General features: G+C 43.7%; 2 protein-coding genes and 1 long non-coding RNA gene across 3 annotated transcripts; 1 reads left to right on the top strand and 2 right to left on the bottom strand.

Moving 5' to 3' along the window:
• Positions 1–47,280: 47,280 nt before the first annotated feature.
• LOC123418622 (F-box protein At5g03970) lies at positions 47,281–51,251 on the bottom strand. The gene is made up of 2 exons (XM_045107042.1): positions 50,085–51,251; positions 47,281–47,519 (listed from the first exon to the last, which is right to left on the bottom strand). The coding sequence occupies exons 1-2, from the start codon at positions 51,220–51,222 to the stop codon at positions 47,512–47,514; spliced, it is 1,146 nt and encodes a 381-aa protein (XP_044962977.1). The 5' UTR covers positions 51,223–51,251; the 3' UTR covers positions 47,281–47,511.
• Positions 51,252–64,660: 13,409 nt separating this feature from the next.
• On the top strand, positions 64,661–69,677 carry LOC123418615. Its single transcript, XM_045107038.1, has 3 exons — positions 64,661–65,801; positions 66,876–66,973; positions 69,402–69,677. The coding sequence occupies exons 1-2, from the start codon at positions 64,676–64,678 to the stop codon at positions 66,926–66,928; spliced, it is 1,179 nt and encodes a 392-aa protein (XP_044962973.1). The 5' UTR covers positions 64,661–64,675; the 3' UTR covers positions 66,929–66,973; positions 69,402–69,677.
• Positions 67,716–69,395, bottom strand: LOC123418616. The gene is made up of 2 exons (XR_006617861.1): positions 69,250–69,395; positions 67,716–69,140 (listed from the first exon to the last, which is right to left on the bottom strand). It is a non-coding gene; the product is annotated as an uncharacterized LOC123418616 (long non-coding RNA).
• Positions 69,678–72,089: the final 2,412 nt, after the last annotated feature.

Below are 72,089 nucleotides of genomic sequence, written 5' to 3'. Positions count from 1 at the left end.
AAAACCTTCCGGTAACCAAATGAGGTCATCCTATATATCAATCTTCGTTTCCGGACCATTCCGGAAACCCTCGTGACGTCCGTGATCTCATCCGGGACTCCGAACAACATTCGGTAACCAACCATATAACTCAAATACGCATAAAACAACGTCGAACCTTAAGTGTGCAGACCCTGCGGGTTCGAGAACTATGTAGACATGACCCGAGAGACTCCTCGGTCAATATCCAATAGCGGGACCTGGATGCCCATATTGGATCCTACATATTCTACGAAGATCTTATCGTTTGAACCTCAGTGCCAAGGATTCATATAATCCCGTATGTCATTCCCTTTGTCCTTCGGTATGTTACTTGCCCGAGATTCGATCGTCAGTATCCGCATACCTATTTCAATCTCGTTTACCGGCAAGTCTCTTTACTCGTTCCGTAATACAAGATCCCGCAACTTACACTAAGTCACATTGCTTGCAAGGCTTGTGTGTGATGTTGTATTACCGAGTGGGCCCCGAGATACCTCTCCGTCAGACGGAGTGACAAATCCCAGTCTCGATCCATACTAACTCAACGAACACCTTCGGAGATACCTGTAGAGCATCTTTATAGTCACCCAGTTACGTTGCGACGTTTGATACACACAAAGCATTCCTCCGGTGTCCGTGAGTTATATGATCTCATGGTCATAGGAACAAATACTTGACACGCAGAAAACAGTAGCAACAAAATGACACGATCAACATGCTACGTCTATTAGTTTGGGTCTAGTCCATCACATGATTCTCCTAATGATGTGATCCCGTTATCAAGTGACAACACTTGCCTATGGCCAGGAAACCTTGACCATCTTTGATCAACGAGCTAGTCAACTAGAGGCTTACTAGGGACAGTGTTTTGTCTATGTATCCACACAAGTACTGTGTTTCCAATCAATACAATTATAGCATGGATAATAAACGATTATCATGAACTAAGAAATATAATAATAACTAATTTATTATTGCCTCTAGGGCATATTTCCAACAGCTACTAGCTATGGACCCGAAGGTCTGTGGTGAACTACTCACGCATCATCGGAGAGGCAATGGTGTTGATGAAGAAGCCCTCCGTGTCAAAAATCCCCTCCGGCAGGGCACCAGAACGGTCCCCAGATGGGATCTCGCGGAGATAGAAGCTTGCGGCGGCGGAAAAGTGTTTTCGTGGCTCTCTTCTTTGGTTTCGGGATTTTAGAGAATTTATAGGCGAAAGAGGTAGGGCAAAGGAGGCACGTTCGGCCCACGAGCCTGCCAGGCGCGCCCCCCCAGGGCGGGCCTAGGGGGCTCGTGACCTCCCACGAAGCCTCCTGCCTTGGTTCTCAAGTCCTCTGCGTATCTTCTGTTATGGAAAAAAAATCACCTCGCAGGTTTTATTTCGTTTGGACTCCGTTTAATATTCTTTTCTGAAAAGGGTCAAAAACACGAAAAAAACAAAAACTGGCACTAGGCACTAAGTTAATAGGCTAGTCCCGAAAATGATATATAGCATATTCATGCATATAAAACATCCAAAGTTGATAACATAATAGCATGAAACCATCAAAAATTATAGATACGTTGGAGACGTATCAAGCTTCCCCAAGCTTAACTCCTGCTCGTCCTCGAGTAGGGAAGTGATAAAGACCGAATTTTTGATGTGGAATGCTATATAACATATTTGTTCTTTGTAACTTCTTTACTGTGGCATACATGTTCATATCCATAAGATTCAAAACAATAGTTTAATATTGACATGAAAACAATAATACTTCAAGCATACTAGCAAAGTGATCATGAGCTTTTGAAATAACAAGGCGAAAGAAAGTTATCCCTACAAAATCATATAGTCTGGCTATGCTCCATCATCCCCACACAACGAATTTAAATCATGCACAACCCCGGTATTGGCCAAGTAATTGTTTTCGCACTCTTACTTTCTCAAACTTTTTCAACTCTCATGCAATACATGAGCGTGAGCCATGGATATAGCACTATAGGTGGAATAGAGTGTGGTGGAGGTTGTGAGGCAAAAAGGAGGAGATGGTCACATCGACTCAGCGCATCAATGGGTTATGGAGATGCCCATCAATAGATATCAATGTGAATGAGTAGGAATTGCCATGCAACAGATGCACTAGAGCTATAAGTGTATGAAAACTCAAAAAGAAAACTAGTAGGTGTGCACCCAACTTTCTTGCTCACGAAGACCTAGGGCAATTTTGAGGAAGCCCATCATTGGAATATACAAGCCAAGTTATATAATGAAAATTCCCACTAGTATATGAAAGTGACAAAAAAAGAGACTCTCTATCATGAAGAACATGGTGCTATTTTGAAGCACAAGTGTGGAAAAAGATAGTAGCATTGTCCCTTCTCTCTTTTTCTCTCATCATTTTTTTGTTTGGGCTCTTTGGCCTCTTTTTTTATTTCATTTTTTTGGTGGGCATATTTGGCCTCTTTTTTTTTTTTTATTTCCTCACATGGGACAATGCTCTAATAATGATGATCATCACACTTTTATTTACTTACAACTCAATACTTAGAACAACAATGACTCTATATGGAATGCCTCCGGCAGTGTACCGGGATGTGCAACGATCTAGCTTAGCGTATGACGTTGAAACATCTCGCTAGCTATCTTACGATCATGCAATGGTAAAATGAAAATGATGGCACATGTCATGAGACGGAACGGTGCGAGTTGCATGGCAATATATCTCGGAATGGCTATGAAAATGCCATAATAGGTAGGCATGGTGGTTGTTTTGAGGAAGGTATTTGGTGGGTTTGTGCACCGGCAAAAGTTGCACGGCACTAGAGAGGCTAGCAATGGTGGAAGGTGAGAGTGCATCTATACCATGGAATCACATTAGTCATGAAGAACTCATATGCTTATTGCGAAAGTTCTATTAGTAATCGAAACAAAGTGCTAAACGCATACTCCTAGGGGAAGGGTTGGTAGGTGTTAACCACCACGCGATCCCGACCGCCACATAAAGGATGACAATCAATAAATCAATTATGCTCCGAATTCCTAACATAGCGGTTCACCATACATGCATGCTACCAAAATCACTAACCTCAACACAAGTATTTCTAGATTCACAACACCCTACTAACATAACTCTAATATTACCATATCCATATCTCAAAACTAATTGTGAGGAATCAAACTTCTCTTACTAATCTATGCACTTGAATATGAAAGTTTTTATTATATCCTCTTTGGATGCCTATCATATTTAGGACTAATTTCATAGCACACGCCAACTACCAAGTTACTTAGAGAGTGCACTCTCAAAATGATATAAATGAAGATCGAGAGTTTTTATTTCTACAAAATATGACAACGCCATGCTCTAAAAGATTTAAGTGAAGAACTAGAGCAAAATTATCTAGCTCAAAAGATATAAGTGAAGCTCATGGGAGCTCAATTGCCTAGCTCAAAAGATATAAGTGAAGCTCATTAAGCATTCTAACAAATTCACGATGAGTGCATGTCCCTCTCAAAAAGGTGTGCAGCAAGGACGATTCTGAGCAAACAAAAAGCAAAGACTCCTATAATCCACGACCACTAGTAGAAAACAAGGCTTTGGTTCGGGCCTGGCCAGCCCATTAGTCCTGGTTCTTCATGAACCGGGACCCATGGGGGGTATTAGACCCGGTTCATGAGCCCAGGGGGCCGGCCGGGGCTTCGTGGGCATTGGTCCCGGTTCGTCTGGACCCATTTGTCCCGGTTCTAGGCACGAACCGGGACCAATGGGCCGCGCTCCTGAGCCACATCCATTAGTACCGGTTCGTGTCTTGAACCGGTTTAGAAGGGGGGCTTTAGCCCTGGTTTATGCCATGAACCGGGACAAATAATTTGCCTATATATACCCATCGCCACGGTAGAGCACTCTGTTTTTTCTGGCCGGCGAGGGGAGGGCATTTGGGTGCTCTAGCTCACCTCCTATGCACATGAGGTGTTCGATGAAATGCCCGAGCCACACTAGTTAAGCTTTCTCCTCTCGAAGCTCGACCTCGGAGCTCCATTTTTCCCGAGATTTGTCTAGATTTAGCCGTCCGTCACGCCCCGTCCCCGTTTTCACCGCTGGGGCACGTCCATGTGTACGTCCGCAATGTCGCCTGCAAGCTCCTCCGCACACAGTGAGGTAAGTCGATTTGGATTTTCGGTTGACATTGGATTTGGGGATTTCTCATCTAGGGTTTCGCGGGATGGGCCGTAATATGCGCCTTTCTGGCTCGTAGGTGGATGGCTGTGGGATTGTGCAGTTCCAATCCGAGTTTTTCATTCCCAATCCAAGTTTCTATGGCCTTGAGGAGCGCTCGAATCACCGTTGCCCGGGGCATGGGCTAATTCCTGCTCGTCGTGTTTCTTGGGGTGGAGCAAGCACGGGAAGAAGGTTTTTGGGTTGTCCACTCGATGTAATTCCTCAAAACATCATTTGGTACTCTGTTTTCATCGATTTATTGCAAAGTTATGAATTTCACCTAATTATGTGAACTCTGATTTAACAGCTTCCTGATGAGTGTGATTGGGTTGTTTGGATTGACCCCCCCCACTGAGCTAGTGGGGCAAGCTTTTGAGGAACTCCATGGTGGCCTTGAACGTAGTTGGATCAAAGCTAGTAGGATGGAGAAGAAGGTTATGGATCTGAATAATGAAAACAAGAAAATGCAATTGAAGTTGAAGAAAAGGAATGAGCTCATGGAAACAATGGGTTTTCTCTTTGTTCTTGGCATCAACATTGTGGCTAGTTTAGTTTCTATTTGGTCTAAGCAAGCCAATTAAGTGGCAGTGTGTGTGTTATGTTTCTTCTAGTGTGTTGAGCCTTAGATGTAATTCTATCATTTGTGCACTGTTGTGAACTTGAGCAAATATAATGTTGTGCCCTAGATGTAATGGATATCATGTGTTGTGTTAAAATTGTTACCAATGCCTGGTAGTTCAACACATAATGACAACAAAAGGTGCAATTTTGAGCACCTTGCAAGATATTTAGGGGCAAAAGTGAGCAATCATATGATGATGTGGCTTTGAATGGTGCATTTTGAACACAGAAAAACTATGGAGTTCAAATAAGTTCAAAATAATGAAATCCCTTTGTAACAGACGAGTTTCTGTCTGTAACCCTGATACTTCAAAAGAGATTATCCGTTTTGTACACGAAGTGCATCCAGTTTTTGCCGTAACCCTCTCAACTTTCTCACACATGCTATGTGGGTGAAATGATGATACCATGCCAACCTGGAACCTTTTCAGAGTTCATTTCAAATGCTTTTCAATTTCATGGTCTTATAGCTCAAAACAATCAGTAAATGCATGAAAAATAACAAATGAAGTCAGAAAGGGTTATAAATTGATGATGTGGCTTTGAATGGTGCATTTTGAACACATAAAAACTATGGAGTTCAAATAAGTTCAAAAAAATGAAATCCTATTGTAACACACGAGTTTCCGTATAAACCGTGATACTTCGAAAGAGATTGTCCGTTTTGTACACGAAGTGCATCCAGTTTTTGCCGTAACCCTCTCAACTTTCTCGCACATGCTATGTGGGTGAAATGATGATACCATGCCAACTCGGAACCTTTTCAGAGTTCATTTCAAATGCTTTTCAGTTTCATGGTCTTATAGCTCAAAATAATGAGTAAATGCATGAAAAATAACAAATGAAATCAGAAAGGGTTGTAAATTGATGATGTGGCTTTGAATGGTGCATTTTGAACACAGAAAAACTATGGAGTTCAAATAAGTTCAAAAAAATGAAATCCCTTTGTAACAGACGAGTTTCCGTATGAAACCCTAATGCTTCGAAAGAGATTGTCCGTTTTGTAAACGAAGTGCATCCAGTTTTAGCCGTAACCCTCTCAACTTTCTCCCACCTGCTATGTGGGTGAAATGATGATACCATGCCAACTTGGAACCTTTTCAGAGTTCATTTCAAATGCTTTTCAATTCCATGGTGTTATAGCTCAAAACAATCACTAAATGCATGAAAAATAACAAATGAAGTGAGAAAGGGTTGTAAATTGATGATGTGGCTTTGAATGGTGCATTTTGAACACAGAAAAACAATGGAGTTCAAATAAGTTCAAAAAATGAAATCCCTTTGTAATAGACGAGTTTCCTTATGAAACCGTGATACTTCGAAAGAGATTGTCCGTTTTGTACACGAAGTGCATCCAGTTTTTGCCATAACCATCTCAACTTTCTTGCACATGCTATGTGGGTGAAATGATGATACCATGCCAACTTGGAACCTTTTCAAAGTTCATTTCAAATGCTTTTCAGTTTCATGGTCTTATAGCTCAAAATAGTGAGTAAATGCATGAAAAATAACAAATGAAGTCAGAAAGGGTTGTAAATTGATGATGTGGCTTTGAATGGTGCATTTTGAACATAGAAAAACTATGGAGTTCAAATAAGTTCAAAAAATGAAATCCCTTTGTAACAAACGAATTTTTGTATGAAACCTTGATACTTCAAAGAGATTGTCCGTTTTGTAAACGAAGTGCATCCAATTTTTGCAGTAACCCTCTCAACTTTCTCCCACATGCTATGTGGGTGGAATGATGATACCGTGCCAACTTGGAACTTTTTCACAGTTCATTACAAATGCTTTTCAATTTCATGGTCTTATATCTCAAAACAATTAGTAAATGCATGAAAAATAACAAATGAAGTCAGAAAGAGTTGCAAATTGATGATGTGGCTTTGAATGGTGGATTTTGAACACAGAAAAACTATGGAGTTCAAATAAGTTCAAAAAAATGAAATCCCGTTGTAATAGTCGAGTTTCCGTATGAAACCGTGATACTTCGAAAGAGATTGTCCGTTTTGTACACGAAGTGCATCCAGTTTTTGCCGTAACCATCTCAACTTTCTCGCACATGCTATGTGGGTGAAATGATGATACCATGCCAACTTGGAACCTTTTTCAGAGTCCATTTCAAATGCTTTTCAGTTTCATGGTCTGATAGCTCAAAATAATGAGTAAATGCATGAAAAATAACAAATGAAGTCAGAAAGGGTTGTCAATTGATGATGTGGCTTTGAATGGTGCATTTTGAACACAGAAAAACTATGGAGTTCAAATAAGTTCAAAAAAAATGAAATCCCTTTGTAAGAGACGAGTTTCCGTATGAAACCGTGATACTTCGAAAGAGATTGTCCGTTTTGTACACGAAGTGCATCCAGTTTTTGTCGTAACCCTCTCAACTTTCTTGCACATGCTATGTGGGTGAAATGATGATACCATGCCAACTTGGGACCTTTTCAGAGTTCATTTCAAATGCTTTTCAATTTCATGGTCTTATAGCTCAAAACAATCAGTAAATGCATGAAAAATAACAAATGAACTCAGAAAGGGTTGTAAATTGATGATGTGGCTTTGAATGGTGCATTTCGAACACGGAAAAACTATCGAGTTCAAATAAGTTCAAAAAAATGAAATCCCTTTGTAACACACGAGTTTCCGTATGAAACAGTGATACTTCAAAAGAGATTGTCCGTTTTGTACACGAAGTGCATCCAGTTTTTGCCGTAACCCTCTCAACTTTCTCGCACATGCTATATGGGTGAAATGATGATACCATGCCAACTTGAAACCTTTTTATAGTTCATTTCAAATGCTTTTCAATTTCATGGTCTTATAGCTCAAAACAATCAGTAAATGCATGAAAAATAACAAATGAAGTCAGAAAGGGTTGTAAATTGATGATGTGGCTTTGAATGGTGCATTTTGAACACATAAAAACTATGGAGTTCAAATAAGTTCAAAAAAAATGAAATCCCTTTGTAAGAGACCAGTTTCCGTATGAAACCCTGATACTTCAAAAGAGATTGTCCGTTTTGTACACGAAGTGCATCCAGTTTTTTCCGTAACCCTCTCAACTTTCTTGCACATGCTATGTGGGTGAAATGATGATACCATGCCAACTTGGGACCTTTTCAGAGTTCATTTCAAATGCTTTTCAATTTCATGGTCTTATAGCTCAAAACAATCAGTAAATGCATGAAAAATAACAAATGAACTCAGAAAGGGTTGTAAATTTATGATGTGGCTTTGAATGGTGCATTTCGAACACGGAAAAACTATCGAGTTCAAATAAGTTCAAAAAAATGAAATCCCTTTGTAACACACGAGTTTCCGTATGAAACAGTGATACTTCAAAAGAGATTGTCCGTTTTGTACACGAAGTGCATCCAGTTTTTGCCGTAACCCTCTCAACTTTCTCGCACATGCTATATGGGTGAAATGATGATACCATGCCAACTTGAAACCTTTTTATAGTTCATTTCAAATGCTTTTCAATTTCATGGTCTTATAGCTCAAAACAATCAGTAAATGCATGAAAAATAACAAATGAAGTCAGAAAGGGTTGTAAATTGATGATGTGGCTTTGAATGGTGCATTTTGAACACGGAAAAACTATGGAGTTCAAATAAGTTCAAAAAAATGAAATTCCTTTGTAACAGATGAGTTTCCGTATGAAACCGTGATACGTCGAAAGAGATTGTTCGTTTTGTACATGAAGTGCATCCAGTTTTTGCCGTAACCCTCTCAACTTTCTCGCACATGCTATGTGGGTGAAATGATGATACCATGCCAACTTGGAACTTCTTCATAGTTCATTTCAAATGCTTTTCAATTTCATGGTCTTATAGCTCAAAATAATTAGTAAATGCATGAAAAATAACAAATGAAGTGAGAAAGGGTTGTAAATTGATGATGTGGCTTTGAATGGTGCATTTTGAACACAGAAAAACTATGGAGTTCAAATAAGTTCAGAAAAATGAAATCCCTTTGTAATAGATGAGTTTCCGTATGAAACCCTCATACTTCGAAAGAGATTGTCCGTTTTGTATACGAAGTTTATCCAGTTTTTGCCATAACCCTCTCAACTTTCTCACTGCTATGTGGGTGAAATGATTATACATGCCAACTTGGAACCTTTTCAGAGTTCATTTCAAATGCTTTTCAATTTCATGGTCTTATAGCACAAAATAATTAGTAAATGCATGAAAAATAACAAATGAAGTCAGAAAGGGTTGTAAATTGATGATGTGGCTTTGAATGGTGCATTTTGAACACAGAAAAACTATGGAGTTCAAATAAGTTCAAAAAATGAAATTCTTTGTAACAGAGGAGTTTTCGTATGAAACCTTGATACTTCGAAACAGATTGTCCGTTTTGTACACGAAGTGCATCCAGTTTTTGCCGTAACCCTCTCAACTTTCTCCCACATGCTATGTGGGTGAAATGATGATACCATGCCAACTTGGAACCTTTTCAGAGTTCATTTCAAATGCTTTTCAATTTCATGGTCTTATAGCTCAAAATAATGAGTAAATGCATGAAAAATATCAAATGAAGTTAGAAAGGATTGTAAATTTATGATGTGGCTTTGACTCGTGCATTTTGAACACAGATAAACTATGAAGTTCAAATAAGTTCAAAAAAAATGAAATCTCTTTGTAAGAGACGAGTTTCCGTATGTAATCCCGATACTTCAAAAGAGATTGTACGTTTTGTACACGAAGTGCATCCAATTTTTGTCGTAACCCTCTCAACTTTCTTGCATATGCTATGTGGATGAAATGATGATACCATGCCAAATTCCAACTTTCTTGAAGCTAAGCAACGTGTAGGTGAGCACTGCGCCTCTCCCTTCATCGTCTCTACACTCAGGGCTTATAAACCGTTGCGAGTGCCTCTCGCTTGGTGAGGTGGGACTAAAAAACAGCTGTAGAAAGAATCAACTAAAAAACTCTTTTACCGGTTCATGCCACGAACCAGTACTAAAACGTGCTCGTGGGGCCCCAGCCTTAGAACATGTACCAAATAAAATGCCTTTGTAACAGCCTTAGAACTGCTACTAAAGGAATCAACTAAAAAGCTTTTATAAACCTCTAGTACCATTGAAACTAAAATTATATAGATTTTATGCAACTAAAATTATCAAAGTATTTTTTGTTCAAAACATTAAAAGCAAAAAGAATTATCATAAAAAAAATAAGTAATTAGAATTTTGTTACAAACTTTAATAGCAAAAATAATTATCATAAAAGAAAATAAAGAAGTAATTAGAAACAAAAAAGAAAGCAAAAAAACTGGATTTTTTAAAAAGAAGTGTCACCTACAGGGCCACCACGGCCTGCATACGACTAGAAACCCATTACTAGGGCCAGGATGCAGGCCCGGAGTAGGCCCAATAGGCCCACAAGCACATAGAATGATTTTAGGCCCGTAAGCCTGTAGTAGAGAGGAGCTCGAAGTGGTTGGTTCGACACGGCTTATAAACCACTCCGAGCCCCTCTCAGCTAGCGAGGTGGGACTAAACATAGCACCGCACCTCGCAAGGCCTTTGGTCCCGGTTGGTGGCACCAACCGGGACTAAAGGGGGGCATTGGTACCGGTTGGGGCCACCAACCGGGACCAAAGGCCTCTGCTTCCCGCCCTTCGGGCTGCTGAAAAGAGACCTTTGGTCCCGGTTGGTGGCACCAACCGGTACCAATGCCCCCTTTAGTCCCGGTTGGTGCCACCAACCGGGACCAAAGGCCTCTGCTTCCCGCCCTTCGGGATGCTGAAAAGAGACCTTTAGTCCCGGTTGGTGACACCAACCGGGACTAATGCCCCCCATTAGTCCAGGTTGGTGCCACCAACTGGGACTAAAGGTGGGGCTATATAAGCAGCAGTTTAGAAATTTTGATCTCTCCCCCTCTCTCCATTCGATCCCGACACCGAGGCCGCCCCTGCCCCCAACGCTGCCACGCTGCCGGAGTCGCTGCCGGAGTCGCTGCCGCCCCCGAAGCCATCCTCGTCGTTGCCGCCACCTACGTCGGCCGCTTGCGCCTCCTCCATCTGCCCGCCGACAAGCAGCCCGACCCTCCTCTGCTTCCCACGGTGAGATACGCCGCCAATCCTTCCTCTCCTCCTCTAGCTCCGGCCTCTTCCCGTCGGGCTATACTCTGGCACCCCTCCTCTCCCCACGCCGCGCTCAGGCGCCCCCATCCTCTCCCCTCGCCGGTGCCGTGCACCCCCACGCTCAGGTGCCCCCATGATGTGCAGTAGCTCTCCCCTAGTGATTCATTATGGTTGGGATGAAAATGTCTTTGAATCTTTGGTTGTATTAGCTGATAAAATGGTGTTTGTTCTTGAAATGATGCTCATGTTCTGTATCCGGAGGAAATAATCGCAAAAGGAAGTGATGTTGTCTTGTCGTTTCTCAACGATACCTATGGTCTGGAAGGACAGGGTGAAGAAGAAGGCTATGATTATGATGGCTCCGGTGACCCATTAATGCCGGTACAAGAAGAAGGCTATGATTATGATGGCTCCGGTGACCGAACCGAGTCCGGCCAGCTATATCTATTAGTTAAGCATGTGCTGACTAGCTAATTGATGCATTCATTGTTTTCGTATGTACACATATTAATTAACTCTCATCTTTCTTCTTTTTCTAGCCCTCCGGATCGAGCACAACTTCGGTAAAGAGACGAGGACCGAAGAAAAAGTTGCGCACGGATGAAAGGTTTGAGATCACAGCAATCGCGCGCGATGGCAAGCCGATTGAACAATACCGGACAAAGGAAGCATTTGCTAATCAGTGCGGGGTTCTTGTTAGGGACAAGATCCCGGTCAGTATCCAGCAATTGTTAAAGCCTAAGAAGGAAGACCCTGAGGTATCTTATGTCTCCGATATGCAGAAACAAGATCTTTGGACAATGCTTAAGGCAAATTTCACCCTACCACCAGAGGAGGATCCGGAGCAGCCAGTTATAGAGCAATTGATCAAGTCTCATGCTCTTAAGAAGATGGCAGAACTATTCAGCAGGTGGAAGAATGAGCTGAAAACGTTTGTCGACAAAGAAATTACACCAGAATTCACTAGCCGGTTTTAGAAGATCAAAATCACTGGCCCGCATTTGTGGCCCACAAGACATCGGAAAAGAGTAAGAAGATGTCAACGACAAACAAGAAAAATGTTGTGAAGAACAAGCATCACCATCGCACGAGATCAGGTGGCTACTTCAAAGCCCGACCTTTGTGGGACAAGGCTGAGAATGACCTGATTGCTAATGGGGTCGAACCAGAGACATTGAACTGGCTAGACCGTTCTCGGACTTGGTTCTTCGGGGTTGGCGGAACCTTGGACCATGTATCAGGGAAGTGCATTTGGACGGAAGAGCAACTATGAATACCCGTCACGAGGCTTAAGGAGTATATCGAGAAAGCGCAGCAAGGGACGTTCGTTCCAGACAGAGAGAAGGACGAGCTCACAATGGCCCTCGGGAATCATGAGCACCCTGGACGGACACGAGGCACTCCAGGCTCCGTTCCGTGGAAGGTTGGGTTTCCGGACGCAGGGTGTTACAAATGCCAGGAGAGGAGGAAGAAAGTGGAGCATAGCCAACTGCAGGCGCTGCACGAAAGGGTTCAAGGGCTAGAGGAACGAGAAGCAGATCGCAGAAAACGATGTGCCGAAGCTTCCCTTGAAGCTACCCCGCCATCTCAGCGAAGAAGCAGGGTGGCTTCCACCAAGCATACTCAGCAGCTGGAGCCTGTCTTCACGGCTCCTGCTAGCTACCCCGTGGATGCTATCACGGAATCTCAACATTGCCACCTTATGGCGATGTGGATGACATTGAAAGTCAAGGCGGCTGTTGGAGCTGTTTTACCTACTGAACCTGGCACAACCTACCACGGCCGGCCGATTCCACAAGGATATGCTAGGGTGATGGTGGATCAAATAACGGACAGATTTGAGGACCTTGAGCTTGACCACCCTACGGGTGAAGGGGAGATTCGGCTGGGTTCTTCTCTGAAGACTTTATGCCTATGGCGGAAGGAGCTCATCAACCTTCCGAACTGGATGCCTCCGCTTCCTCCTCCTCCTCCGGCGAGTTAGGGCACTCCGCCTCCTCCTCCGCTAGCGAGTGATCAGGGCACTCAGTCTCCTTCTCCGGCGCATGGGGCACTCCGCCTGCGCCGGTGCGCCCGAGCAGCCAACCTCCTCCTTCTCCGCCTCGTCCTTCTACTCCGCCTCGTAAGAAAGGAAAGATAGCCGCAGCCACTCCATCTGCTCCGATGTCTAGCAGTACAGCCAGAGGCGGGCAATACAAATACGGTCCTTCTCTGAAGACTCTAGAGAAGTTACCATACGAGAGGAGCCAGGAGGAAAACGTGAAGATCGTGCAAGCCGAAGTGAAGAACTTCTTTGAAGGGGTGAAAGCAAAGAAACATTCACCTCCGGAGGAGAATATAGATTCGGTAAAAGCGAAGCGTACTCTGGATGCCCTGAAGAAACCACCAAAGTCTCCGGTGAAAGGCAACTATGAGCGCATTATTACAAAGTCATTTATCAAAGTGGAGCGGTCGGGAAGTACTGTCAGTGGTCAAAGGTTAGCAGAACAACGAGCTGGGAAAAAGTAGCCCAACTCAGCGAATAATCGAACCAATCGTTCCCCCCGCTCAAGGTGTCTAGCGATATCGTTGCTAATCATCGGAGGATCTTGTTTCCCGGTACCAATCCTGCAGATTACCTGCTCGACGATGCACATTTTGATTTTTTGGAGGTGGACGAACACAAATACGTGTACGGGAAGCCTCTCGTCAAAGATGAAAGATCTCTAACAACGATGATGCGAAGATTCCATGATTGGTACATGAAAACCTGCAAAGAGTCTGAGGGGAGTAATATTTTGACGCTGAGAGTTAGAGAGGAGCATGACCTCGTTGGAATTGAACTTTTGAATGTTCCATTTGAGGAGTTCTTCCCATTTTTCAATCTCCTGGCCCTTGATAAATTAATGATCACTTGTTACTGCCTGTAAGTACTACTTCTGTCATTAAGTATCTATATATAGGTCAGTTCTTTCATTGCATGTATTTTTAATTATCCTCACTATATTATATGCAGATTGAAGATCGTCCAATTGAAAAAAAGACAAATCGGTGATATTGGGTTCATTAACACAAATCTGGTAGATGCATTTATGGTTGAATTTCAGGCCAAAGATACCGAGGCCAACTTGCTACAATCGTTTGTATTGAATCAAAACAAAGCTATAATACTCTTCCCTTACGAATTCTAGTGAGTGTTACTGTCTTGTGCATATTCGGTTTCCCTTATTAGTCAAGGTTATAGTAATGTAATTGATGTGTTATGCATGCATGCGCAGCTTTCACTATATTCTCCTAGAGATTAAGCTTGAGCAGGGACTAGTAACCGTCTTAGACTCGAGACGAAAAGATCCCAAGGAGTATGCGGACATGACTGAAATTCTACAGAAGTAAGTTAAATCGATCATTATCGCACCATATCGGCAACTTTGTTCATTTCCTGATATCAAGTAATTGTTTTCTTTGTCTGGCAGGGTTTGGAAAAAATGCACCTCAAAAACTCCGGGACTGCCGAAGAAGCTGCAATTTAGACACCCGAAAGTAAGTACTATAGTAGCATGTTCCACACATCTCCTAGTGATTCAAGCGCTAGTTTCATCAATACCATTTAGCATGCTTGCTAACTATCAGTTTGATTGACCTCTATTTCTTGTAAAGTGGTTGTGGCGGGAACTAGGGAATGATTACCGTGGATACTACATTTGCGAGTCCATCCGCCACACGACCTCTGAGCGGGGCTACTCTGACAAACAATATGAAGTGCGTAAATAATAATATTCACAATTTTATTTTATTACCATCATTTGTGTTCAGTTTCATTTATTCATATATATATGTATTGACCACTGATACGTCCATTTTGCATCATGATTTCATGTTGTTATTTATTGCTTTTTGGGCTGTTATTTCACTTCACAGTACAATACTTATGCCTTTCTCTCTTATTTTGCAAGGTTTACATGAAGAGGGAGAATGCCGGCAGCTGGAATTTTGGCCTGAAAAAGGAGCAACTTTGAGATGCCTATTCTGCGCAACTCCAAAACCGTGAAAATCAACGTGGATTTTTTTAGGAATATATAAAAAATACTGGGTCGAAGAAGGGCCAGAGGAGTGCAACCAGGGGGCCACAAGCCTGGTAGGCGCGACCACCCCCCTGGCCGCGCCTAGGGGACTTGTGGGCTCCATGTTGGACCACTGGCTCCCCTCTTCTGCTATATGAAGGGTTTCGTTCCGAAAAAAAATCAGGAGGAGGCTTTTTCGAGGATTCGCCGCCGCCATGAGGCGGAACTTGAGCAAAACCAATCTAGAGCTCCGGCAGGACGATCCTGCCGGGGAAACTTCCCTCCTGGAGGGGAAATCGTGGCCATCGTCATCACCAACACTCCTCTCATCGGAGGGGACTCGTCACCGTCAACATCTTCATCAGCACCATCTCATCTCCAAACCCTAGTTCATCTCTTGTAACCAATCTCCGTCTCGCGACTCCGATTAGTACTTGTAAGGTTGCTAGTAGTGTTAATTACTCTTTGTAGTTGATGCTAGTTGGATTACTTGGTGGAAGAGTTTATGTTCAGATCCTTGATGCTACTCATTACCTCTATGGTCATGAATATGATTATGCTTTGTGAGTAGTTACTTTTGTTCCTGAGGACATGGGATAAGTCATGCTAATAGTAATCATGTGAATTTGGTATTCGTTCGATATTTTGATGTGTTGTATGTTGTTTTTCCTCTAGTGGTGTTATGTGAACAACGACTACATAACACTTCACCATTATTTCAGCCTAGAGGAAGGCATTGGGAAGTAGTAAGTAGGTGATGGGTTGCTGGAGTGACAGAAGCTTAAACCCTAGTTTATGTGTTGCTTCGTAAGGGGCTGATTTGGATCCACTAGTTTAATGCTATGGTTAGACTTTGTCTTAATTCTTCTTTCATAGTTGCAGATGCTTGCGAGAGTGGTTAATCATAAGTGGGATGCTTGTCCAAGTAAGGGCAGTACCCAAGCGCCGGCCCACCCACATATCAAACTATCAAAGTAATGAACGCGAATCATATGAACATGATGAAAACTAGCATGACAGAAATTCCCGTGTGTCCTCAGGAGCGTTTTTCCTCCTATAAGAGTTTGTCCAGGCTTGTCCCTTGCTACAAAAAGGATTGGGCCACTTTGCTGCACCGTTGTTACTTTTGTTACTTGCTACTTGTTGTGAATCATCTCACCACACAACTACTTGTTACCGATAATTTCAGTGCTTCCAGATTGTACCTTGCTGAAAACCACTTGTGAGATCCTTCTGCTCCTCGTTGGGTTCAACACTCTTACTTATCGAAAGGACTACGATAGATCCCCTATACTTGTGGGTCATCAACCCCCTTCTTCAAATTAGATATTTCAGATGCGGGATGAACTCCTACCAGCAGATCGTATGCGAGGAATTCAAGAGGAATTGGCAGCATTCTTTCTTGACCACGTGACCGCTAAAGACAGAGAATACCATGTGAACCCTAATCAGTTGGATTTTAATTAGGAGATTATATGGTAAGAGATAATTATATTGTATATATGTAGTTAGTAGCGTTGGATAGATATACGAGAACTTGTTGTTCGACCAATCTCTCAGAGAAGGAGAGGTGGTCGATATCACTTCTCTTTGTATGCATATGTTCAGGACGATCTTCTGTTTCCTTCATTTGCTTACTAGCTAGCGTGTCTAGTCCTCTCTATACGTATAGTACGTAGCGTCGACCAAGCACGGAGATAAGAGAGGACACTTCTCTCTATTAATTAGCTAGCTAACACAATATATGAAACACCTAAATTAACCCCCCAAAACCCCCTACCCCCCCCTTCAAAAAAACAAAACCCCAGCACCTGAAATGCTGACGCGTGGATGCCTATTGGTCCCGGTTGGTGCCACCAACCGGGACCAAAGGGCCTCCTGCCTGGGCTCGTCGCACTGGCCACGTGGAGGCCCATCTGTCCCGGTTCGTGTAAGAACCGGGACTAAAGGGCAAGGGCATTAGTAACGACCTTTTTGTCCCGGTTCCGGAACCGGGATAGAAGGCCCTTACGAACCGGGAAAAGGCCCTTTTTCTACTAGTGGACGCTCCAAGCAAAACACATATCATGTGGTGAATAAAAATATAGCTCCAAGTAACGTTACCGATGGATTGAAGACGAAAGAGGGGATGCCTTCCCGGGGCATCCCCAAGCTTAAGATTTTTGGTGTCCTTGAATTTGGCTTGGGATGACATGGGCATCCCCAAGATTAATCTATTTCCACTCTTTATTCCATTGTCCATAAGAACATCACCCAAAACTTGAAAACTTCACAACACAAAACTTAAACAGAAACTCGTGATATCATTAGCATAAGAAAACAAACTACCAACTCTTTAGGTACTGTAGTAAACTTGATTTCCATTTAGATTGATGTTATATTACTGTATCTCACTTTTCCATGGCTAGTACCCCCGATACTAACCATAGTTTCATCAAAATAAGGAATCAACACAACAAAAACAGAATTTGTCAAAAACAGACTAGTTTATAGCAATCTGTATATTTCGTATACCTCTGGTATCCCAACAATTCTTAAAAATTATGAAAATTAGGGCAATTTGCATATCAATCAGCAGAAAAAATAATCAACTCAAAAGCTCTTTCTGGATAGGAATTAAAAATAATTTCGTGAGCACAAAGTTTCTGTCCTTTTTCAGCATGATCAAACAACTATCACCAAAACTAATCATAAAGGTTCTACTTGGCACAAACACTAATTAAATCATAAAAAACACAATAATAACAGAATTATGATGGTGTGGACTCAACAAAACATAAAGTGAAAAGCAAAAATAAATTTATTCATTGGGTTGCCTCCCAACAAGCGCTTTTCTTTAAAGCCTTTTAGCTAGGCATTGATAATTCAATGATGCTCACACAAAAGACAAGAATTGAAGCACAACGAGAGCATCATAAAGCATGTGAAAATCACATCTAAGTCTAACATGCTTCCTATGCATAGGAATTTTATAGGAAAACAAATTATCAAGACAACCAATAGCTACCATATGCAAGGAAGAAGAAAGAGACAATAGCAATCTCAACATAACGAGAGGTGATTTAGTGATATGAAAATTTCTACAACCATATTTTCCTCTCTCATAATAATTACATGTGGGATCATATTCAAATTCAACAATATAACTATCACATAGGATATTATTTTCATGATCCACATGCATGCAAAGTTGACGCTCATAAAAAATAGTGGGATTATCTTTAACTAAATTCATGACTTCTCCAAACCCACTTTCAATCTTATTGCAAACATTATTATCAATATCATATTCATCATGAGGCTTAAACAAATTTTCAAGATCATAAGAAAAATCATCACCCCAATCATGATCATTGCAACAAGTAGTGGACATAGCAAAACTAGCATCCCAAGCTTAGGGTTTTGCATATTTTTAGCATGATTGACATTAACAGAATTCATAGTGAAACAATTGCAATCATGCTTTTAATTCAAGGAGCCCTCGTGAATCGCTTCATAAATTTCTTCATCACAATTTTGAGATTCACGCATCTCAAGCAAAACTTCATAAAGATAATCTAGTGCACAAAACTCAGTAGCAATTGGTTCGACATAATTGGATCTCTTGAAAAGATTAGCAAGTGGATGAGGATCCATACCAATAGATTTTTAGCAAGTGAAGATGCAAGCAAATAGAAGGCACATGGAAACACAAGCAAACATAGCAACAAAAAGGCGAACAGAAGAAGAGCGAAAAAAAGGAAAATCTTTTTGTAAATTTTGTTTTAGAAGTGGGGGAGAGGAAAACGAGAGGAAAAAGGCAAATAATGTAAATGCAAGAGATGAGTTTGCGATAGGTACTTGGTAGATATGCTTCACTTGAATACTCCCCGGCAACGGCTCCAGAAATTCTTCTTGCTACTTCTTGAGCTTGCGTTGGTTTTTCCCTTGAAGAGGAAAGGTTGACGCATCAAAGTAGCGATAAGTATTTCCCTCAGTTTGAGAACCAAGGTATCAATCCAGTAGGAGTATCAAGATGAGGCACCAATGAACCTGCGCAAAAGCAAACAAACTTGCACCCAACGCGAAAAGGGGTTGTTAATCCCTTCACGATTATTTGCAAGGTGAGATCTGAAGGTGGTAAAAGGTAAAGAAGAAATAAAAGTGCAGCAAAGTATTTTTGGTATTTTTGTAGATCTGAATATATGATGTATGAAATAGACCCGGGGGTCATAGTGTTCACTAGAGGCTTCTCTCATGATAGCAAGTATTATGGTGGGTGAATGAATTACTGTCAGCAATTGATAAAATCACGCAAAGTCATACATATAGGCATCACGTCCGAGACAAGTAGACCGATACTTTCTGCATCTACTACTATTACTCCACACATCGACCGCTATCCAGCATGCATCTAGTGTATTGAGTTCATAACAAACAGAGTAACGCCTTAAGCAAGATGACATGATGTAGAGGGATAAATTCATGCAATATGATATAAACCCCATCTTTTTACCCTTGATGGCAACAAGACGATGCGTATCTCGTTACCCCTTCTGTCACTAGGTGAGGACACCGCACGGTATGAACCCAAAACCAAGCACTTCTCCCATTGCAAGAATTATAAATCAAGTTGGCCAAACGAAACCCATAACTCGAAGAGAATTACAAGGATATGAAATCATGCATATAAGAAATCAGAGGAAACTCAAATAATATTCATAGATAATCTGATCATAAATCCACAATTCATCGGATCTCGACAAACACACCGCACAAGAAAGTTACATCACATAAATCTCCATTAAGATCATGGAGAACTTTGTATTGAAGATCCAAGAGAGAGAAGAAGTCATCTAGCTACTAGCTATGGACCCGAAGGTCTATGGGGAACTACTCACGCATCATTGGAGAGGCAATGGTGTTGATGAAGAAGCCGACGAAATTCTTACTATCACCTTCCTGGCACTACCACAAGGTTTCACAGATTTATAAGACTCGTCGGGTCTCGTTGAGCCGGGTTTCTTCATACAATTCGCCAAGACACCTTGAGTCGGTTATTATTTATCATCGTCCATTACTCATTGAGATGGTTTGACATATGCTTTTGCTAGCCAAACAGGTTGGTGATCGAATCTTTACTGACATGGCGGGTCAAGCATCATGGCACCCCAACGGCGGCACAAGGTTTTTCAAGGGTCACAGAAGAGTTCCACAACAGACATGAGCAAAGGATTGTTTTCTACAATGACCTATTACGTGGCTCAGATGGCCAAATCAATAAGGTCTATTCTGCTGGTGCCTCCGGGTCAACTTGCCTCGAGCTTTGGCCGACTTCAAGTTGTAAATCGCCCAGTACCCAATTACACTTGGATAGAGCGGAAAATTCGTCTTCATCATTCAAAAATGACGAGAGATCCGACTCAAATCAAAAGGGTTCTTGGGCCGATGAGGAGTTAAGCTGGTTGTCACAAATGCTGGTGGGTTTACTTTCTTGTTCTTGTCATCATAAGCGGCTTGGTACTTTGATAAATCCAAGCTTGCTGCTAGCTGAGTCGCCGCCGAGCGTGATCCTTGACGACGCGCTGATAATCATCTTGAGTAAACTCTGACCCGTCATCCTTGAGTTGTGGAAAGCCTGCTGCTACCTCTTCGGACTTCAGTTCTGGAGCATACGCCAAACACCGACTCAAGGTAGTCAGCGCCCCCTTCCGGGCGGCTGATCGGGTTAGCTCACCTATCTCAGGCGGAAGGGTGGATAGGCAGCCAAGCATCTTTTTGATTGATGTGATTGGTTCCTTGGTACCCATCACTGCCTTCATGGTCAGCATGCTCCGAGTATACAGCTGCTCAGTCAGTGTGTAAATCGCCTTTAACTTCAAGATGCAGTCGTCCTGAAGGTTGGCGGCTCTCGGGCCTACGTGAGAAAGACAATGATGGTTAGTACTTTGTTTTTTCACACTAATCTTTTCTTTTAGAGATACAAAACCAGGGATTCCTTCTTACCAAAGATGGCATGTGTCATGCTGGAAATATGTTTCTTTAAACCGGCCAGCTCTTGTTGCACGGCTCCCAGTTTTGTTTCAGCCATTTCAGCTCGCTTTAGCGCTGTGGCTTGATCAGCTTGAGACTTCCTGTTGATGGCTTTTAGCTTTTCCATATCAGCTAAGATCGCCTGGTATTTTTCTTCTGCTTGAGCCCGCGCGTCTTGCTGGTCGGCTAAACTTTTCTTTAAGTCGCCCAACGTCGACTCGGCTTGGGCCAGAATTCCTGTCAACATATTTTGGAGGGACAAGTCTCAGAATTGTTGCAAGCAACATCCCTGACACTTGGGGGCTAATGTATAATTTTTTAAACATACAAAATTATACCACAAGCAAGACCCGACTCATCTTTCAATAAGATGACCCGGCCCTTGGGGGTTACAGGTCGAAGATTTTTTCTACATCAAGACCCGACTCATCTTTCAAAAGATGACCCCACCCTTGGGGGTTACAGGTTGAAGGTTTTTTCTACATCAAGACCCGACTCATCTTTCAAAAGATGACCCGACCCTTGGGGGTTATAGGTCGAAGATTTTTTCTACATCAAGACCTGGCTCATCTTTCAAACGATGACCCGACCCTTGGGGGTTACAGGTCAAAGGTTTTTTCTACATCAAGACCCGGCTCATCTTTCAAACGATGACCCGGCCCTTGGGGGTTACAGGTCGAAGGTTTTTTCTACATCAAGACCCGGCTCATCTTTCAAAAGATGACCCGTCCCTTGGGGGTTACAGGTTGAAGGTTTTTTCTACATCAAGACCCGACTCATCTTTCAAAAGATGACCCGGCCCTTGGGGGCTAATGAGGAGGGTATGCATTAAGGCGTACCTCATGTTTATTCTTCATCATATGGAGCACGTTTTTCTCCATTTCATAACTTGTTTCCAGGCGACTTGCGAAGCCGGAGCAGAGTTCATCAAACTCAAGTTTTTCATATTGAGGAAGTTTGGCCTTGGAAATCTCATGTCTGGTGGAAGGATGGGACGATGTTGATACATGCTTCGATAAGATTGTCGAAGCCGGCTTAGAGAAGCCAGTACCAGTAATGACCACAACATCAGGATCTTCAGCCACCTTCAACGGACTTGGCGGGTTCGGTGCTTCCATGCCTTCCTTGGGAGAACTTGGAAGGTCAATTCGGTCATCAGGTTTATCTTGTGTCGGGTCAGCACGAGCCGGTGCTGGGTTTTCTTTAAGCTCTGGAGCAGAAGGAGTGGAAGTTGAACTGCCGGTTTTCCTCTTCTTCGCTTGGGCTCTAAGAAAAAGAGGGTCATGTTTAAAGCAATCATCATTATCATCAGGAAAGACATATGTATTATAAGGACTTACCCTTGTACACGAATCATTGGCGGAAGGGCCGACATCACTGAGTCGCCCGATGAAGGGGGAGAAGTCTGCAAAAGTAATATCTCAAAATGTGAGCGAGTTACAAGTGTGATCCAAAAGAAAACGAAGGTAGAAATTGATAGAGGGTACCTCATTTTGCCGTTTCTTGGTAGGGGTTTTTGCTGGTAACCCGGACATCAAATCCCCTGTGTGGCTTCGAATTTTCCGAAAGGAAGTGTGTTGCGCCTTCTTCAAGAGGAAATTAGGGTCCAGACAAGCATTCGGGTGAGACATGGGAACTTTCCCACAAACTCGCCTGGCCGGCTTAGGCGAAGGAGAAGTTGAGTCGAAAGAAATGGAAATTACCTCTACGACGTCATCCTGGCTTTCGTTATCATCATTCTATACATGGAAATGCAGAGATATAAGCACAAATTATAGCAAAAGGGCGTCAAGACAAAAAGGATAAAATTTTACCTCTGAAGACGCTTCACCGACTTGGGATTCGTCCACATCAGACGATTCGGCGACAACGGTTTTGTTTTTACCCTTGGACTTCTTTTTTGGAGGAGGTTTGGTTTGCTTCAGGGCAATCTTTTTCGGCCTTCGTGACCAGAATTGGTCGCCTTTCTGAGGTGGAATTGTCATTATGCAAGTCAGAATCCGAGTAAATTGGAAAGAGTGAACTAAGGGCGGGTCAAATTATTTACCTTAGGAGCCGGGTTAATCTTGCAAAATGGCCTAAGCCCTATTTGGCTACACTTGGCCAAAGGCTCGTCGGTTTCTTCTTGATGATGCTCACAATGTCTTCCTCCGTGAGTGTTGTGTGGAAGTAGCATTGGGGATGGTTCAAAGTACCATCAAACTCGCACATCAAGCCATCTGAGCGACTCAAGGGAAGGATGCGCCATTCCACCCAGCAGCGGATTAGATCAACTCCAATAAGACCATTGCTTGTTAAGGATCGTAACTCGGATAACACTGGAATGAAATCTGATTCATCTTCCTCGGTGAGCTTGTCAGGAAGTTTGAAGTTTGTGGGCAGACGCTCCTTCCTGTAGCCTAGGAGTTTGTTTTCACCCGAAGGAGAGGTGTCCTGGCAATAAACCAAGACTCGCCCCAGCCTTTGGGGTGGCTGTGCATGGCGAGTGATGGGAATGGACTATCCCTGCATCGTTGAATGTTAACCCCTCCAAGTTCTAAGCTAGGGTCATTGGAGAACTCGGTCTGGCGATTCAGGTGGAAGAAATACCAAAACAAAGTGACCGACAGTTCCATTCGTAGGTAAGCCTCACAGAATACGTGGAATTGGCACATGTTGCTGATCGAGTTGGGAACCAGGTCTTGGAGGCGGACGTTCATGAAAGACATAGCATCTGTGAGGAACTTTGACCCTGGCGGCTTAAACCCTCGTTCGAGGTGTTCAGCAAAAACAACTATTTCCCCTTCGGCCGGGTTGGGAATTTCATCGCCTAGTCCAGATCGCCATCCAATGACTTCCTTCGGGTCAAGGTTCCGTGTCTTTACGCAATCCTCGAGGAAGGTGTCGTCAATTTTAGTCGGGAGCCATAGCTACAGAGGAAAAGGTCATGGGTAAGTTAACCCGCCAAACACTTGTCGAGTGGCTGAGAGAATCTATTTAACTCGCCAATAAGGGACCAGGTTTGGGCACGAGGGTGATTCAGGAATTTCTTGTTACCCAAAGGAGGTACCCCAGGGCATTCAATGGCAAGCAGTGAAGTGCGGATCTACCAATAAATTTCTACACGACAAGTGGTGAAGTGTAGATCTACAAACAAGTTTCTACGCGGCAAGCAGAGAGATATAGATCTACGAACAAAGCTAAAATGAGCGGAAAGAAGGCATGGATAAGGTGAAATAGGCCATGGCTAAAAGTAACTACGGCAAGGGTGATTAGACCGAAACCTTCTTGGTTCTTTAAACTGGAGTTGATTGATTGGGGATACGGCCGGTACTACCATGCTTGTTACCGCTATGAATCAATTGGCATGCAAAAAGAGGCGTTCGAGGAGTTTTAAGAAGCAGCAAATGACGAACACCGAGGAGTTGAGATCTGTTTATAATGGCGAAGGGCTAACCTGTTGATGGCTTCCGGAAGCAGCTGTTGGGGACCCACGGCGAGGATGGTGTCCTCGTTTGGTTCGGAGATGCGTCGGACGCGATGGCCAGTGGCGGAGTTCTCCGGGCGGCGATGGTGCTCCTCGGGCGGCGGCGGAGTTCTTCGCGTGGTCGCGAGGAAGAAGGGACAGACGAAATGGGTAGGTGGAGATTCCTTTCACTCCCCTTCTCGAGCTTATTTAATGGGTCAGGTGCTAGAATCGAGGCGCTTCACGCGGGAACCGAAAGGACAAGTTAAAGATTTGCAATTATGGCGCCAAGATTTTCGAGATATTTGTGCCGCGGGATCTGTTGGAGATTGCGTCATCGTTTTCCGAAATTAAAGGGATAAGGTGATGTCATCGGAAACGGTTCGGCAGCTTAGGTGTTTTCATGAGGAATGGCGGCTTAAGCATAAGGTGCATGAAAGGAGTGGAATGAGTCGCTCCTAAACTGGATAAAAGTTTATTGGCGTGAACATGTTCAAGTCAATCTGGGGCCTAATGTTGGGGATATTGCCTACGGTGTGACCCGCCCTAGTTGGGCCGGGTCACTAAGTGGGCGACTCATCCTTTGGCAAAGCAGGCTTTGGCCAGAAGGCCCAGGAGCCGGATGGCGGTTCCAAATCTACATAGAGGATAGGTCGTCGAGGAGGTTTCCAGTCTTGGAAAGCACAACAACTTAGAGATAAAAAGAATCATGGTTTGTAAGGCATGGACTCTTGTAAACCCTAGGGTCTCGACCTGTATATAAAGGCGAGTCCCTGGAGAGGAGAGACAGGTTAGAAATCATCGAGAGCTAGGTCAGGCGAGTTACGCCCTCCTTGTAATCGAAATATCATTAATACAACACAAAGCAGGACGTAGGCTTTTACCTCCTCACGAGGGGCCGAACCTGGGTAAATCTGAGTCCCGCTCCCGCTCAACCCCTTTGACTCGCCACCAAGGTGCGATGGCTCCATCATTAAGTCCTTTCACTAGGACATCTGCCGTGACAAAACCACGACACCCTCCGTGTCTGAATCCCCCTCCGACAAGGCACCAGAACGGTCCCCAGATGGGATCTCGCGGAGACAGAAGCTTGCGGCGGCAGAAAAAGTGTTTTCGTGGCTCTCTTCTTTGGTTTCAGGATTTTAGAGAATTTATAGGCGAAAGAGGTAGGTCAAAGGAGGCATGTGGGGCCCATGAGCCTGCCAGGCGCGCCCCCCCAGGGCGCGCCTAGGGGGCTCATGACCTCCCACGAGGCCTCATGCCTTGGTTCTCAAGTCCTTTGCGTATCTTCTGTTATGAAAAAAAATCATCCCGCAGGTTTTATTCCGTTTGGACTCCGTTTAATATTCTTTTCTGAAAAAGGTCAAAAACACGGAAAAAACAAAAACTGGCACTAGGCACTGAGTTAATAGGTTAGTCCCGAAAATGATATAAAATAGCATATTCATGCATATAAAACATCCAAAGTTGATAACATAATAGCATGAAACCACAAAAAATATAGATACGTTGGAGACGTATCACAACACGACGACGTGGTGTCGATGGAGAGATTGGTCTCCCGGCAATGCTTCGCCAAGCACCGTGGGAGAGGAGGAAGAAGAGGGACAGGGCTGCGCCGAGGGAGAGATCAACTTGTACCTCCAACAGCCCCAAACCCCTCTCTATTTATAGGAGGAGAAGGGAGGGGTGCACCACCTCTAGGGTTCCCACCCTAGGGGTGGCGGCAGCCTAGATGGGAGAGGGGGGCGGCGGCGAGGGCAGGAGAGGTGGTGGCGCACCCCTGGTGGGCCTTAGGCCCATCAGCGCCTAGGGTTCCCCCCTTCCTCTCTGGTGTGCCATGGGCTGGCTGTGTGGGTGCACCAGCCCACCCAGGGGCTGGTTCCCTCCCACACTTGGCCCATGTAGGCTTCCGGGGCTTGTGGCCCCTCCCGGTGGGCCTCCGGAACCCTTCCGGTGGTCCCGCCACTTTGTTTGTCCGGGATCCAAACCCATCCATCCTATATATCAATCTTTATCTCCGGCGTCCAAACCCATCCATCCTATATATCAATCTTTATCTCCGAACCATTTCGGAGCTCCTCATGACGCCTGGGATCTCACCCGGGACTCCGAACAACCTTCGGTAACCTCGTACAACAATTCCCTATAACCCTAGCGTCATCGAACCTTAAGTGTGTAGACCCTACGGGTTCGGGAGGCATGCACACATGACCGAGACACTCTCCGGCCAATAACCATCAGCGGGATCTGGATACCCATGGTGGCTCCCACATGTTCCACGATGATCTCATCGGATGAACCACAATGTCAAGGATTCAATCAATCCCGTATACAATTCCCTTTGTTTGTCGGTATAGAACTTGCCCCAGATTCGATCGTCGGTATACCCATACCTTGTTCAATCTCGTTACTGGTAAGTCCCTTTACTCGTTTTGCAGCGGATCATCCCGTGAATAACTCCTTAGTCACACTGAGCTCATGATGATGATGTTCTACCGAGTGGGCCCAGAGATACCTCTCCGTCACACAGAGTGACAAATCCCGATCTCGATTTGTACCAACCCAACAGACACTTTCGGAGGTACCTGTAGTGCATCTTTATAATCACCCAGTGACGTTGTGATGTTTGATACACCCAAAGCACTCCTACGATATTCGGGAGTTGCACAATCTCACGGTCGAAGGAAAAGACACTTGACATTAGAAAAGCTTTAGCACACGAACAACACGATCTAGTGCTATGCTTAGGATTGGGTCTTGTCCATCACATAATTATCCCAATGATGTGATCCCGTTATGAGTGACATCAAATGTCCATGATTAGGAAACCATGATCATCTATTGATCAACGAGCTAGCTAACTAGAGGCTTGCTAGTGACACATTGCGATCTATTTATTCACACATGTATTACTGTTTCCTATTAATACAATTATAGCATGAACAATAGACGATTATCATGAACAAGGAAATATGATAATAACCATTTAATTATTGCCTCTAGGGCATATTTCCAACAGTCTCCCACTTGCACTAGAGTCAATAATCTAGTTACATTGTGATGTATCGAACACCCATAGAATTGTGGTGTTGATCATGTTTTGCTCGAGGAAGAGGTTTAGTCAACGGGTCTGCAATATTCAGATCCGTGTGCACTTTACAAATATCTATTACTCCTCTCTGGACCTGGTCCTGGATGGAGTTGTAGCAGCGTTGGATGTGCTTGGTCTTCCAGTGAAATCTGGGCTCCTTGGCTATGGCAATGGCTCCAGTGTTATCACAGAAGAGTGTCATCGGACCCGACGCGCTTGGTACCACTCTAAGGTCGGTGATGATCTCCTTCATCCGAATCCCTTCATGAGCCGCTTCTCAAGCAGCTATGTACTCCGCTTCACATGTAGATGCTGCCACGACGTCTTGCTTGCTGCTGCACCAGCTCACTGCCCCGCCATTCAAAATATACACGTATCCGGTCTGTGACTTAGAGTCATCCAGATCTGTATTGAAGCTAGCATCGGCGTAACCCTTTATGACGAGCTCTTCGTCACCTCCATAAACGAGAAACATCTCCTTAGTCCTCTTCAGGTACTTAAGGATATTCTTGACCGCTGTCTAGTGTTCCATACCGGGATTACTTTGGTACCTCCCTACCAAACTTATGGAAAGGTTTATATCAGGTCTGGTACACAACATGGCATACATTAGAGAGCCTACGGCTGAAGCGTAGGGGACAGTACTCATCTTCTCTCTATCTGCTGCCGTGGTCGGTGACTGAGTCTTACTCAATATCATACCTTGCAAAACTCGCAAGAACCCCTTCTTTGAGTTTTCCATATTGAACTTCTTCAATATCTTGTCAAGTTATGTACTTTGCGAAAGACCTATGAGGCGTCTCGATCTATCTTTATAGATCTTGATGCCTAATATGTATGCAGCTTCTCCAAGGTCCTTCATTGAAAAACTTTTGTTCAAGTAGGCCTTTATGCTCTCCAATAACTCTATATTATTCCCCATCAATAATATGTCATCCACATATAGTATGAGGAAAGCTACACAGCTCCCACTCACTTTCTTGTACAGTCAGGCTTCTCCATAAACCTGTATGAACCTGATACGTCTCAAACGTATCTATAACTTTTGATGGTTTCACGCTGTTATCTTGTCAACTTTGGATGTTTTGTTTACCTTTTATATCTTTTTTGGGACTAATTTATTAATTCAGTGCCAAGTGCCAGTTCCTATTTTTTCTGTGTTTTTGACTCTTTTCAGATCTGATTTTGGAACGGAGTCCAAACGGAATAAAATCCCTGAAATAAATATTTCCAGAACGGAAGAAGATCGGGAGACTTGAGGGCCAAGGCAGTGGTCCCACAGGGGGCCCACAAGCCCTGTTTCCGCGGCCACGGGGAGGCCGCGACAACCAAGCTTGTGGCCCCCCTGGCGCTCCCCTGCCCTAGGTCTTTGGCCTATAAATTCCCTAAAAATCCAGAAAAAATCAGGGCATCCACGGAAACACTTTTCCGCCGCCGCAAGCTTCCGTTTCCGCGAGATCTCATCTGGAGACCCTTCCCGGTGCCCTGCCGGAGGGGACTTTGGAGTTGGAGGGCTTCTACATCAACATCATCGCCTCTCCAATGACTCGTGAGTAGTCCACTTCAGACCTACGGGTCCGTAGTTAGTAGTAGATGCCTTCTTCTCTCTTGGATCTTCAATACAAAGTTCTCCATGATCTTCATGGAGATCTATCCGATGTAATCCTCTTTGGCGGTGTGTTTGTCGAGACCCGATGAATTGTGGATTTGTGATCAGATTATCTATGAATTATATTTGAGTCTTTGCTGATTTCTTATATGCATGATTTGATATCCTTGTAAGTCTCTCCGAGTCTTGGGTTTTGTTTGGCCAACTAGATCTATGATTCTTGCAATGGGAGAAGTGCTTGGTTTTGGGTTCATACCGTGTGGTGACCTTTCCCAGTGACAGAAGGGGCAGCAAGGCACGCATCGTGTTGTTGCCATCAAGGGTAACAAGATGGGCTTTTATCGTAGATATGAGATTGTCCATCTACATCATGTCATCTTGCTTAAGGCGTTACTCTGTTCTTTTGGACTTAATACACTAGATGGATGCTGGATAGCGGTCGACGTGTGGAGTAATAGTAGTAGATGCAGAAAGTATCGGTCTACTTGTTTTGGACGTGATGCCTATAGATATAATCATTGCCTTAGATAACGTCACGACTTTGCGCGGTTCTATCAATTGCTCGACAGTAATTCGTTCACCCACCGTCTACTTGCTTTCATGAGAGAAGCCACTAGTGAACACTACGGCCCATGGGTCTATTCACAAATATCGTTTCCACTTTCACTTTTACTTTGCTTCGTTTACTCTTTGCTTTCAGTTCCCACTTTGCAAACAATCTATAAGGGATTGACAACCCCTTCATAGCGTTGGGTGCAAGCTCTTTGTGTTTGTGCAGGTACTTGTGACTTGACGAGATCTTCCACTGGTTCGATACCTTGGTTCTCAAAACTGAAGGAAATGCTTACCGCCGTTGTGCTACATCACCCTTTCCTCTTCAAGGGAACACCAACGCAAGGCTCCAAGGCCGCGGGGAAATCCTTTGCATATTTTCCAAGGAAGTCCCTAAAGGCGTAGCCGTAGCAGCACGATTCCTGGCGCCGTACCAGGGAAGGTCTGTTGTCGCAGTAGCAGAAGGATTTCTGGCGCCGTTGCCGCGAGGATCAAGTCAAGAATAGTCTCTCTTCAACGTGCTGATTTCTGGCGCAATGAGGAGAGATCAAGTCATTTATCCAAGTAGGTGTCACAAACTCATCTCTTGCATTTACCCTTTTTTTGCCAGTTGCCTCTCGTTTTCCTCTCCCCCACTTCATGTTTGCCGTTTTCATTTGCCTTTCTCCTTTGCCGTTTTCATTTGCCATTTTGCCATTTTCCTTTGCCGCTTTCTTTTGCCTTTTTGCCGCTTTCTTTTGCCCTTTGCCGTTTTCCTTCACTGGTTTTCTTGCTTGCTTGTGTGCTTGTTTGTTTGTTGAAGTCATCATGGCTGAAAACACCAAACTTTGCGACTTCTCGAGTACCAATAATATTGATTTTATTAGTACTCCGATTGCTCCTGCCACTAGTGCGGAATCGTATGAAATCAACGCAGCTTTGCTGAATCTTGTTAGGAAAGAGCAATTCTCTGGCCTTCCTAGTGAAGATGCCGCATCCCATCTCAATACCTTCATTGAGCTTTGCGATATGCAAAAGAAAAGAGATGTGGATAATGACGTGATTAAGTTGAAGCTTTTTCCTTTCTCGTTGCGAGATCGCGCAAAAACTTGGTTTTCTTCTTTGCCTAAAAATAGTATCGATTCTTGGGATAAGTGCAAAGATGCTTACATATCCAAGTATTTTCCGCCGGCTAAGATTATCTCCCTACGTAACGATATCATGAATTTCAAGCAACTTGATCATGAACACGTTGCACAATCTTGGGAGATGATGAAGTTAATGATTATAAATTATCCCGCTCATGGCTTGAGTTTGTGGATGATTATACAAATCTTTTACGCTGGTTTGAATTTTGCTTCTTGCAATAGCTTGGACTCCACCTCAGGTGGAACGTTCATGGAAATCATGTTAGGAGACGCTACAAAACCCCTAGACAATATCATGACCAACTACTATCAGTGGCACACTGAAAGATCACATGCTAGCAAAAAGGTACACGCTATAGAAGAAATTAACTAGCTTAGTGCTAAGATGGACGAGTTGATGAATTTGGTTGCTAGTAGAAATGCTCCTTTAGATCCTAATGACATGCCACTATCTTCCTTGATTGAGAGTAGCAACGCTAGTTTGGACGTTAATTTTGTTGGTAGGAACAATTTTGGCAACAACAATGCTTTTAGAGGAAACTATGTTCCTAGGCCTTTTCCTAGTAACTCCTCTAACAATTATGGCAATTCCTACAACAACACTTATGGAAATCATAACAAATTACCCTCTGATTTAGAGAGTAATATCAAAGACTTCATCAACTCTCAAAAGATTTTCAACGCGTCCATAGAGGAAAAACTACTCAAAATTGACGATTTGGCTAAGAGCGTTGATAGGATGTCTTGTGATATTGATGCTTTGAAAGTTAGATGTGCTCCTCCCATGGTCAACTTGGACGAAACTTTAAAAGCTATGCGTGTCTCCATGAATGAGAGCAAAGAAAGAACTGCCCAAATTCGTGCTAGGCATGAATGGTTTAAAAGGGTGCGTTCTAGTGATGCAAATCACGAGGATCTTAAAGTGCTTGGTGTGACTCCTCTTGAATCTTTGTTTTCACGTGTCAAACCTATTGATGAAGGGGTTGTATATGAATCTACTTTGGTTGAAAAATGCCCCAATGATTCGGAGCCCACCTATCTTGACGATAAAGGTGTGGAGAGTGGAGTAGAAGAAATCAAAATTTTGGGTAGTAATGAAACTCACACTTTGGATTTCAAGGAATTCAATTATGATAGTTGCTCCTTGTTTTAATGCATTTCCTTGATGCAATCCATTGCAAACTCTCCACGTGCTTATAGCCAAAGCAAAGCCTTTTCGTTCACCCACCGTCTACTTGCTTTCATGAGAGAAGCCACTAGTGAACACTACGGCCCCCGGGTCTATTCACAACTATTGTTTCCACTTTCACTTTTACTTTGCTTCGTTTACTCTTTGCTTTCAGTTCTCACTATGCAAACAATCTATAAGGGATTGACATCCCCTTCATAGCGTTGGGTGCAAGCTCTTTGTGTTTGTGCAGGTACTTGTGACTTGACGAAATCTTCCACTGGTTTGATACCTTGGTTCTCAAAACTGAGGGAAATACTTACCGCCGCTGTGCTACATCACCCTTTCCTCTTCAAGGGAACACCAACGCAAGGCTCCAAGGCCGCGGGGAAATCCTTTGCATATTTGCCAAGGAAGTCCCTAAAGGCGTAGCCGTAGCAGCAGGATTCCTGGCGCTGTAGCAGAACCCAAACGCTTTAATCACCTCATTAAAGCGAATGTTCCAACTCCGAGATGCTTGCACCATCCCATAGATGGAGCGCTGGAGCTTGCTTACCTTGTTAGCACTCTTAGGATTGACAAAACCTTCTTGTTGCATCATATACAACTCTTCCTTAAGATACCCGTTAAGGAACACTGTTTTGACATCCATTTTCCAAATTTCATAATCATGAAAATCGGCAATTGCTAACATGATTCGGACTGACTTTAGCTTCGCTACAGGAGAGAAAGTCTCATCGTAGTCAACTCCTTGAATTTGTCGAAAACCCTTTGCGACAAGTCGAGCTTTGTAAACGATCACATTACCGTTTGCGTTAGTCTTTTTCTTGAAGATCCATTTATTTTCTATGGCTCGCCGATCATCGGGCAAGTCGACCAAAGCCCATACTTTGTTCTCATACATGGATCCTATCTCGGATTTCATAGCCTCAAGCCATTTGTTGGAATCCGGACACGCAATTGCTTCTTCATAGTTCGAAGGTTCACCGTTGTCTAACAACATGATTTCCATCACAGGGTGGCCGTACCACTCTGGTGCGGATCATACCCTTGTGGACCTTCGTGGTTCAGTAGCAACTTGATCCGAAGCTTCATGATCGTCATCATTAACTTCCTCTCCAGTTGGCGTAGGCGCCACAGGAATAAACTTGATCCGAAGCTTCATGATCGTCATCATTAACTTCCTCTCCAGTTGGCGTAGGCGCCACAGGAATAATTTCCCGCGCTGCGCTACTCTTCGGTTCGAGAGGGGGTGTAATTACCTCATCAAGTTCTACTTTCTTCCCACTTACTTCTTTCGAGAGAAACTCTTTCTCTAGAAAGGATCCGTTCTTGTCAACAAAGGTTTTACCTTCGGATCTAAGATAGAAGGTATACCCAATAGTTTCCTTAGGGTATCCTATGAATACACATTTTTCCGCTTTGGGTTCGAGCTTTTCTGGTTGAAGTTTCTTCACATAAGCATCGTAGCCCCAAACTTTTAGAAACGACAACTTAGGTTCCTTGCCAAACCATAGTTCATACGGTGTCGTCTCAACGGATTTAGACGGTGCCCTATTTAAAGTGAATGTTGCAGTTTCCAATGCGTATCCCCAAAATGATAGCGGTAAGTCGGTAAGAGACATCATAGATCGTACCATATCCAATAAAGTGCGATTACGACGTTCAGACACTCCGTTACGTTGTGGTGTGCCAGGCGACATCAGTTGTGAAACAATTCCACACTTCCTTAGGTGTGTGCCAAACTCGTGACTCAAATATTCTCCTCCACGGTCAGCTCGTAGACACTTTATTTTTCTGTCACGTTGATTTTCAACCTCACTCTAAAATTACTTGAACCTTTCAAACGTCTCAGATTTGTGCTTCATCAAGTGGATATACCCATACCTATTCATCGGTGAGAGTGAGAACATAACGATAGCCACTGCGAGCTTCAATGTTCATTGGACCACACACATCAGTACGTATTATTTACAATAAGTCGGTTGCTCTCTCCATTATTCCTGAGAATGGAGTCTTATTCATCTTGCCCATGAGGCACGGTTTTCATGTGTCAAATGATTAAAGTCAAGAGACTCCAGTAGTCCATCAGTATGGAGCTTCTTCATGCGCTTAACACCGATATGACCAAGGCGGCAGTGCCACAAGTATGTGGGACTATCATTATCAACCTTACATCTTTTGGTACTCACACTATGAATATGTGTAACATCACGATCGAGATTCATCAAGAATAAACCATTCACCAGCGGAGCATGACCATAAAACATATCACTCATATAAATAGAACAACCATTATTCTCTGACTTAAATGAGTAGCCGTCTCGCATTAAGCAAGACCCTGATACAATATTCATGCTCAAAGTTGGTACTAAATAACAATTATTAAGGTTTAAAACTAATCCCGACGGTAGATGTAGAGGTAGCGTGCCCACGGCGATCACATTGACCTTGGAGCCATTACCGGCGCGCATCGTCACCTCGTCCTTGGCCAGTCTCCGCTTATTCCGCAGTTCCTGCTTTGAGTTGCAAATGTGAGCAACATCATCGGTATCAAATACCCAGGAGCTACTACGAGTGCTAGTAAGGTACACATCAATGACATGTATATCATATATACCTTTAACGTTGCCGGCCTTCTTGTCCGCTAAGTACTTGGGGCAGTTCTGCTTCGAGTGACCTTTTCCCTTGTAGTAGAAGCACTCAGTCTCAGGCTAAAGTCCATTCTTTTTCTTCTTCCCGGTATCTGGCTTACCGGGCGCGGCAACGACTTTGCCATCTTTCTTGAAGTTCTTCTTACCCTTGCCCTTCTTGAAACTGGTGACTTGTTGACCATCAACACTTGATGCTCTTTCTTGATTTCTACTTCTGCAGATTTCAGCATCGAGTACAACTCAGGAATGGTCTTCTCCATCCCTTGCATGTTGTAGTTCAGCACAAAACCCTTGTAGCTTGGTGGGAGATACTGGAGGATTCTGTCAATTACAGCGTCATCCGGAAGTTTGACTCCAAGCGAAGTCAGACGATCGTGTAATCCAGACATTCTGAGTATATGCTCACTAACAGAACCGTTCTCCTCCATCTTACAGCTAAAGAACTTGTCGGAGACTTCATATCTCTCGACACGGGCATGAGCTTGAAAAACTTGTTTCAGCTCCTCGAATATCTCATATGCTCCATGTTGCTCAAAACACCTTTGGATCCCGTTTCCAAACTATATAACGTGCCACACCTGACCAGAGAGTAGTCATCACTCCGCGTCTGCCAGACGTTCTGAATGTCCTGGGCCGCTGTGGGAGCAGGAGGGTCACCTAGCGGCGCATTAAGGACATAAGCCTTTTTAGCTGCTTCGAGGATGAGCTTCAAGTTGCGGACCGAGTCCGCATAGTTTCTACCATCATCTTTCAGCTTGTTTTTCTCTAGGAATGCGTTGAAGTTGAGGTTGACAGGTGCGTTGGCCATTGGATCTACAATATTTGTAAAGACAACTTTTAGACTAAGTTCATGAAAATTAAGTTCATTTAATCAAATTAAGTATGAACTCCCACTTAAATCGACATCCCTCTAGTCATCTAAGTGATACATGATCCATGTCGACTAACCCGTGTCCGATCATCACGTGAGACGGACTAGTCCTCATGGTGAGCGACTTCATGCTGATCGTATTTAACCATACGACTCATGTTCGACCTTTCGGTCTCTTGTATTCGAGGTCATGTCTATACATGCTAGGCTCGTCGAGTCAACCTAAGTGTTTCGCGAGTGTAAATCTGGCTTACACCCGTTGTATGCGAACGTTAGAATCTATCACACCCGATCATCACGTGGTGCTTTGAGACAACGATCCTTCGCAACGGTGCACACTTAGGGGAATACGTTCTTGATTTTTTTTGTGAGGGATCATCTTATTATGCTACCGTCGTTCTAAGAAATAAGATGGAAAACATGATAAGCATCACATGCAATCATATAGTGATATGATATGGCCATTATCATCTTTGCTCTTTCGATCTCCATCTTCGGGCATCGCATGATCATCATTGTCACCGGCGTGACACCATGATCTCCAATATCGTGTCTCCGTGAAGTCGTCACGCCAACTACTACTACTACTACTACTACTACTACTACTACTACTACTATAGCTAACCGTTAGCAATGAAGTAAAAGTAGTAAACACATGGCGTTGCATCTCATACAATAAATTAAGACAACTCCTATGGCTCCTGCCGGTTGTCATACTCAACGACATGCAAGTCGTGAATCCTATTACAATAACTTGATCATCTCATACATCACACATGTAACATCACAACTTTGGCCATATCACATCACATGTCAAACCCTGCAAAGACAAGTTAGACGTCCTCTAATTGTTATTGCAAGTTCTACGTGGTTGATTTGGGTTTCTATCAAGAACGCCTTCTTACCTACGTGTGTTGAACGCGGAGGTGCCGTGGTTCGGCACTAGATCGGAATCACACCACGAACCGCGTAGGTAAGAAGACGTTCTTGCTAGAAACCGCACCTTGATCCAGCAAGGAGGAGGGAGAGCTTGGGGAAGATCTCCGCCAGCACGACCGCGTGGTGTCTATAGAGAGACGAGGTCTCCCGGCACGGCTTTGCCAAGCACCCTGAGAGAGGAGGAATAAGAGGGACACGGCTGCACCGAGGGAGAGATCAACTTGTACCTCCAACAGCCCCAAACCCCTCTCTATTTATAGGAGGAGAGGAGAGGGGTGCGCCACCTCTAGGGTTCCCACCCTAGGGGTGGCGGCAGCCTAGATGGGAGAGGGGGTGGCGCACCCGTGGTGGGCCTTAGGCCCATCAGCGCCTAGGGTTCCCCCTTCCTCTTTCGTGCGCCATGGGCTGGCTGTGGGGGGCGCACCAGCCCACCCGGGGGCTGGTTCCCTCCCACAGTTGGCCCATGTAGCCTTCCGGGGCTTGTGGCCCCTCCCGGTGGGCCTCCGGAACCCTTCCGATGGTCCCGACACTTTGCCGGTGGTGCCCGAAACATTTCCGGCGTCCAAACCCATCCATCCTATATATCAATCTTTATCTCCGGACCATTCCGGAGCTCCTCATGACGTCCGGGATCTCACTCGGGACTCCGAACAACCTTCGGTAACATCGTACAACAATTCCCTATAACCCTAGCGTCATCGAACCTTAAGTGCATAGACCCTACGGGTTCGGGAGGCATGCGGACATGACCGAGACACTCTCCGGCCAATAACCATCAGCGGGATCTGGATACCCATGGTGGCTCCCACATGTTCCATGATGATCTCATCGGATGAACCACGATGTCAAGGATTCAATCTATCCCGTATACAATTCCCTTTATCTGTCGGTATAGAACTTGCCCGAGATTCGATTGTCGGTATACCCATACCTTGTTCAATCTCGTTACCGGTAAGTCTCTTTACTCGTTCCGCAGCGGATCATCCCGTGAATAACTCCTTAGTCACACTGAGCTCATTATGATGATGTTCTACCGAGTGGGCCCAGAGATACCTCTCCGTCACACGGAGTGACAAATCCCGATCTCGATTTGTACCAACCCAACAGACATTTTCGGAGGTACCTATAGTGCATCTTTATAATCATCCAGTTACATTGTGATGTTTGATACACCCAAAGCACTCCTACGGTATCCGGGAGTTGCACAATCTCACGGTCGAAGGAAAAGACACTTGACATTAGAAAATCTTTAGCACACGAACAACACGATCTAGTGATATGCTTAGGATTGGGTCTTGTCCATCACATCATTCTCCCAATGATGTGATCCCGTTATCAATGACATCTAATGTCCATGATCAGGAAACCATGATCATCTATTGATCAACGAGCTAGCTAACTAGAGGCTTGCTAGGGACACATTGTGCTCTATTTATTCACACATGTATTACTGTTTCCTATTAATACAACTATAGCATGAACAACAGACGATTATCATGAACAAGGAAATATGATAATAACCATTTTATTATTGCCTCTAGGGCATATTTCCAACAGGTGGCGCAACAGTCCTTGATGGGCTGACTAGACAACAAAAGAAAGCTCATGAGGTGAAAAGTGGAAAAACCAAAAGAGGTGGACAAGTTGGGGAGGAGTCCTACTCCAAGTAGGATTGGAGGACTCCTCCTCTCCTATTCGACTGAGCCAAGGGAAGGCTCCCTTGGTGATCAAGGCTAGCCCCTCCTTCCTCCTATATATACTAGAGGTTTGAGGGTTTTTGAGACACATTTTCAGCCACGTGCTACCCTCTCCTCTAGTTTGTAGTTCTTCCTCTAGATCTGATTTTTGCGGTGCTTAGGCGAAGCCCTGCATGAATAGATCACCACCATCACCGGCGCGCCATCACGCTGCCGGATAACTCATCTACTTCCCCGTCTCTCTTGTTGGATCAAGAAGGCGGAGATCGTCATCGAGCTGTACGTGTGCTGAACGCGAAGGTGTCGTCCGTTCGGCACTAGATCGGGATGGATCGAGATGGGATCGCGGGATGGATCGTGATGAGATCGCGAGACAGGCTGTGATTTGGATCGCAAAGATGTTCCACTACATCAACCGCGTTATATATGCTTCCGCTTAGCGATATACAAGGGTATGTAGATTCACTCTCCCCTCTCGTAGATGATCATCACCATGGATAGGTATTGCGTGTGCGTAGGAATTTTTTTGTTTCCCATGCTACGTTCCCCAACAGTGGCATCATGAGCTAGGTTCGTGCGTAGATGATATCTCGAGTAGAACACAAAAGAGTTTGTGGGCATTGATGTTCAAATTGCTAGCCTCCTTAGTCTTTTCTTGATTCAGCGGTATTGTTGGATTGAAGCGGCTCGGACCAACTTTACTCGTACGCTTACGAGAGACCGGTTTAATCGACTGACATGCAACTTGTTGCATAAAGATGACCGGTGTGTGTCTGTTTCTTCAACTTTAGTTGAATCGGATTTGACTGAGGCGGTCCTTGGAGAAGGTTAAATAGCAATTTGCATATCACCGTTGTGGCTATGCGTAAGTAAGATGCGATCATACTAGATACTCATAGCAGCCACGTAAAACATGCAACAACAAATTAGAGGACGTCTAACTTGTTTTTGGAGGGTATGCATGTGATGTGATATGACCAAAGACATGATATGATATATTAGATGTATGAGATGATCATGTTGTAATAGTTAATATCGACTTGCACGTCGGTGCTACGACAATCGACAGGAGCCATAGGGTTGTCTTTAAACTAACGTTTGTGCATGTAGATGCGTTTACTATATTGCTAGGTAGTAGCTTTAGTAGTAATAGCATAGATAGCACGACAACCTCGATGGCGGCACAATGATGGAGATCATGGTGTGGTGCCGGTGATGATGAAGATCATGTCGGTGCTTTGGTGATGTAGATCAAGAAGCACAAGATCATGGCCATATCATGTCACTTGTAATTTACATGTGATGTTAATCCTTTTATGCACCATATTTTTCTTAGAACGACGGTAGCATTATAAGGTGATCCCTCATTAAAATTTCAAGATAAAATTGTGTTCTCCCCGACTGTGCACCATTGCGACAGTTCGTCGTTTCGAGACACCACGAGATAATCAGGTGTGATAGACTCAACGTTCACATACAACAGGTGCAAAACAGTTGCACATGCGGAACACTCGGGTTAAACTTGACGAGCCATATTGGGCACTATTATATTTCATTTGATCCATATTGGGCACTATTATATTTCTTGTAGCACAAAAGTTAGTAGTAGATATCAAGAGAGGCTCCCATGCATCATCTCTCAACTTTTGTAATAGACTTTTCGCTGACACAATCATATTCATATCACAGACTATATTCTGATCTTTTTGTTGCAATGCTTGTGAAAAATCATTGGTTAAACAAAGCACTCGAAGCATCAAATGCAAGATAAATGCTTGTGACAAATCATTGGTTAAACCAAGCACTCGAAGCATCAAATGCAAGATAAGAAGAAATTCAAAAGATTCCATGTTTATCATCAAGCCAGAAGCCAAACCTCCATCATCTGCATCTGCTCCATCAAGAAAAATACCATGTAGCACTTCAACCACGGAATCCCGCCTTTGATAGATCCGGAATAGAGTCTTGTGGTGTGACCCCCATCGTGTATCACCAGGTCTTGCTAAACTTGTCTCTTGATGCTGGCCTTTTCCGGACAAAATCTCCCCATGCTCTAACTGTACAACCAGGTTGTCATGATGCTTCTGCAACAATGCACCTTTCCTTTTACACGAGGCACTTACCTACAAGAAAAGAGTAAGTGTGGTTAGATTAAGAAGTAAGAAGCACTGACCATGTTGACATAAGCTATAAGAAGTAAGAAGCACTAACCATGTTGACAATCTTATTTGTGTGGCCGAAGAAATCACTAACAGCTAGAACTCCCTTGACAACAGCAACAACCACCAATTGAAGCTGGTGGGCAAAACAATGCACATAAAAAGCATACGGGTTGACATCCATCCAAACACCCCACACCTTTCGACAAATACGCCCTTCTCATTTCATCTCTAATTTCTGGACTTGCGTACTCTTCAATTTGCTTGCGTCTGCCAGGATCAAAATCCACATTAGCTAAATTAAATGATGTAGGAATGCCCTACAACATCAAATGGCACCAGTTTCTTATTCAACATTCCAAGTTTCCAATTCCAACTAACATATCAAAGGAAGGATGCAAGAATACTAGAAGAGGATACCTGCTGCTGGTGGTTGTCGATTCCATGTGGTTGCTTCCGTTTGGTTGATCTGGTCGCTGAAGCTGCTGCCTCTGCCACAGCCGCAACTTCCTCGATAGCAGTAGCCTCGGCCTCGGCTTATTCGAGTTCGGCACCAGCGGGTAGACCTACCCAATCCACATCCTCACTGGAATCCATCACCAGCAGTCCAGCACCGCCCCCACTGTCGCCCTCGTCGCTGGCCCGACCTGCAGGTTGTAGCAGCAGTAGTCTAGGTGCAGCTCCGCCCCCAAACGCCCCCCCCCCTCCCGGCGGTGGCCCGACACGCATCAGCAGCAGTGCAGGTGTAGCACCGCCCCCAAACGCTGCCCCGCCGCAGCAACAGCAGTACAACAACACCCCCACCGGCCGCCGCAGGCAGCAGATACGGAATATGGCCCAGCGCCCCGGAACCATGGCCTCTGGCGACTGGTGGCAGCGCGGGCAGTAGTCTGGATTGAGCGTTGCATCTCAATCCTCTGGAAGTCTGGATCTAGTGTTTCTGAGATGGGCCTGTAGACAAAAAGCATTGCACCCAGCGCAGAAACGCCAGACCTTCTGGCGTTGCAGACCCAAGCAGAAACGCCATGCTTCCTGGCGTTTCCTTAGTCCAGTACCCCAAAACAAGAATTTAACACTGTTTTGATCAACAAACATATTTCATACGATATAGTTTAAGTCGTATGACCATAATTCACAGCATAACACCATAATTCAAAGCATAACACCATAATTTAAATCATAAGACTCAGCATATCACCATTTATCAAAACATAACACCATAATTTAAATCATAAGACTCAGCATAACATCATAGTACATAGTTTAACAGACGTAGTTCGAGAAACAACATAGTTCAACAGAAAACATAGTAGTTCAACAGACAACATCATAACACTCACTTCCTCCCTCTCTTTGCAGCCATCTTGCCCTTAGTAACGTAGCCCTCAGGAGTGTTCTGCCAGCCAGGACGTCTGATGTTCCTTGAGCTAGCTCGACGTGTTGCTTCCGTCGGCTGAGTGGGTTGACTTGACTGTGGAGCATCTTCCATCTGCGAAGCCCCAAACTCAATGTAGTCCTGATCCGCGGCCTCGTTGTCGGACTCATCTTCTTCTTCAATCTCCTCTTCATGTGCTCGGCTAGAAGAAACATGTGCTCCACTCGAAGACGGACGAGCGGAAGAGGCCCGTGGCCGGCTGGCAGACGGACGAGCGGAAGACTGCACATCCATCGTGTACTGCACACGTGCCCTCACATCGGTGGACGAAACACCGTGGCAAGAAAGTAAAGTCGCTAGTGTGCGGCACCGATTGGCGACCTTCTGCGCAAGGAAAAGATAATGACATGTTAATATGCTAACAAAGGTATGACAAAACAAAGGTTAACAAGGCATCAAACCTGCAGAGTAGTTCTAACAAGTCCGTCCGTTTGTGGACATGGGGCACGGGCAAGGACCATGTTACTCTCGTTGATACATCTCCATAGCTCCGTGCCCTGGATAAAACACATGTGACATACCATCCACGAATAAATGACACTTGTTTATATTTTAAAGGAGGGACGTACCACTCGGTCATGGAGAGGACCATAGTCAAGATGCGCTCCAACTGTCTCCCTAATTGAATTGTTGAATGCAGCATCAGCAGCCTCACTCGGCAGTAAGTCCAAGCAATCGGAACGAGTCCAGGCAGCCTTATGGATAACTCTGTACTCTGTACGCATCCACTCCAAATGCCTTAAGTATGCCGCCTCGTCAGTGTCTGGTGTTTCATCATTTTCAACTCGATGTTGTCTCTGAGCATTCCACATGTCCACCCAAGTAATGTGGTGCTCCTCCCAATTGATGACAGTCTTATTGCTTTGCCGGTTTGTCCTACAAAGCATTAGAATACTACATCAGTTTCATTTTTTCATGTTAGACATTGATCAACAGGAGAAACACGTGATACAAAAGACTCACTTATGTAGCTTGACACTTGTCTCGACGTAATCCGGCGGGGTGCGTTGTTGTACCCCGAACTGCTTTGAAACACGATGAGGAAGATGCCACTCCACCGCATAAAAGCATATCATCGGGCACCGCACACGCCAAAGATGCTGGTCACGAAGGCACATGTTGCTCAGAGGATACTGCCTAAGTACCGTGTACGGCCTCCAATTAACCTACATAACAACAAGTCACTCAACCATCCATGAAAAAAATCAGCAAATTTGATAAAGCATTTACCTGTTCGTAAGTTAGCATGTCAAGCTCGCTTATGTATGCCTTATACCGCCCCATTGCCGCGATACTCGTCCATTGGACAGTAGCCCATGTGTGTGCGATAGTGGGGTATCGCTCCTCGTCCCCATCAAATGGGTACTTCCAGGGTTCTTCCGGAGCAAGGCTGAAGTTCCGGCCAACAGGGATACGCTCCCACATCCAAACCTGTAGGGCCCAGACGAAACCTCCAAGACAGGACGTCGGCTTACTCCTCATGCACGCTCCATCCAACTACAGATTTAATAAAATGAAAATGCATCATATCCCATTGAATAAAATGAAAATGCATGATATTAAGCCATACCTGACGGTACAAGAAGGCTAGTGCCGCCGAACCCCAACTCCACTTCACATCCCAGTCACGAAGCGGATCCGAGAACATCCATGAGGCTGTGTCCCCAGTGCCATCCGGAAACACCACTTGGGTCAAAAGATTCCAGAGATAAGCTCTCGCGAACCTCTCCACAACAAGCGGACTAGCATCCCTTGGGCATCTGTGAAAATGTCTCTGTATCCAAGAGAACAACACACCGGATGGCCTAGGATCCTTCCTAGTTTCATCAGTCCATGGCTCGGGTTCAACACCAACCAATGCTGCAACCCGTTGTCGCCATCCGGCGGCCCTAACCTTCCCTGTAAGAGCCCTGCCCTCGATAGGAAGCCCGGAGATCATAGCAATATCCTCCAAGGTTATGCTCATCTCACCAAGAGGAAGGTGAAAAGAGTGCGTCTCCGGCCTCCATCGATCCGTAAGTGCTGTTAGGACAGTGGCGTTCAACCATGGTGGTGTGCTTTTAAAGTTGAGCACAAATTGAAGAAGATCCATTCTTCTAAAATATGGCTCGTAACGAGGGTCATATACAAGAGTTTCATTGGGGTTGTGCCCCCTCAAACGAAGTAGTGGAGGAACCTAAACAAACAAAGGCATAATTTGTTAATGGGCTCAACTTGTGAAAATATACAAATCATGGAGTATATAAAAATAATCATCAATAAAATCATTATTACCTCTCCTCTTTCAACTAGCACCGCACGATGCTTCTGCTCATAGTAGTCATCAAGACCCGGATATTGGTCGGGACGAAACATCCTACATAATATGAAGATCCTTATTACCGGCCTCTTCGAATAATATGAACTAAACCTAGGCATAAACCTTATGCGGATAATATGAACAAAATCTAGGTTATACATATAGCCACCAAAAATTACACATATAGACACCATAAACTACACCTATTAACAATCACAAAATAAATTTTACTTCAAAACATACGTACACCTAGTGCAAAAGAAATCTACACAAATAAAAAATCATTGCAAAAACTAATTGGAGGGATTGGGGGAGCTTACCGGCCTCTTCGATTTGCCCCAAAGAACCAACAAAACGGTTGGGGGAGGAGTGAGATCGAAGGGGGGATCTGGAGGAGGAGGGAGAGCTTTTTCGTGGAAGAGGAGGAAGAAAGAAGTGGAGGTGGAGGAAGGGGCCGCGGGCCTGTTACTTATGAGCCCTGCAACGCCAGTGGGCTTGGCGTTCCTGCTTCGGTCTGCAACGCTAGCCCCCTTGGCGTTGCAGCTTTGGTCAGCAACGTCTAGTAGACTGGCGTTGCACAGGAGGGCTGCAACGTCCAGTAGACTGGCGTTTCTGCTAAGTACTGCAACGTCACGGTCTCTGACGTTTCCAAAAGGGTCATAACGTGAAATACTTTCGAACCCAGTTCGTTTTGTGATGAACTTACGCCTTAAGAATCAAAACAGTGAAAAAATCCACTTTTAATGGAGCCCTGTAAGAGAAAAAGAGCTATGAGTGGAGAATAGTAGAGCGAGGGATAAGTGAAGTTGTACAAAAACCTGTCGTGGGAGGCCATTGCCACCATTGCTTGGGACGGTCATCGATGGCGCGTCGTACATACATCTCCAAGCCTTGGTTGACGTCCTCACTTGGGCCATCAGCTTGCAGGTGATACACCATCGTTTAATTGAGGTGGGTACCCCCGCCTTAAGGAGGGAGCACCTCATCGTTCTCGTGAAGGTATGGTCACGGTAAGTGGCGGAGGACGGACAAAAGTTGTGGTAGGACGGGCTTTGGCCACCGGGAACGCCACCGCACCGATTCGTCGCCTTGCATCCTGCCTGCAGCCAGTGGCGAAGCCAGGAATATTTTTCAGGTGTGGCGGAATTTATGAACAAAAAATCATATATAATGTAACTATGCAAGAGCTCGCAAGAATGCTATCTATGTATAATTTTATGTTCAGATTTTATGTTCAGAAAATACAACCGAAATGAGGAGTTTTGTATTGACACACAAAATATATATCTCACTAGATGGAGTTTCTTCTTACTCAATAAAAATTACATGGATGATCAATCACAAATTTATCGTCTATACTAACTACACGAACATAAAGGATATCTGCAAATCATAGAAACAATAGATAAATCATGAATTGGAATAGTATCATAGGAAACACATTATACAAGTTCAGTTAGTTAGAAAGTATACATTTTCATGAGGAGGTTTCACTTTTATTAAGCAGACCGAGAAGTTTCCTGGTCAAAAGGGGTGGGTTTCAGCAGGCGTAATCTCTGGAATTGTTTTGCTAAATATAATCATTAGCAATTTTGTTACGTACATGCTGTGTACTCTATTTTATAAGGGGCATGTGCAGTGCATTCAAGCCACATGTTGAGATGGCCGGCTGGACGCATGGCTCAGCTAAAATTAAACACGTACTACACGAGTATGCTGGTGTATTTGCACAAATTTTAGGTTTGACGGGTGCCAAATCTTGCCAGATTGCTGGCTTCGCCCCTGCCTGCAGCGGCCAGATCAAGGTGGAGCGTCCGCCAACCCTTGTCCTACTGGGTACTCCATCCCGCCAACCCTTGCCCTACTGGGTACTCCATCACTGGTCACGGTCCTAAACGATGGTACGAGGAGCACCATGAAGTTTGATGTGCCTTGGTTACTTGGCCAACGGTGAAGGGGCGTCGGAGGGGCACAAAGTGTTGGTACTTGGTCAAACGGTCAACCACCACCACGATGATGTCTTAGCCCTTCGATGAAATCCATCGTCAAGTCTTGTCACGACTGAGTAGGTATCGACACTGGCTGGAGGAGGCACGGCATCTTCATGCCTGTCCGGAATCTCTCGAGGTCTCACAACTCCGCTCCACACGAGAAGCTCGGTTTGAGCAACTTCGTGCAATTGTGCTGCTGCTCCCTCTGCTCCGGAAGCTGCGGTTGTGGAGGTGCAATTGTGTTGCCGCTCCCTCCATTCCGGAAGCTGGCTCCCTCCATTCAGGAAGCTGCGGTTGTGGAACGGAGAGGATTCGAACAAGGCCTTCCTCCATTCCGGAAGCTGTGGTTGTGGAGCGGAGAGGATTCGAACAAGGCCTTCGTGTGCTCGTGTTTTGCCTGCCGGCAGACTTGCATTGTGAAAAGACTTCAACGGCCTGTTTGATTTCCTTAGAAGAGCATGGGCTACAGTGTCACAAGATCTCTCACGTACATAAATTTTTTACAAGATTTAATTTCCTTAGACAGGGCTCCTTATAATGGAGAAATATCATATGTACTTTTTTCGAGCAACTGGCAGGAGCATGTGTTTACAAGATGCGGCATGTTTTTATGGCGAAATATCATGAGCCTGGGTGGTGATATGCTTGCTTCAGCATCAAATGCAGACCAATTCGCTGAAGAACATCAAATAGAGCCGACTCCCTGAAGATTAAACTGGTCAAGGAACGCTCACAGGAAAGCACTCGTCGACCGTCCGTCGTTTCACTTTGAGAGAGATTCGTACTCCAATGCACACACAGAAATAGAAAACAAAATGCAATTATGATTCAGTGCAACTTATACGCAATTCTGAAGGTTGTTGTATGTTTACTGAACTCTGTCTACCTAAAGAGACACGGATGGAAAAAAAAATCAGTGGGGCTAAATGCTACTCTGTCTACCAAACAACCTACAACCTTCTGGATGTAACTCCCTTGAAACAATTCATGACAAAGTAGATTGCAGAGAGGGCTTTCTGGTAACAAAAAATGGGATTCAGACGCCTTCGTGATTGAGATAAAAATAGGAGTTTATTTAATACGATAGCACCATGGGACGTAACATCAGCAGGGATTATAAAAACCTGAAAACTCAACCTGAAACAACATAAGACATGAGCAAAAGATACTGAGAAGAGGCCCATGCACATACAACTGACGGCGGAGCTTGCTTGAAAAGCAAATGAACCGCAAGGGTGAAGGACATGGCCAAGCAAAGCAAGTCACTGTATCCTCATGCATAACATACTAGATAATATACATGTAAGTTGGAAAACGAAGCGATTAGTTCCTACAGGTCATACAACTTCACACCTGGACAGTACAGAGGGCCAAATTCTGGGTGTAGCACACGATAGGCCCCGTGAACAGCATACAAAATGGAAGAACCTACGGCACGCTATCCATTTTCTGCATCTCAGCCACCGGAATGTAACCCTAGATACCTGCGGACCATCCAATTACATCAGTCACAGTTTAAGTTATGTATCTCAATGCTTTCATAGAAAAACCATTAAAGTTATGTATCTCAACCCTTTGTACGACTCAAACAGTAAACACAAACTTCACTTGGGATTGTTGAAATTGCGCCAAATGCTAGGAAACTGAACCGTCTCAGCGGTCAGCATTAGAGCACAAAACCAAAAAATAGAAACATAGAACCGCCACAGGAGAACAGTTCATTTTTACCACCACACCTTCAACTCTTATTCTTAGCATATTCTCAAGGTTTTGGCTACATCTGTTATACTGTTCTCAATAAAGGCAAATAAATAAATAAACTGTGGCTCAAATAACTCCAGGGAAATACTGGCCATCCTAGCTTATCGAAACATTTGAAATATTCCTTGTTATCATGGGTACATAAGGGGCTCATGGAATAACAAACCCAAACCGTCTGGTTTATAGCTTATAGACATACTTTTCGCAAATGTACGTGCTAGTAAGTCACTCACAAATCAAATTTAATTGAACACATGTAGTAGAAGCCACAACTAAGGGGTCGTGCGTCGTCTTATTAATAGACACATTCATTCGGCCCAAAGTAGATGCATTACTCTTTCTTCACAACAACAAAAGCAATGCCTTGACCATTAGTTTTAATGATAACATCAATATGTTAGTAAAAGTATACAATTTGATACGGTAAATCTAGTCATGCCATTTCGATCACATGTTTATACTCCCTCCATTTTTATATACAATGCCGCTACCAAAATTACAATTTGCAGAAATACAAGGCCACTAACACTAATCGATGCAATATTAATGATGTTTGCCTCGTAGAACTAACAAAGAAGGACATTAATTATCTCTCGCATGCATTTAGGAGTGAGATCATTGGCTTGATGTGCATGGGAGAGAAAATTACACATTAATTTACACGACAAACAAGGAGACAAGTTGTCTTGCAACATTGACTTAGAAGGCATTAACTTTTGCCTTGGTACCTCTAATATGGGTTTGTGGCCTTGTATACAAAAATGGAGGGAGTAATAAAAGTCTTGAACATCTAAAGTGACCAAAAGTGCAGAAAATAGACTACCCGCAAAGCATTGATAAATATCGTTTGGACCAGACAAATCATGTTAGTGGATAATGGCAGTTGGCAGATTACATACGCAGATTAGATAGACACTGAGAGATATCCTGAAAAAATATTTAAGCAAACTGCCTTACACTAGAATAATCATCCATAAAACCGCAATAAATTGAGCAAAAAGATAAATAGAAATACAAAAAATAATGAAAGCATACTCTTCGAGTATTATGACAAACAACATTAGGAAATGATAAGCAAAACTACACCGATTGTAAAATTTATAGAATATTCAAGGAACAGTATAAATGATGGATGTTGTAGAAATCAAGAACATGTACACCCAGACCATTCGCTGGTCAGAAGAGTAAGTTATTCAGAATTATAAGCTCGTTCCACGCCATATCAGAAAAAATAAAAACATAATCATACTAAGAAATCCAAGCAGATTAGTGACATGAACAAATAAAAATATTTTTCCTACGTACAAATGGACTTGTACTCTAAGTATGACTATTTTAAAAATGGTAAATGAGTAAATATTCTTAAATTCCAGAAGTTCACCATTCTGAACTTAATATTAGCAAAATTACGGAGATAATAAATACTGGATGAAAAAAATAGAACTAGTTTTAAACTTTAACATGTACCTATTGAGTTCACGATATTTTTCATGTAGTCATGTTCAATTTCCCGCTGTTGAGAAAAACTGCCTACTAAAACTACCACTGTATTATACTCCCTCCGTTCCATAAGTTAGTGCATATAGATTTTTTGAAAAGTCAAACTTTGTAAATTTTGACCAAGTTTATAAAGAAAATTGTTTATATCTACAATACCAAAAATATAAATATGAAACTAAATCTTATGATGAAATATAATGGTATATATTTGGCATTCTAGATATAAATGTTTTCCTCCACAAACTTGTTCAAAGTTTGTGAGGTTTGACTTTTCTAAAAATCTATATGCACTACATTATGGAATAGAAGGGGTATAATTTTTCCATATGTGAATAGGCATACGACAATGAGATTTATTTCAATAATCAATACTACACAAATAATTTGCTAATGTTGATCATTATTGTTTTATTGTATGGATATTCACATAATAAACTGATGAAGCCAGTTCCCTAGCTCTGACTTAATTACAGATATGGAACTCAGAATAGACCAATTGTAGCCCAACGCCTGGCTATAGAGCACATATAAAATTATATACCACTAATGTTTTTTTACTTATAAATCATAATCATTAAACACCATCACACAAGAATCAGAATAGAAACGGCACAGAAAAAAAATCGCTATATGTTGAGGAGGGTATCAAGCAGCAAAAGAAATAATTGATATGACACTAATTAAAATTGCTAACCTAACACAAAAGGATGTGAATCGTATATGCCATCAACCAACCATAAGAAACTAACTTGGTTATAGTACAACCGATATGTGAAGGCATGCTTTACCTGCAGCGTAGACTCTTTCAAATGGATGATACTGATGAAGGGGGTAGTACCCAGAAAGTTTATTGAACTGCAATGATTCAAGATGGACCGTAAAGAGCATGTGATGTGTCCACACAAGCACCACATTATTTCCCCCCATGGCCCCTTGTATCATTATGCTATTCTCCTCTGAATTCAGAGAAAGTAGTTTGTCCAGTTCAATGGTTCTTCCAAGCCACCATGAAGCAACACCATCACAATCAGTCTTCCTCTTCCATAACTGGATGCTGCAGCCGTCTGTCGGGAGGAGTAAACCAAGGCCACCACCCTCTGCGGGCATAATCGAGAATAGGTGGCCCTCTTCAAGGATATGCACTGGCACCGGTATCACTGCTAGGCTTTGCTTCTCCAAATCAAACTCAAGAATTCCATAAAAAATCCCAGCAAGCCTCCAGTAAAGGGAATCCCCAATCAGCACAGCACGCATGTAAGTAGAAACCAAAGCGGGAGAATCACTCACTGGAACACCAGATGGAAGCTGTGCTGAGAGCAGATCACCCCATGCGCCAGTCTCTGACGAGTAAACGCAGGCAAGCACTCGTCTGTGTTGCTTGTCGTCATTGTCTGCCACTGTCAACACCACTCGGAAGTGTTGGTCACCGTCTCCGGCAGCACGAAGCACCGCCCCGTTCATCCTTGTCTTCTTCGCATGTATCGCAACCACCGGGGGGACGTCAACGCAGTGCTGGTCGCCGGTGACGGGGTCCCACACCAGGATCTGGTTCTTAGGTTCGTTGAAGACGAGTACCAGGCCATGGCGGCATCCAAGGGGCATGAACCGGTCGCCGTCGCCGCGCTGCAAGGAGAAACGGCCGGGGGAGACACGATCGGGGGCGTCGAGAGTAGGTCGGAACGGCAGATCTTCATTTCCGACGAAGAAACCGAGGAGGGGAGGGTTGCGGCGGTGGTGGATGCGGAAGCGGCGGGAGAATCCTGGGTCGGAGAGGAGGAGGCGCCAGCGCCTGCAGACGGCGGAGGCGCGGGGGAGGGAGGAGGGCTGCGGGGGCAGGCGGACGAGGATCTCGATGAGCAGGTCGTCGTCTTCCAGTGGCCCGACCGCCGGCGAGCAGGGGTGGCGGCGGCGGCGGCGGCTCGCCATCTCGCCCTCCTCACTGCTCGTGCGGGGTGTTTTTTAGGGTTTGCTCGTTCGGGATGTTTTTTTGGGATGTGGTGGGTGGAGTCGTCAGTCGAAGCAGTAGCAGCCCAAAGTGAATAGCTGAAGGCCTGAAGTGCATCGGCCCAAAGTTCACACTCAAACATTCTCTTGATAGTTCTTTCTTTTTCTTCAAATTCTCAAAAACAAATAAAAATCAGTACATAATATTTGTAAAAACATTACTACAAAAGAACCAGCATGTGCAAATAGTTATGGCTTGTAGTGCACAATATCTGTAAAAAGGAATAGTGGTGCATACAATTATCATCGAAACAATGAAAGTTTAAACGCCAATTGAGCCATATTTCCAATAATCATTTTAGCTTTGCAATATCATGCCTCTCTATATTGTCCTTGATACGTTTTGACTTGATTAAATTTTCAAAATCGGCAAAGGGTGTCTATGTTTTAGCTCCGATGAACAAGTATTGATGTGTGCAACAAAAAGATATGTCCTCACTAAGCTGACTTCGTCAATTGCTCTATTGTCGTGCATCTGTAGCTTATTGCCCCTAATATTTAGATATGTCTTTATGGATTTAGTTAGTTAGAATTGCCTGCCTTGTAACACATATATATATACACTCGGCATAATCAATACAATTCTTTTGTCGCTTCCTATATGTGTCTCCGACATGGTATCATATTTTGTGTTATCTATCCTCGCTTTGGGTCCTTCTATTCGATGCCTGAGTCTCACTCCTTCACTGGCTTGCCCGACCACATTTCCTTCGCTGATATCTTGTGTCTCCTGTCATATGACTTTGCCTACTTCATCTTCAAACCCTCCCCCACCCACCCACCCCCTGTCGGTGTCAAAACCGGCAGATCTCGGGTAGGGGGTCCTGAACTGTGGACCTTGGATTGATGGGTAATATGAGACAAAGAAGATAATGTTTTACCCAGGTTCGGACCCTCTTGATGAAAGTAAAATCCTACGTCTTGCTCTTGTTTTTATTGATGATTGAGTACCAAGTACAGAATTGATCTACCTCAAGATTGTATGTTTTGGTCTAAACCCTAGGAGTAATGATCTTAACTTATGATGTCTAATAACTAGCCTGGCCTCAGCTTATATAACACACTGGAGGCTTAGAGTAACAAGAGTTCTAGTCGGCTACGCCGGTGGCGAGGAGTCCTTCCCTTGATCACCAAGTCTTGTGGAATCTTCCTCATATATGTCATTGGTTGCCCGAAGTGGCGCATGAGTCCGACCCATAGAGAGAGGTCGGCGGCCCGAGGAACCCTTAGTCCCGGACTCCATCAGTAGCCCCCTGAACCGGTCCTCAAGTTGGGGACGCTCCTTGGTTCTTTCGAACTATTCTTCATCTCCAATCGTCGGTCTTGAAGACTCGTTCAACAAATCTTCCCTTCACCGATCTTGAGGATCGCCAAGGTGTATCCGAAGAGTTCACACATTGGGCATCTGAGGAGCCCCTTTAAGCTATCGGACTTTTATTAATGCCTTGTAATTTTTTTAAGCCATACCTCGTGTTTGAAGTGTTTCCCGTGCGGTAGTGTCCTCTTGCGTCCGAGCTCCAAGGTCGAACTGCGTCCGAGGTGTCTTTTTTGCATCCGAGCTCGAACGCCTGACTGTTTTCGAGGTGTCATGGAATACCTTAGTCTTTGTAAATTTTGAAGGAATTCAGTCGAGTTTATTGCCGGCAATGCCCTTTATGGAGACAACCACTTGCATTCGAGCTTTATTCCTGACTGCTTTTGAGGTATTGCAGCCGAACACCAATGCATGATTTGCCCTCTATGGAGCCAGCTACTCGCATCCGAGCTTTATGTCGGACTGCGCCCAAGCTCCAACGTCGGACTGCTTCCGATGTGGTGCACCACCTCGGTCTCGGGCTATTTTTTGCGGATTTTTCTGATTGGTGTAATTTATTCTCTGACGAGCTGTATAACAAGTAGCCTCCGAGACTTGGGTTGGGCAACATGGCCAACCCTAGGATTATATCTCCTCGGGAACTAGTTCATTTGTTGTATACATTTTGACAACGCCAAGGTGTAGCTCGACAGGAAAGATGTCGAACTGCAGGTCAGAAAAGATTTTCCGAGTAGAACCACCACTAGTAGAAAACGGGGCTTTGGGTTTTGCCAGATTATACGTGTCAAACATATCTATATTTTTGCTTGTTCCATGTTGTTATATTATCATTCCTTAATGTTTTACAATCATTTTACTACAACTTTATATTATTTTTTGGGACTAACCTATTAATGGTTGCAAATTGCACAAGTTCTTGTTTCACACTTTGATTTGTAGGAATTAATTAGAAATTATCAAAAAAAATGCAAAAGGAGCCTTGTTGGAGGAGGACTCTGACTCTCCTGAAATCTGTCCACAAACAGTTTTTAGAGATCGTCAGTTTGACCCCCGAAGACGGCATCAAATGGAAAAAAGTGTGGGGAATTTTATGGCAATGATTCTCGACTACAAATTCGTCAAAACGGAGTTCGTATGCAATCTGGAGACCCATTTTACTGAAGGAGAATATCTGATTACATGATCACGAGAATTGTTGATGTGATTATGTCCAACTCTTAAGATTTCTAATATATTCGGCCAAACCACGACTTTGGAGACTCATGAGGTGTGTGAGGAGCCCCTAGGAAGGTTCTAGAGGTGCCCTAGAGCCATTGGGTCAAGGGTCCGTCCATCGGAGGGCCATAGAGCACCACAGAGGCACATATAAGAAGAGAAAAACCCAAGTTTTGGTAGAAACATCAAGAGCCACGAATTTGCCTCTCCCTTGGTAGCCGCCAAGAAGGGGAGAGGCTCCTTCATTGCAGCACCAAGACCAAGGAAGAAGGAGGGACAAGGGGCCGCCGCCCGTCGCTGGTGTCGTGGCCGCCATCACCTCCATCTCTTAGGGGTTGCACCTCTTCATCAACAAGTCTCTCTTTCTCACCATGATAATGTGTGAGTAATCCTCCTTGGGGCTGAGGGTATGTACTAGTAGCTATGTGTCCAATCTCTCCTTCTTGTGTTGTTGAGATGGCACGATCTTGATGTATCGCGAGCTTTATTAACATAGATAAATCATATGGAGTTTTCTCCTCTCTATCTTCTTGTGATGAATTGAGTTTTCCCTTTAAAGTTTTCTTATCGGATTGAGTCTTTAAGGATTTGAGAACACTTGATGTATGTCTTGCGATGGGATATCTGTGGTGACAATGGGATGTTCTATTGATCCACGTGATGTATGTTTTGGTGATCAACTTGCGGGTTCCGTGACCTTGCACATTAGAAAACAAGGCTATGGTCCGGGCGAGAAAATGGCTTTAATCCCATTTATGTTATGAACCATGACGAATGGGAGCATCAGTCCCGGTTCGCGAGGCCAGGGCATTAGTCCCGGTTCAGATGGGACCTTTAGGCCCGGTGTGAGCCACAAACCGGGACTAAAGGGGTGGTGGAAACCGTTCGCCTGGCGCGAGCCCTGTTAGTCCCGGCTCGTGGCTCAAACCGGGACTAAAGGTCCAAACTATTCGACTCCCGCGCCTTAGAAGTTATTCCTCGCGAGATCAAACGCTACAGTAACCGTGAGACCAAACGATACCAACACCTCCCTCTCACCTGTTCGTCTCTGTTTCCTCTGTTCGTCTCCCTCTCATCCATCCCCATCCTCTACCATGAATCCAATCACTCTCTATGGGAAGGTGCTCGCACATGGCACGACCAATCTCTTTGTCGTCTACACGAACGACAGCGCCAAGGTCCCGGTTTTTCTTTTCATGTTCGAGGCATGGCTTTGAGAGGAGAAACACAAGTTCATAGGCCTCGATCTCGAGTACACGGCCGATTGTCGCGATGTTGTCGTCGTCCAACTTTGTTTCAAACATCATGTCATGGTCTTTCAGTGGGCAGGGCAATAGGAAACTTGTCATAGTTTTAATTGGGGCTTTTCTTTGATTCATAGGATAGGAAAATTGCATTGGAATAGGAGGATTCGGAATGTCAAGAACATGTCATAGTTTCCTTGATTCATATGAAAAATGCATAGGAAAATTGGGCCTTTTTCTTTGATTCATAGGAATAGGGCTTTTCTTTGATTCATAGGAAAATTGCATAGGAATAGAAAATTGGATAGGAACAGGAGGATTAGGAAAATTGCATAGGAATTTTCCTTGTAGTTGCATATTGGCTATCGTGAGAACATGCCATAGATTAGGGGCTTCTTTTGATTCATAGGATAGGAAATGCATATAGGAAATAGGAAACTTGCTATATATGATTCTTATTATACTTGTTATGGTTCTTATTATACTTGTGCCGAATTATACTCGTTATGATTCTATTATACTTGTTCTAAAATATACTTGTTGCAGTAGTATTTAACACACTTGTTTCATTTTGTTGTTGCAGTAGTGACAAGCACTGTCCAAAACTTATGGACTTCCTTCGCAGCGGCATAAATTTTGCTAGCGTTGATATAACAAATGACAAGGTCAAGATGAGGCGCACTTGGGGTATTAAGATACCATCTGAATGCCACATTGATCTTCAGGACAGGTTCACGCTTAAGCATGACAAAACTTCAATGGCTCATATGGCAACCACCCTGATCGACGAGGAGTACGCTGATATGAAGACAAAATTCCCCAAGTCAAGGCATAAACTTTGGGGTAAGACCCCACTTGACTCTATCAACATTGAGTATGCAGCAAAAGATGAGTACATTTCATACAAGTTGTACCGCAAGATTAGAATCTTCAAATATGGGCAGCGTCACCTCGTACCGCTAGTATCTACTGGTTGGGGGTATTCTGATCCGGACGACGAGTAGTGCTTGGGGGTCTCTTCATGTTATGTAGTACTTCCTGTAATGGATATATGAACTATTATTTTTAATGTCCCTGTTTAAGTACGATTTGTGTGTAAGAATATTTAATATGATGTGAGCAAGATTTCTAAAGCATTGTGATGTATGTGATGAAGATTGTCCATGGTTACGGCGCAATATATAAGCAAGGGGCGCATGCGAAGAAAAAGTGAAGACTTTCTCTCCACAACTAAAATATTAACTAAAAAGAATGAGGACATGGGTTAAAGAGGACATGAACGTTACCTTCGATCTTGGTAATGATGATACCCGTGATAATAATATAGAAATTTGGGTGCATGCGGAGGATGACTTGATTCGAGTTCTACCTCCAGGGCGTTTTGTCAACATATTTGTTAGATAATTTTTATTAATTATTGAAAAGTATCTTGTACTCATCCCGATTAAATTTCTTTATTTTCAAATATTAGCTTATTTCCGTGCTACAAGAACTACACGGTAGATAGTAGATCGGACCTACTACAATTTTTGCTCCAACATTACTTGGTTGGAGAAAAATCATCTCATCTCATTTATTCTTGATGTTTATCATGAATATGTGCCACTAGTGCACTAGTTGAGCCCTCATAACATCACTTCAGACAACTTTGTAAGATTTTTATACCATTGCGTCACTAATTCATCTTTTTTATACATTGTTCTTACGCAAAACTAGTTTGCTAACTATATTATCTCCCTAATAATAAAGCACCTATTGCTTCTGTCCTTTGTCGTCGTGGTAGTTTTGCAAAAAAGCCCCCGAGGTTTTAGATGTTCAACCTGCAGTCCCTATTTAAGTGACACTCTAGAAAAACGTTTCGTTTTTGCGTAAAAACCATTGCAATTGTTAGAAATTATGCCTGCAACCCTTATCCCCGACCCCGAGCTCCTCCTCCCCGGCCTCCCTCGCGCGTCGTCCGGCGTCCGGCGCCACCGCCGTCGAGTTCTAGGTCACGTCGCCGCTCCCGGATCCGCGCGCCATCCACCTCCTCTACCCGATCCGGCGCCACCCAACCTGCCATGACCTCCACGATGGCGCCCGTCGAGATCCTATGCCGGCGGTTGCTTTGTTTCCAGCTTCTTGTGTAGATTTTACATCACACAGGTTTCAGTGTCCAAAAGTTGGTTTTGAAACTTCAGATGTACAAGATTGATAAGAAGTGATATTATTTGTGCACACCTGCCCTGAACTTGAAATAGTAATAAAATTATCTGTGGAGTGTTTACTTAGGATATCACCGCGCGGCGCCGCGGTGGTGAAAAGGACGTCGTTATCGTCCTCGACGACAAGGACAAGGAGACGCCGACGCAAACCGCTCTCATCCGTAGCGACGATCTAGGGCAAGGCTGCAGCAAGGACGGCGAGACGACTTCGACGACTACACCGCCTTCTACGAGCTCCTCGACATGAGCTAGACTAGCAGCGACAGGACGACAACGGCGACAATGTTTTTTTTATGTTTCCATGTCTTTTTTAAGTTTGTACAAATTTTAATAAAATCGACTGAATTTCGTCCAAAATCACCTAATTTTTTTCAAAATTGGTTTGACTTCAATTTAAAAAACAGTGCCTGGGCGGCAGTCTTGGGGGGTCGGCTGGGAATCCGAAAGCTCCCAAGTTGATTTTGGCGTCGGCTCGCCCCAAACGACGCTATTTCAGGCCCTTGGGGGGCTGAACGGCTGGAGATGCCCTAACATCCTAACTATTTTTTTTAATTATTGTATTTCTTTTATTCTTTTTTAAAAATAATGCATGGATTTGAATATTTTCAAAAGTAGGCCTGCCTCGGTCCTGGCGTGATCGACAGGAGGCTGTCGGCGTCGGCGTGGCGGACAGGAGGCCAGTCGGCCTAGGCCCGGCCGATTAGTGGATCTCGGCCACGTGGCGGCCGACTAGTGGACAGGCCACGTCGATAGCCGAGTCGGCTCTGCCTGTCGGCCCTGGCGTAGCCGATAAGGCTATCGGCCTGGGGGAGGCCGACTAGTGGCCAGCCAGTCGAGGCAGCCCTTCCCCCTCTCTTCCTCCTTCCTCCTTTCTCCCTCCTTCCTCTTTCTTCCTTCTCCCTTCTCCCATTCTACCTTATCTCCTTTCTCTCTTTCTCCTCCTACCTTCTCCCTCACACAAAAAATCTTCCATTTCCACTTTTTGAACCGTACATTTGTTGTGTAAGGAAGAGGGCATCCGAACTATCCGTCTCACTCGCGATGGGGTAGTTTGTGGTGCTTGTTTTGAAGCTATTTTTGGTGGTGGTGGTGGAGGTTGAGGTGGAGGTTGTAGTGGTGGTGGTGGTGTGGGTGAAGTTGGTTGTTTTGGTGGAGTTGGAGGTGGTGGTGTGGGATTAATCTCGGTGTTCGTCAAGAGTCGTTTGTCGTTCATCGTTTCTGCGCACGCTTCAAGGGTAAAATATTTTTGTTGTTTAAATAGTTTTAGGTGCTCCGGTAGATTAGTATAAATTTAGTTGTTTAACTAGTTGTAGGTGCTCCGGTAGATTAGTATAAATTTAGTTGTTTAACTAGTTTTAGGTGCTCCGGTAGATTAGTATAAATTTAGTTGTTTAACTAGTTTTAGGTGCTCCCGTAGATTAGTATAAATTTAGTTTAGTAAATGAAGTAGTTTAAATATTTTTAGGTTCTTCGATAGATTTGGAAAATATATTTTGGTTTGTCGTTCTTCTAATTTTTTTCCTTGTTGAATAATATGTTAGGTCAGCAGATGTCTGATTTAGTGACGTTATGTTTGCACTATGGTCGTGGTACCATTCAAACAAATGAGATGGGAGCTGATCTTAGTGAATTTCAGTACACAGAGGTGCAGGTGTCCTCCCCTAAAACATGGTTTGTTAGTCAGTTGTCAGAATGGCTTGTGCGATGTTTAGGGTTCAATACTGAAACACACACCGTCGGTGTTCATGCATTATGGACCGGTCCACTGGTAATATTTTCTGGTATTTGAAGCATATAGAGCGGGACGACCAGTGGGTGCGCTTGTTACAATCGTGCGAGCGTAGGGGATGTCATCCTGTGGCCTTACTTCTCCCCGTGCTAAAGCCGGTTACTGAACCTGAAGTGGAACGTAGCTCTGAATATGGTGAGAGCAGTGTAGGGATGCATGATTCACCAGCCGCAACCCTCTTATGGTACCTCGGTCTCAGATTCAACCATGGCTCAAGAGGCTCGAGCAGAGGATAAGAGATATCTATAAAGCTATCACGTGCACGCGCACTTCGGATGTTGTGCATCACCAGCCGCAGCCTACGCCGGTGCCGCGTCACTCCGTGCATCGACATCAGCCACGTCCACGTCTACAAGGAGTGGAACAGATGCCACATCCACCCCCACCTAACCAGCCTGGCAGTTCAGCGTGGCATCAGCCACAGCACCACGCTTCGTCAACGAGCTTCATGTTTCAGCCAACTCCGCAACATCACAATCCTACTCATGGTTTCATGTTTCATCCACATCCAACAGGCATGGTCCCTCCTGCATATCGTGATGTGTCGGCGTCCGGATTCGGGTTAGGGAGTGAACCAGATGAGCCACCATTGCAGCAAAACATGTGGTTGGACATGTTTTCGACTCCTCCACCGTGGCCCACATAGGATACACAATATGACCAGGATGGATCCGAGATTCCTCCTCGTAACATTAGGCCCCCCCCCACATGTGGGGATGGAGTACACCCCCACACTCCTAGAGCGCCAACCGAGATGTCGTGAGTGAAGCAAACTCTTTGCCCTGCTATGTATCACTTCAGACTTATGTCTATTTTATGTAAGAAACTTATGTGTATTTGATCTATGAGACTTATGTGTATTTTATCTATGAGACATATTCCTATCTATTTCTATGATCAGTTGGTTCATCGTGGATAGCACATATACTACCAATAACTTGAGATTACAAACAAAGTAAGATTCCGGAGATACATAAAATAAGATACATGAAATAAGATACATAAAATAAGATACATTAAGATGCAGAGTTCATACAAGAACTACATAAAGTCGTCGTCATCCTTTAATGATGCAGAGCTCTGGCCCTTCGACGAAGCGGTACTCTTGGCACTCGTTGATGCTGCCCTCTTGTCCTTGCTACTCGGCATGAAGATATCGTCTTCGTCCTCGCTATCGTCAATCCATAAAAAGGGATGTTTTACTCCACCTCCACCGCGTATGTGCTGGCCTTTCTTCTTCCATCTTTCATTCAACCGCAGAAGTTCCTTCCGAATCTCCTCATATGTCCTTGCAGGCCACCCCTTCCTAGCTAATGCATGAGCAACCTCATTCAGAAGCGTGTCACTACTGATGAGTTCGTCCCATGAAACTATTCTATTGTCTATCTTGAAATTGCTAGCCAAGCGTAGAAGACACTCCGACATACCACTGTGAAAACTACGATCGAAAGGATAATGAGACATTTTGAGCACACTCCTTACCAACCTTGTTGTGGAGAGGGTTTTATAGGTGCCGAAGAGCGGGAAATAAATGGCGGGAAAGCGAGGCGGGAACAAAATGGCGGGAAAGCAAGGCGGGAACAAAATGGCGGGAAAGCAAGGCGGGAAAAAAAAATGCTCAGTTGGTTCTTCGTGGATAACACATATACTACCAATAACTTGAGATTACAGACAAACTAAGATAGACCTTGTCGGACTTAAAATACAACTTGCTGAAATTAAGATACAACGTGCTGACACAACTTGCTGAAATTAAGATACAACTTGCTGAAATTAAATTAAATCTACTGAGTCCAGCGTGGATATTTGCCTGTTCCATCACCGGCTTCTTGTGCTGCTTTGGCCGCACGAGCCCTTTCTCTCTTTCTCTCCCTCTCAACTTCACGGGCCTGTTCCCGCTGTCTGTAAACCTCCCCCAACAAAAGTTTCTCTTCTTGGTTCTTCCTTATCATCTCATCAATAAAAGCCCTCTGCTCCACACAGTAATCTTTCCACTCTTTCTTCTGCTCTGCTTTCTCCTTTGCTTCAGCCTTTGCGCGACGCTCTTCCAAGTCCAAGCTAGCCCATGCACGGCGACCTCTTTCACGAATCTCGGTCACCGCCCAGTCCGGCATTTCCGTGTCAATCCAACGATAGTACATGCAGAGAGGAGGAGGAGACTACAAAAAAAAAATCAAGTAAACAATAATATCAACAACATATTTACTCTGGATAACTTGAGCATACTAGAGGCCTGAGGTATGCACAAATAGATTCGGGCGGATCAGATTCATAATTGGCGCACATGAAAAACTTCATGCCCAACCAATCTGAAAAATCCGTCACCTCCTTCACCTTGCAGAGATCACCGCACCAACATCGAACTGCTTCCACACCCCGAGGAAAACTCGCACTCTGCATTTTCTTAGGCCTGATGCTCTGATCCGAGCAAGGCAAACTCATATTCACTGGATGATGGAGGAAGGAAGACAATGCTAGTGTTCTCAAGTGATGCTGGATGATGGAGGAAGGCAGTCCAATGCCTCCTTTTATAGACTTAGATGACCAGGAAGATGGCGGGAAAACGAGGAGGGAAATGAGGCGGGAAAGATTTGGCGGGAAATAAGAGGGTAAATAGTTGGCGGGAAAGGTGGCGGGAAACGAAACGGGCAAAATTTGACGGGAAAGGTGGTGCGAAAAATTTGGCGGGAATGGAGACGTGGAAATATTTGCGGCAATGGAGGAAGGAGCAAAATAGCTAACGTTCAAAATACACATAAGTTTCTTACATAAAATATCATCGCGAGTGAGACGGATAGTTTGGGTGCCCTCCTCCTTACACAACATAAAATATCATCGCGAGTGAGACGTTCAAAATACACATAAGTTTCTTACATAAACGTGGAAATGGAATATTTTTTGTGTGCGGGGAGAAATAAGGAGAAGAAATAGAGAAAGGAGATAAGGTAGAATGGGAGAAGGAGGGAGATAAGAAATAGAGAAAGGACAAGGAAGGAATAACAAAGAGAGGGGGGGGGGGGAGGGGGCTGGGGCTGGCTCGTGGCCACTACTCGGCCACGGCTAGGCCGAATGCCCTATCGGCTTCCCCAAGGCCGAGTGGCAGTGGCCGGCCACTAATCGGCTTCCACGTGGCCGAGAGTCCCCTGTCGGCTTTGGCGAGGCCGACAGCCTCCTGTCGGCCGCAACAACGCCGACAGCCTCCAGTCGGCTACAGGGTGACCGAGGCAGGTATACTTTTGGAATTTTTAAATTCAGTGCATTATTTTTCAAAAAGAATAAAAAAATGCAATATTTTAAAAAAATTAGCAACATCCTAAGCCCCCACATATACCTATATATGTACTAACATGGGACTACGGGTTCGGTGCCGAGGCTCATCTGCACCCGTTTAGTAAATAATCAAAACAAATACTATTTTTTTGGATGATAGATAATTTGATGTGTGAGGTCCGCTCCAATTTTTATATAATTTGAACATCGAAGCAGCTTTCCGCAAAAAAGATGAATCAGATCAAAATGATGCATGTACAATAAACTTTTTTAAAGATCCTGTATTTTTTTTTACCGAGAGCTGCTCAGATGTTCAAATTGTATAAAATTTGAAGCAACCTCACGCATCAAATAATCTATCACCCGAAGAACTTTTGATTTTTTTGAATTTGCTTTGTATTTGTTTTAATTTTTTACTCAGCAGGGATGCAGATGATCCTGGACGGAAAAATGGATTTTCGCTAACATGGCGGATATTCACGTGGTTCTACCTACCGATGGAGCAAAGATGATGATACCATTTGTGAATCTAACCGCCCTCAACAGGGGATGTTGGAGATATCTTATTGGGTATTAACATAGGGGTTTGAGCGGAGTAAAATGATATTTGTCCCTGCAAATTCCAAGACATATAATATAATCCCTCTGATCCAAACAATTCGTCATGGTTTTAGATTAAACTAAAACCAAAATAATTATTTTGAATCGAAGGGAGTATTTCTCTTGAAAATAATTTATCTTTGTAACAACTTTGATTCGAATACAAAATTCAGAAAAAATAAATCCAATTCAAGGTGGAAAATGAAATAGTTCCTTCGATTATAGTAAATCCAATCCAATTCAGGATGCAGAATAAGTTAATCTTTATCCAAGATAATTTTACGTTCATTTCATAAATAAATTAGATTTTGAATTCAAATAATTACATTAATATTGATTCACTATGTAAAATCTGACATTAAGAAAACAAAAATATAGGTCATAAGACCAGAAAAACTGCATTTCGTGCATATTTTACACTATGTTTTTACATTTGTAATTTTACGTAATAAAAAATATTTATATTGTCATTTTATAACTTCTTACCCTCTCTTTTATGTATTAAATAAATTAAAATTGACGGAACATAACATTACGATAAATTTATATTAAAATAGAGGGGGTGAAGAATAACTATTCCTCATCCAGGATGACGAATAGTTTATTCTTCATCGAAGATAATTTTACAATCAATTTAAAAATAAATTATATTTGAAATATAAATAGTTACATTTATATTGAATCATTATGTAAAATATAGGTCACAAGACCAGAAAAAATGAATTTATTGAACTTTTTGGACTATTTTTGTAAGTTCATAATTTTACGTGACATAAAATATTTTTACGTTGATTATATTTTTTTACGGTATCTTTTTATGTATAAAATAAGAAAAAAACATAAAATGTAAAATTACGATGCATTGATGTTAAAATAGAGGGGAGGAGTGTGAAGAATAACTAATCCTCACCCAGGATGACGAATAGCGCGACCCTATATATATAAGGAAAATACATCCTACCATCTAGGGGTCGTTACCCCACATGTCTTATAGACTATCATTTTGTAGTATATATATTACTTTATCATTATAAGTATGTTGATACAATATATATAAGATATTTTAAAATGAGTTAGATGAAAAAATTGCAAGTTGGTCCATGGTTTATATTATATTTATGAAATACGTATATATTTGTAAATAAAAAAAACATACATAAAATACGAGACATACTATCGAAAAAGTAGTATATATACTTCCTAAACTTTCTTACATACTAGTACATACCGCGTATATACTCTCCGATTTGATAGACAATACATACAACACACAAAACACGAGTGTTGGTAACTACCATTGGTGATAGATAAAATTTGTCCTATATATATTTGATCAAATATTCACTTAATTTTCAGTTAAAATGAGTGAGGCGGACTTTTTTCCTAGGACTAAAACGAATTCCCGTGGTAAGTTTCAATATTTTTTTGTGATATGAGGGGGGAATGTGGGATCAAACTTGCAGTTCGTGTTCTTCTTGCTAGCAGCCACCTTTTTCTTTCATGTGGGATCAAACTTGCAGTTCGTGTTTTTCTTACTGGGATGGGTTGTATAACGAGGGGGGGAACGAAAGAAATTTATTATATAATAACAAAAAAAATGAAAATATGAAAATATCATGGGCTTCAATGTTTGTATAGCTACTATGGGCCATGGGCTGTCGACCAGTGAGTGTCTCCTGCTAGCCCGAGTCCACCCACTGCCGTGCCATTCCCCCCCACGCGAGCGAGCTAGGGCGAGATGAGCAGCCGCCGCCACCACGTCTGCTCGCCGGCGGCCTCGCCGCTGGAAGTCGACGACCTCCTCCGCGAGGTCCTGCTCCGCCTTCCCCCGCTGCCCTCCTCGCTCCCGCGCGCGTCCCTCGTCTGCAAGCGCTGGCGCCGCCTCGTCTCCGACCCCGGCTTCGTCCGCCGATTCCGCCTCCGCCACCACAGCAACCCTCCTCTCCTCGGGTTCTTCGACAGATTCGACGGCCTCTCCTTCCTGCCCACTCTGGAGGCCCCCAATCGCGTTCCTCGCGACCGCTTCTCCTTCCAGTGCCCCGACCGCCCCAGATCCCTCGGATGCCGCGATGGCCTCATGCTCCTCTTCCTCCGTGACCGTCTCCAGGTCCTGGTGTGGGACCCCCTCACCGGCGACCAGCACCGCGTTGCCATCCCTGCGGCGTTCGATACCAAGAGAACCCTGACCAATGGGGCGGTTCTTCGCGCTGCCGGAGACGCCCCACACTTCCGGGTGGCCTTGGTTGTCGCAGATGGCGACGACGAGAAGCATATACAAGCGCTCGCCTGTGTTTACTCGTCGGAGACCGGCCTGTGGGGAAATCTGATCTCCACACCGGTTCCGTACCAGGCTTCCGATAGTCTATACAGTATCCCCACCATGGTTTATACAGATGACGCTGTGCTGGCTGGAGGTTCCCTTTACTGGAAGCTTGCTGGGAATATGGTTGGAGCTCTCGAGTTTGATTTGGAGAAGCAGACTCTAGCTGTGATACGGGTGCCACTGCATTTTTATGGCCAGTGGAAGAGCTTCAAGGTTATGCGGGCCGAGGGTGGCGGGATGGGTTTCCTCGTCGTCTCTAGCTCTGACTACACCGCCAAGTTATGGAAGAGGAAGATTGATTGTCAAGGTGTTGCTTCATGGGAGCTTGGAAGGACTATTGAACTAGACAAGCTACTTTCCCTGAAATCGAATGAGAAAGGGCCCCTTGAGATACTAGGGTTTGCTGAGCAGAATAATGTGATGTTTCTGTGGACAGTTATCGGCGTCTTCATGATCCAGCTGGGGTCATTGGAGTTCAAGAATCTTTATAATACCATGGCCTTTTCTTACTACCATCCATTTGAAAGTGTCTATAGTGCAGGTAATAGCATGTCTTACTTTGCAGATACAACAAACCAAGTTATTTTTTGATAATCGGCTGATGCAATTATGTTCACATCATTTCTTGTTAAGCCAACAATTTTAGTTAGTTTCATACCAGTGATTTATTTTGCTGCTTGATGATCTCTTCAATGTATAGCGATGATGTTTTGTGGTGCGCTGTTCTAAATACAAGAATTGCAAATTCTTTGTAGAATAATTGAAATAAATTCCATCATTGTCTGCTCATTAATATATGCAGGAATTGTTCAATGGTAGTGTTAGTGCTACCTGCAGTGCCATTTTCCCCCAATAGGAGATACACAAAAGTTAGAAGATGACTACATGAAAAACTGGCTTCGACGCTTTGGATGCTTAAGCCTAGTTATATTTCCTTCATTCTGTATTGTTGTCGCTGCTGATATTGCTAACTATCTTAAATACATGATAAACACTTGGTTTGGAAAATACGAATAAATTTCCATGTATCACTTATAGGACTGTTCTCCCTATGGCAAAGTCCATTTGTAGAAGGAAAAAATAATAACCAGAGTTCATCTTCATCATTTCATGCTAAATTTATTTAAAGGTAATTTAAAAAGGATCACTTAAAAATAATTTGCATGGTGTGGAACGAGCTTCAGAATAGCTCCATGAAACTTCTCCATTCTGACCAGCTAATACCATGAGTTTTTTTCTTTTCATTTTTACAATATTGATGAGTATCTGCTGTTTCGAAAAAATCAGTAAATTTGACAGTAGGTGTGTTTTGTTAATATTATTGTATCAAGCTGAGTTATTTTTCTGAACTACAGCTCTGGATTTATCTGACAACCCAGTCGACTCCTCCTCGTTTATGTTTGTCTTTTATGGGAAATCTTTGTGTTGTTTGCTGTGGGTTGGAGCCTAATCTCTTTTGTCTCTGCTTTATTGATAGCTGATATTGGGTATAACGTGGGGCTCTCATCATACGAGTTAGAAAACAGCAAAGCTTGATAGCTTAACCACTAACCATGCTCCGGCGGCCATATACTTTGCCCCACATGACACGTTGTTTGACTTCTTATGCTTGTAGGAACATGTGTTTCTGGTGGACACGACAGGGCTGAGCTTTTGGTCAATACGTAAGATGATTGTCCGTTGGATATGCTGTTTGATCTACTAATTGAGCAGGTGATCTTATCTTGTCTCCTATTCTGTCCCTATCTTGTGGATGTGCTCTTTTGTTTGCCCCTCCATTCCTTCCAGCTTCTCTGCCTTTAGTTATACCTTGTTCTTAGTACTCCCCAAGTTATTCTGGTACTGTGGGCTCTTCTTCCTCTAGCCCCTTCAATGACTGATGACTTTGGACCCTTCCCCATTCGTTATTCGCGCATATGCTTGTGCCTCTCACATATGGGAATGCTGTCATGCTAAGTACTACTCCCTCCGTTTGGAAATAACTAACGTGGTTATAGTTTAAATTTGAACTAACACCACGTCAGTTATTTTCGAACGGAGGTAATAGAATGCTGTCATGCTAAGTACTAGAAGATGAACCACTAGCCCATTATTATGCTTTCGGGATATATTTCTCATTTTGCTTTACTCTCATGGCATTGCCTTTAACTTTTTTTTCCCCTGTGGTTCTGGGCTATCATGTCCTAGTGTGATTTGCATGTTGTCCCGTGTATACAAGTAATTGATAACTAAAAACACATGAGCATATGGTTTCATAGTTCCTTTATTTATATGGATGTACAGGCATGCCGTTTTGGATTGCTGCTTATTTTGGATTATTGTGATACCTAGTGAACAAACGATTGTGACAATACTTCGAAGGGTGTGGCTTCAATAAATCAAACACTGTTGTTTTTCATTTTGCTTGCAGTTATTGTAGTGGTGGCTTTAGTTCAGTTTTCGTTCAAATTTGAACTAAAGCCACGACACTTTTTTTTTTTTTTTTTTGCATCAGAGCGAGTGCTTAATATCGAACACAAGATCAAAATTACATTATTAGATTCATTATAAAAACTGCTTTAGTTACTAATAACAGGGGCGGAGCTCCCGGTAGGGCGAGGTTGGGCGCTCGTCCTACCTTGATTTTTGGTGATTCTGTTTTATACGTATACATACATACAGACTGATCCATCCTTAAAAATAAAGCCGTTTGAAAACCACCGTGAAACCTTTTTGGGCCATGATGGAACTTGGCACTCACCTGGACAGATTATTGGGCCGTAGCAACCAGCACTCTAGCAGGTCCAGAACCCAGCATCGCTCGAATCTCATCCAGTACTACGTTCATCCACTCCATGGAACGAGCGGCGCACGTTCGCTGCAGCCAGCAGGAGTGGCCAGCACGCATGTGACTTGTGAGGCCAACAATCAACAGAATGACTTTCAAAAAAAAAACAATCAACAGAGTGCACCGGGATGTGGTCTCGCATTTGCATTTCCGGCAGCCAGCAAGAGCGCGCTGCGAGCGTGAGGCCGGCGGCCAGAAGGAGATGACGAATAGGAAAGGAAAAGCGCTAGCAAAGACTATGAGTAGAGGTCATTTTGTTTTAAATTTTTATAGTATCATTTTCTTCAGATAATGAATTGAGAATCTACAACTACAGTTTTATGATTGGTGGCATTTTTTGTGATGAATAAAGCTTATTGCTTCGATTGATTTCTTTATTAACCTGGCCGAATGCACGTTCAATTTGGTTACGAGGTTCTCCTCAAAGTGGGGTATGATAATTGAAAGAAAAATGCAGTCATGGCATAGTCATTTTGGTTTTGCATCAAACAAACAATTTATGCTGGAGAGGCCGCCCCACCTCAAAAAAGTTTCGTCCTCCGCCACTGACTAATAACATGGCCACCAAAAGAAGTATCATTTAATAAGAGGATACATGATCCCTTGCTTCTGGCTTGTAATGCATAAATTTGATGAAATTCCATTTGTTAGTGACTAGTTAAGTTCATACATTTCTAAAAAGTATGTATATGAGCTAGAAACCAGATCATTTTTTGCTTTCCTACTCCATGAGTCCGCCATATGGCCACTTTTCTTTTAGGCTCTATTCAGACCAGTATGGCCAAATAATTGTAATGTTAGAAGTAAGGACCAGCATAGCCAAATACTTGGTAATTATAGTTTTTTTTTCCCGACGAAACTTCCAATCTATTCATTATCAATCATGGTAGCCCAATACTGAATGTTAGAAGTTGAAGCCTTGAAGGACCAGTATAGCCAAATACTTGTAATGTTAGAAGTTGAAGGTGTGGTACTGCCCACTACACTACATTTTACCTATTGTTGTTCTCTGTTACTAATGCTGGTTTTGTCTAATATGCTGAGATGATCCACCTTTGAAACTTTCAGGTGAATTCCTGCAATAGTGATGAACACTACATTTTACCTATTGTTGTTCTCTGTTACTAATGCTGGTTTTGTCTAATATGCTGAGATGATCCACCTTCGAAACTTTTGGGTGAATTCCTGCAATAGCGATGAAGCTAATCTTTACTATTTTGGGTCTTGCAAAAGTCAGGAGTATAACAACGGCTTTTCGTGAATGAATAGTAATACAAAATTGCTTGACTGACGGTGATATTGCTTGCTTCACAGGTATCTCGAGCTACATTCTGGTGAATGAAATGAAGAAATGGGTTGTTGGCTCTAAGGTAGGCTCTTGTAATTTGTATGTCGGACCTTCAGATTGACCCTCTATGTAGCATGCACCGGTCTGTACGCTGCTGTGAAGTGCACCTGTAGGAATTAATTGCTTAATTTGACAACCTGCCTCGATTATCTAGTTTCTGTATGCATCAGTCAGCTGGCATGATGGTTGATGGCACATTTACTTGCTTTGGTTGATGAGTAGTTACCCTGTGTTTCATTTAATCTGCTCTATCTATGCTTTTGAAGCGAGCATCTTGTGGCGGGCTAGCCTGTAAATTTATCTTGCTTGTATTTTGGTGTGTGCGCATGTGTCCATTATTAGATTTATCTTGCGTGTTGTATCAAGCGTTGAGATTTTGGCCAGATTTTGTTGAATTTGTATCTGATTCCGAGCTAAGTATTTAGAGTCTTGTTATTAGTCTGATTAGGGCATATCCAACTTGACCCGTAAATTTGCTCCGGCATCCGTATGTGGACAACGCAGACATTGTTTAAACTAAGCTGATGAAATTCATGCAAGCACGATTTATTTCATTCAAGTTTGGATACAAAATAGCACAAATCATCCATACATACCAGAATATGCAAATAAGTCTAGTATAATAATAGTTCAATTCAATTGAGATTAAGAGGATGTTCAACAAGTTTTTCATGAACGAATCATATAGTCCACACATACTGCCTCTTCCACCCCTCTACCCTGAAAGCGAGTGCGATCTACACAATATGTAGAGCAACATTGAGTGAATAAATAATTCAGTCGATAAGTTGAGCAAGAAGAGTAAAAACTTATGATCTCCTTGGTTGCCCACATGCAATGGTCACCTTGCCCTTCAACATACTTCAACATATTAACCACGCCAGGTAAACTTGATGATGCTAGTCTGGATGGCGTACTATCGGTAGGCTAAAATCCTTACAGTGAGATTATAAATTATGCCAGAAAACTTGATGCTAGTCTGGATGGCGTATTATCGGTACGCTAAAATCCTCACAGTGAGATTATAGATTATGTGCATGTTGTAGGATGCAATGTGCTTTCGCGCGTTAAACAATTCATGCACTTACTCCTGACTATGAAATTCGTGGATACGGCCAACCACACATCGCATAACAATCATCCATTCATCCTCCACGGTCGAGTACCCCGCCATCCTTAGTACCCTAAAAAAGACATGGTGTTTGAAAATAAGCTCACATTTCATTTAATCGGACACCTATCAGCATGGTGTCCTGCCATGAATGACGTCGATAGGGGGGCAGAGCGTACCTGTCTACGGACAGGTCCTGGGTGGACAAAGCCGTCGTGAAAGGCGAGCGGGCGGGGTTGGTGCTGGTTGCGGAGGTCCGACAATGCATGTGTGCCAGTCAAAGAGGTACAACGACTGGGTCAAAGGAGGAGGGTGTGGATGCAAAGTAAGGGGGGGGAGAAGGGGCAGAATGAAAGAAAATGGGACCAGAAGGAGGATTTAGTGGGACGGGAAGGAGGAGGGTTGTGGATGCAAAGTAAGGGGGGAGAAGGGGCAGAATGAAAGAAAATGGGACCAGAAGGAGGATTTAGTGGGGACGGGATGTCAGAGTTCTACGTGGCTCCTATCTGGACTCCTCAAAGGACCCAACCCCCACTTTGCTTCCACTTTGAGGAAAAAAAGTGCGTCTAACCACTCGGTAGACTGATACAACCCCACATTGGATGGTGCAACACGTTTCGGACAACATAGTCCGGACGTATATGGGCGGTTTGAGGGTCGGCGTTGGAGATGCACTTATACATATACAGTGAAATAAAACAAAACATTGCACATAGTTTACAATCAAATAAATCACGTAGTTTTACCATCACAATAAATAAAAATATCATAGTTCATTACAACCAAATGAATTTAAAATTATACCAAATACATTGAAAGAAAAAGAGCCAATACACCGATTGGTTTTCTAGGTGAGTCCACACATGCTCAACCAAATCATTTAAAGTTGAATATGAGTTCAATCACGCATTTCTTCATGAAATTGGGTAAACTGTGTAAACGTTGCCGCTCCAATACTCGGGCTTAACATTCTTACGTTGGAAATCCCATCCTTGATCAAATTTGCTTGTTCTCTACGATCATGTTGTGCATGATCACACAAGCGGACATCACCTTTCATATTCTGTGAGAGCTTCATGTTCTATTAGGATACCCACACTACTACAGGATGGTCCAAAGACGACACATAAATCATAGGAGAAAATTGCCACTATACCACTAGTGGAAACCGCAAATGCCAAAATATCACTATAAAAAACCAAAGTGCCAAAATAACACTGCTCTCTTAGTTTTTCAGGCCAAAATAACACTTCTGTTAGATGTCAAACATATTCTGTGAGTCAAACTGTTAGCATCTGTTAGCTTTTTTTTTGGTATTTCCAAAATGCCCCTGATCTTTTAAACCTAAAGAGGGGAACTGCCCCGTATTCCCCATCTCTCCCGTATCCATGGCGGCATGCCGGCACTAGCTCCTCTGCCCTTCCGCTCGCCCCGCCGCCCTCCCCTAGCTTCACCGCCCAACGCCGCCCTCCTGCTCGCCCCCCGACGAGGCCCAGGCGAGGCCGTCCTCCGGCCTCGACGCCAGCTGCTGGGTCAGCCTCTC

Source organism: Hordeum vulgare, unplaced genomic scaffold (assembly GCF_904849725.1).
Source record: "Hordeum vulgare subsp. vulgare unplaced genomic scaffold, MorexV3_pseudomolecules_assembly, whole genome shotgun sequence".
NCBI classification, from domain to species: domain Eukaryota; kingdom Viridiplantae; phylum Streptophyta; class Magnoliopsida; order Poales; family Poaceae; genus Hordeum; species Hordeum vulgare.
Note: the sequence above shows the minus strand (reverse complement) of the source record. Positions and strands in the feature narration are given on the sequence as shown.

Excerpts from the sequence above, each read along its gene's own strand:
- LOC123418615 (XM_045107038.1), top strand. The coding sequence starts at position 64,676 with ATGAGCAGCCGCCGCCACCACGTCTGCTCGCCGGCGGCCTCGCCGCTG. Across the intron at positions 65,802-66,875 it reads TGAAAGTGTCTATAGTGCAG|GAACATGTGTTTCTGGTGGA; the intron begins GTAATAGCATGT and ends TTATGCTTGTAG.
- LOC123418622 (XM_045107042.1), bottom strand. The coding sequence starts at position 51,222 with ATGGCGAGCCGCCGCCGCCGCCGCCACCCCTGCTCGCCGGCGGTCGGG.